This window comes from Lactuca serriola, chromosome 9, assembly GCF_051521515.1.
Source record: "Lactuca serriola cultivar US96UC23 chromosome 9, Lser_US96UC23_V15, whole genome shotgun sequence".
NCBI classification, from domain to species: Eukaryota; Viridiplantae; Streptophyta; class Magnoliopsida; order Asterales; family Asteraceae; genus Lactuca; species Lactuca serriola.
Genome location: NC_136416.1, coordinates 224,558,811 through 224,620,567, shown reverse-complemented (window position 1 = coordinate 224,620,567; position 61,757 = coordinate 224,558,811). Strand labels below are relative to the sequence as shown.

The 61,757-nt window shown below is 36.6% G+C and overlaps 4 protein-coding genes across 9 annotated transcripts; 2 read left to right on the top strand and 2 right to left on the bottom strand.

Moving 5' to 3' along the window:
* Positions 1-10,438: 10,438 nt before the first annotated feature.
* Positions 10,439-12,904, top strand: LOC145076971 (uncharacterized). The gene has a single exon (XM_079022754.1). It carries the CDS (start codon positions 11,006-11,008, stop codon positions 12,887-12,889), a length of 1,884 nt encoding a protein of 627 aa, XP_078878880.1. The 5' UTR covers positions 10,439-11,005; the 3' UTR covers positions 12,890-12,904.
* A 9,225-nt stretch (positions 12,905-22,129) lies between these two features.
* On the top strand, positions 22,130-28,904 carry LOC145073337 (Polynucleotidyl transferase, ribonuclease H-like superfamily protein). 4 transcript variants are annotated; one of them, XM_079019889.1, is made up of 15 exons: positions 22,130-22,402; positions 23,839-24,012; positions 24,322-24,378; positions 24,521-24,586; positions 24,701-24,834; positions 24,934-25,043; positions 25,257-25,382; positions 25,498-25,568; positions 25,660-25,719; positions 25,980-26,035; positions 26,125-26,185; positions 26,662-26,929; positions 27,838-28,019; positions 28,130-28,428; positions 28,583-28,904. In XM_079019889.1, the coding sequence occupies exons 2-15, from the start codon at positions 23,923-23,925 to the stop codon at positions 28,704-28,706; spliced, it is 1,704 nt and encodes a 567-aa protein (XP_078876015.1). In that variant the 5' UTR covers positions 22,130-22,402; positions 23,839-23,922; the 3' UTR covers positions 28,707-28,904. The 4 variants fall into 4 exon arrangements, with proteins under 4 accessions (XP_078876015.1, XP_078876016.1, XP_078876014.1 ...); XM_079019890.1 differs by having other exon boundaries at positions 22,131-22,402; positions 23,825-24,012; positions 26,782-26,929; XM_079019888.1 differs by having other exon boundaries at positions 22,131-22,402; positions 23,825-24,012.
* Positions 28,905-30,054: 1,150 nt separating this feature from the next.
* On the bottom strand, positions 30,055-33,493 carry LOC145073335 (Phospholipid/glycerol acyltransferase family protein). 2 transcript variants are annotated; one of them, XM_079019886.1, is made up of 7 exons: positions 33,015-33,493; positions 32,374-32,492; positions 32,222-32,287; positions 31,941-32,138; positions 31,686-31,804; positions 30,883-30,988; positions 30,055-30,767 (listed from the first exon to the last, which is right to left on the bottom strand). In XM_079019886.1, exons 1-7 carry the CDS (start codon positions 33,232-33,234, stop codon positions 30,312-30,314), a joined length of 1,284 nt encoding a protein of 427 aa, XP_078876012.1. In that variant the 5' UTR covers positions 33,235-33,493; the 3' UTR covers positions 30,055-30,311. The 2 variants fall into 2 exon arrangements, with proteins under 2 accessions (XP_078876012.1, XP_078876013.1); XM_079019887.1 differs by lacking the exon at positions 33,015-33,493 and adding an exon at positions 32,936-32,958.
* A 1,442-nt stretch (positions 33,494-34,935) lies between these two features.
* Positions 34,936-38,440, bottom strand: LOC145073389 (ATP-dependent caseinolytic (Clp) protease/crotonase family protein). 2 transcript variants are annotated; one of them, XM_079019939.1, is made up of 10 exons: positions 38,078-38,439; positions 36,956-37,057; positions 36,643-36,765; positions 36,466-36,525; positions 36,294-36,390; positions 36,131-36,204; positions 35,997-36,050; positions 35,572-35,655; positions 35,334-35,459; positions 34,936-35,241 (listed from the first exon to the last, which is right to left on the bottom strand). In XM_079019939.1, the coding sequence occupies exons 1-9, from the start codon at positions 38,375-38,377 to the stop codon at positions 35,364-35,366; spliced, it is 990 nt and encodes a 329-aa protein (XP_078876065.1). In that variant the 5' UTR covers positions 38,378-38,439; the 3' UTR covers positions 34,936-35,241; positions 35,334-35,363. The 2 variants fall into 2 exon arrangements, with proteins under 2 accessions (XP_078876065.1, XP_078876066.1); XM_079019940.1 differs by having other exon boundaries at positions 35,041-35,254; positions 38,078-38,440.
* Between the last annotated feature and the right edge of the window lie 23,317 nt (positions 38,441-61,757).

The window sequence follows — 61,757 nt, the reverse complement described above, 5'->3', positions numbered from 1 at the left end:
AATTGAATCTGATGATATGATGAAAAAGGAACAGGGAGCTAATTTCTTGAACATGGAATTTTCGAAACATGTTGTTTCCCCTGCAGCTAAGTTGGTTAGTGATTACAATAAAAAATCTTATGCTCGTATGGTTGAATCAACAAATACTGTGGTGGATCTTAATATCAAAGTTATTCCAAAAATTGATGGGAAACCTAATGGGAAAGTAGAGTTGCCTGATGCAGATTTAATGTTGGGTGGTGCCCCTTATCATGCAACTTTGTATGGATTTTTTGTGGGGAAAAAACTTGCTTTCCCAACGGTTAATCATTTCTCTTTTAAGATGTGGAAGACATATGGGTTGAAGGATATAATGGTAAATGATGAAGGATTTTTTTTCTTTAAGTTTGATTCTAAGGAAGGAATGATAAGTGTGCTGGAGGGAGGCCCATGGCCGATTAACAATGTTCCAATGTTCGTTCAAAGATGGAGGCCAGGTCTAGTTCTGAGTAAGCCACAAATTAATTCAGTTCATGTATGGGTTAAAGTGTTTAATGTGCCTTTGGAGTATTGGAACAGCAAAGGAATTACTCTGATTGCAAATGAGATTGGAAAACCAATTGATATGGATAAAATCACTCAAAAAATGTGTAATGAACATTGGGGAAGGCCAGCATTCATGCGATTTCTTGTGGAAATGTCAGCAGAATCAGATTGGATGAAAGAATTAAGTGTGGTCTCAATAGATTTTGGGACAGGAGAAAAAGTTGAATCAAAATGCAGGGTAGAGTATGCATGGAGACCTGAGGTTTGTAATCACTGCAAAATTTATGGGCATAAAAATAGCAATTGTGGGATTCTAAATGGGCAAAAAACTGATAATGTTGTTGATGGTGCTGTTAACAGAGAAGAAAATGGGAAAAAAGAGAAAGTGGATGATGATGGGTTCACGCTATTAACAAAGAAAAACAATAAAGGGCAGAAATTCAATGTTGGTGTGGTTATTAATGAAGAAGGAAAGGTGGATTTAATTAAATCCTTGGAGAAAAGCACGAAACCTGTTAATGAAGGAATGGTTGTTAGCAATAATGATGCAAGTTCAAAAGATGTGGATAATCAAGAAATGGAAAAAAGTAAAAAAGTTAAAGAACAAGAAAATCAAAAAGAAGTCCAAAAAGAAGATCGAAGCAATAAAGGGGCAGAAAATCGGAATAAGGGGGTAATTTTTCGAAATTTGCTGTGGGTATTCTAAAAAAAGATGGGAAAGAGAAAGGGGTATTTCAGTCAAAAGATGATAAAAATGGGAAAAAGAATGGAACAGGGGTGTTTATTCCAAAAGAAAAATTAGGAACAAGAGTGAAGAATGTAATTGATAACTTCAATGCTAAGAAAGATGGAATGCAGGGGAAAAAAGAAGAAAATCAGAAAAAAGTGTATGTCCCTAAGAAGCAAATGGAGTTTAAAGTGAGTTCTAACTTTGATAATATAGGTTCTACTTCAGGAAAAGATGATCAAGATGAAATTATAACACAAAACCCTTTTGATGTTCTTGCTGATTTGGGTTTAAGGGATATGTCTTATCTTGATGAGATGGATCCGGAGGTTTTAACTGGAGGTGGCCAGGAGACAAGCACCGAAAATGAATTTGTTGATCAATGATGATGAATATAGGGTGTTGGAATGTGAGGGGTTCGAATTTAAGGCCAAAACAGGAGGAAATAAAGAATGTGATAAGAAGTAATAATTTGTCTTTGTTTGCTATTCTTGAATCTCAGTTGAGGTTTAATAAGTTGCAAGCGACTTGTAATAATGTTTTTGGGAGCTGGATGTGGATTTCAAATCAAGACATGAGCCCGAAAGGCACTCGTATTATCATTGGATGGGACCCGGATGAAGTTATTGTCATGCCTTTGGATGCTAATAGTCAAGTGATGCACTGTCAAGTCATTTTTATTAAGGATAATAAGAGATTGTTTTGTTCTTTTGTCTATGGCTGCAATTATTATATAGACAGAAGAAAACTTTGGGATTCCTTGGGAAAGCATTATAATTTGGTTGCTGGCCAGCCTTGGTTGATTGCTGGAGATTTTAATGTTACTAGGGAACTTGTGGATTCGATGGCTGGCCATTCTAAAATTTCGAGGGGTATGGTGGAATTTAACGAGTGCATTAATCATATTGAAGTTCAAGATATAAATTGTAATGGGTTACACTACACCTGGAATCAAAGACCACATGGGGCGTCTGGGGCTTTGAAGAAACTTGATCGTGTGCTTGGGAATCATAAATTTATTGAAGAATTTCCGAATGTGTTTGCTAATTTCCAGCCTTATCGGATTTCAGATCATAGCCCTATGATTATCAAATTCCCAATTAAAAGGAAGTTCAGGATCAGGCCGTTCAAGTTTGTTAATTCTCTTGTGCTGTTAGATAACTTTCTTCCCATTGTTGAAAGTGTTTGGAAAACTGATGTTGAAGGGTTTGGAATGTTTCGGCTATGTCAGAAATTGAAGCTTTTAAAGAAACCTCTCAGGAAATTGTTAAATGTTCATGGCAATTTTGCTGAAAAAGTTTCTAAGTGCAGAGAAGAATTATGTAGGGTCCAGGAAAGTCTTGATTTAGACCCATGCAATGAAGAGCTGAGATTTGAAGAAGGAATTTACCTTTAATCTTTTCTGAATGCTAGCAGGGAATAAGAGAGTTACTTAAAGCAAAGAGCTAAAGTGCATTGGCTTAAGGAGGGAGATTCTAATACTGCATATTTTCATAAGGTAGTTAAAGGAAAAATTAACAGGAACAGAATTGAAACTATCCTTGATGGAAATGGAAATTGGAAGGAAGGGGATGAAGCTTTTAAAGTCATTGTGGATTATTTTGGTGAATTCCTTGGAGTGGAACATGATGTTGTTCCCATTCTTAGACAGGATGATCTTGATTTCAGAAAACTTGACAATCAGCAAGCTTTGGATATGATTAAAGATGTTACTGATGAGGAAATTAAGGCTGCCCTTTTTGATATTGATGATGATAAAGCGCCTGGCCCTGATGGTTTTTCTTCTAAATTCTTTAAGAAAGCTTGGATGATAGTGGGGAGTGATTTTTGCTTTGCTGTTAAAGAATTTTTTCTATCAAAAAAGATCTTGAAGGAAGTTAATGCTACTGTTATTGCTTTAGTTCCTAAAGTGCAGACTCCAGGCAAGGTTGGGGATTATCGGCCGATTTCTTGTTGCAATGTGATTTATAAATGCATTAGCAAAGTTATTGTTAACTGTATTAGAGATCATCTTGGGTGCTTGGTTTCGGATAACCAGTCGGCTTTTATTCCAGGGCGTTCAATCTTGGATAATATTCTGTTATCTCAAGAACTTGTCAGAGGGTATCATATTAATAGGGGTTTTGCTAGATGTGCTATGAAAGTTGATATTCAAAAAGCATATGATACAGTCAGTTGGAGTTTTTTGCGGAATATATTGAAAGAGTTTGGATTTCATGAATCTATGATAACTTGGATTATGAACTGTGTTACTACTTCCTCTTTTATGATCAATATAAATGGAAGTTTTCATGGGTTTTTCCAAGGAAAAAGAGGTCTCAGACAAGGTTGTCCTTTTTCTCCTTACCTCTTTACTCTTGTTATGGAGGTGTTTAACCTAATGCTTAAAAGGAGAATAAAGGAAAGTAATGAATTTAAATACCATTGGAGGTGTAAAGAACAGGAGCTCACTCACTTATGTTTTGCTGATGACCTGATGGTTTTTTGTCACGGAAATTCTGGGTCAATAAAAGTGATTAAGAAGGCTATGGATGAATTTGCTAATTCAGCGGGTCTTGTTCCAAATCTGTCCAAAAGTCACATCTTTTTTGGGAATGTTAAGGAGCAATTTAAAAGGAAAATTTTGAGGATTCTGCCTTTTGTCGAAGGTAAACTTCCTATGAAGTACCTTGGGATCCCTTTAATTTCTACTAAGCTTTTTATTAGAGATTGTAAGGGTCTTTTAGAAAAAGTTAAGAAGAGAGTCAATGATTAGAAAAACAAATCCCTGTCTTATGCTGGAAGACTTCAATTAATAAGTGTTGTTCTTGCTTCGCTTCTTGTTTATTGGGCTTCAGTGGTTTTATTACCAAAAGGCATAATTAAAGAAGTTGGAAAAATAATGAGGGATTTCCTTTGGAACAGTGGGCAGAATTGTAAAGGAGTTGCCAAGGTGTCATGGAATAAAATTTGCAAACCAAAGATTTATGGTGGTCTTGGGCTGAAAAATCTCAAAGACTGGAACATTGCTCTTCTGTCGAGTAGAATTTAGAAGCTTATTAGTGGACAAAATTCCTTGTGGGTGAAATGGGTTAATTTTTATTTGCTTGAAGGTAGAAGCTTTTGGGATGTGGGTTCAAAAGATAAAATGAGCTGGAGCTGGAGAAATCTTTTAAAGATTAGACCTTCTTTAAGAGATTTTTTCTATTCACGGATTGGAAATGGAAAAGGAACTAACATGTGGTTTGATAATTGGCATCAATTGGGACCTTTGAGCTATGTCCTTTCTCCTAGGGAAATTACTAATGCTGGATATAACATAAGGGACAAAGTCAGTGATGTTATTGTTGATGAAAATTGGAGTTGGCCTTCTGAATGGAGTGAAATGATTCCTCAGTTGAGTGATTTCCCTGTGCCAAGGATCATCAGAGAGAAAAAAGATGAAGTGTATTGGGTGAATTACAAAGGTAAGATTGTCCCATTTGCGGTTAATCAGGTCTCTTCTTCTCTTATGTGCCATGAGTCAATTGTTGAATGGTATGACTTGGTTTGGTTTCAAAACAGAATTCCAAGTCACTGTTTCATTATTTGGCTTGCTATCCTTGGAAGACTTAGAACACAAGATAGAATGAAGAGATGGAAAAATTCTAATGATCTCAGTTGTGTTTTTTGCAATTCTCAAATGGATTCTCATTCCCATCTGTTTTTTGATTGTAAATACACAAAGGAAGTATGGAAACTGATGAAAGATAAGGTGAAAATTATTCATAGATCTGGTAATTGGTTTGATATCATCAATGAGCTCCAATGTTCTTTAAAAAAGAGAAGCATCAATAATTTCATTAAAAAATAGCTTTGGCGGCTTCCATTTACATATATGGAATGAAAGAAATAAAAGATTGTTTGGGAAACAGAGTAATTCAGTGGAAAATGTTGTCAAGATTATCACAGAAGACATTAGATTGAAGATTTTTAGCCTTAAACTGGGATATCTTGGGCTTAATGAAGAAATATGCAAGGAGTGGAATGTTCCTGTTAAAAGTAATGATTATCTTCATGAAAGTTGAAATTAATTTGAGAATTGGGCTGTGTGAAGATTTATCAGAGTGGCTGGCATGGAATTGGTGGGAAGAGAGCTATTATGGAGTTCGGATGGTGAAAATAAGAAAGAATGTAAATAAAAACGGGAATTCAAGTAATTCAATCAAAGGGTATTTTGGTCAAATCTGGAAATTTAATAAATTGGAAGAATTAATAGCGATTGACTTGCTTGTTAAAGGTCTCGGCTATAATTCTGATGCAGGGGATTGGAAGGAGATGGATTTGGAAAATAAAAATCGCAGGTGCTTATTTCTTGTACAGGGGCTGTTTGGAATTTGGACTGATGAAGGAGCGATTGGAATATTTTTTGTCATGGGCGATAATTCCAATTATTTAGAGAGGGGTAATAGCTTGCGTTTTAGTGAACTTTGTCACAGAGAAGGAAAAAATAAGAAACAGGGGCATACTGGGATTTTTTTAAATGATAGTGAATTTGGTTTTTGGGTGGAGGGGTATTTTGGTAATTCTGAATTATACTGGCTTTTTATTCTTTTTAGAGATAATTGTGGGAGAGAGGATAAAAGGAAGGATTTTAATAAAAGCGAAAATTTAAGAATCTGGATCAAAGGGTATTTTGGTCAATTTTGGGGAAAAATTAAAATGGAAGATCAATTTGTGAATTGCTTGGGGATGATCGAAAATTGGAAGAAGGACATAGCGATTGGGGATCTGATGGGTGGGTCTTTTGAAAAGCAAATGAAAGTTGAAGATGGAAGTGGGTGGTGTGATGCTCAGCGGGTTTTGGATTCAACTGAGATGAATAACAAGCAAGGGCAATTTGGGCATTTTCCTAATTTTGAAGATTTTTGGTGCTGGAATGATCATAATGGAGGTTGGTTGGTTTTGCAAAGTGTTTGGAATAATATTTATGGGAATCAATTTTCTTTTCATAATTGTATAAGGAGACAGGGGCAATTTGGTCAAATTTATGAGAAGGGCGACATTTTTAATCAATTTATGATGATTCTCTGGAGTTTGGCTATTAAGAGACAAAATTGGAACTATTGGATATGGATGAATTCTTTTGTTTTTGAAGGAGTTCATATCCAATATTTTTTCAAAGAATTGACGGACATGGGACTTTTACCATTTTTTCCCTTAAAAATGGATTGCAACTTGGTTTAATCCCGAGTATCATTTGGTTTATGCCTTATGATGTGGTTCATTTCTATCAATGCATGGGTTGTGTTCTCATACGTTGTGAATTTCCACCTTGGAAACAAGGTGAGTATTTTCAAGGAATTGATGGATATGAGATTTTTATTACTTTTTCCCTTAAAAGTAAAGTGCATCTCGGTTTGATCTCGAGTTTCATAAGAAACTCAGTGGATTTTATAAATGTGCATATGGGTTGTATCCCCATAAGTTGTGAGTTCTATCCTTGGAAACAAGGATTGGAAAATAAAGGAATTGACGGAAGGATATTTAATTATATCCTTAATTTTTTCGGCAATTTATTGCTAGAGGGTTCAATTCCCGAAAATAGTCGGTTCAATCCTATTTGTTGAGGGTTAAATCTTGGTTCAATTCCAAGTGATATAGTCAAGTGGTTTGCCCCTTTTTTCCAAAAAAGGATGATCTTTTCCGGTTCAAATCCGTAGCTTTTAGTTGGGTGGTTTTCTTTCTTTTTCCATAAAAAGAATTTAAATCTTGGTTCAATTCCAAGTAGTTTAGTCATGTGGTTGGCCCCCTTTTTTCCAAAAAAGGATGAATTCTTCCGGTTCAATTCCGGGAATTATAGTTTGGTTTTTCAACTTTTTCCGTAAAAAGTTCAAAAATCTTGGTTCAAATCCAAGTAATTTAGTTGGTGGGTTTTATGATTTTATCCATAAAAAATCAAGAGATGGAAAATACATCAAAGAGATGAGGATATTGAATGTTGAAGATGACACATGGAATGGAACGTGGAAGAATCGAAGTGAACAAAGATGGTTGGATGAAGATTGCAAAAAGTGGAAGATTGTGAATAGAGATAAAAGAGAGGATGATAGTTTGGCTTTTTATAGCAATATACTTTTGAGGTGCATAAAAGATAATAAAGACAAAAGAGTTGAGAGAAGAAAAAAGATAGCTATTGTGGTTATTATTGGGAATTGGAAAATGGACATTATATGCATTTTCTTGTGGGACACGTGGGATATTTTTGTTCATAGGCTTTGTGTTATTATACACTCATGGATGTGGAGTATATATAGAGATTGCATTTTTGAAGTTTGGAAGAAAAAAGGGCGAGCTCATTTCAAGCGGGAAAGGAATTTTGAAGACCACTCCGGGTTGTGGAGTTGGGATAAAATAAATTTTATATCATTTGGTTACTTTGTTGTTAGGCCTAGTCTTTACTTTTGGTATCTTTCAAAGAAAAAGTGTCAACATTTAAGTTGGTGAGTTCATAAGTAGTGTTTTGAGAAAATGTACGCCATTCGAAAGTTCGTGTATGTTTTCCAGAAAACGCAGTATTTCAATTGTAAAGAGTTATGATTCGTTGTGTTGAAAATGAATGTATTAGATCCAGAAAATCCCATATTTTCCCTAATAGATGAGATATGATTTGTTGTGTTTTCCAAGAAAAACCCTTATTTTCTTATAAAAGTATGAAATGCATATGAATGATCGTGATATAAGTTGCAACTAATTGTACCGAGAAAATCCCTTATTTTCCTATTAGTTGTTTGGTTTGTATACAGGAAAAACCCTCATTTTCCTGACATAACTGGCAGTCTCTAAGACCGAAAATCGCAAGCAAACGACGTGCTTGTAAGTTGTGTCATAGTTTTACATAGTAAAGCTATACGAAGATTGCACTTGTTAGATGAAGAATAGTTTTAATAGCTACTCGTTCATAAAAGCATAATACCATAATAATTGTATATCCGATGAGTTTTATAACCATACTAAACATAATATGCCTGTAGCGACGTTCTTCAGGCGTTGTAGCGTTATGACAACTGTCACCCCAAAAGACGGATTGTAGCTAACAGTCAGGGTGCGGGATCATGACTTCCCGTATAGATCTATACACATTTGACACGTTCTCCAAACGGGAGACTCTGGTTATAGACAGGACTTGTAGCGATACCTTTTTATCAAAAAGGAAGTGTTTGAAGATGTACACGTCTCATGGATTCTCAACTAAGTCTGTATTAAAGTAGTAGTTTTGTATGCAAAGTTTATCCTTTTTCACAACATTTGACAAAGCATAAATCATAAGTTCTTTGGATGTATAAAACGGTTTAGTAAAGAATGTTACCCTTGATATGATGTATTTGTATGTAAACGTATAAATAAAACATATTTCTATTTATAAACATATTGTATCCCAAGAGGGTAAAGTTGTGTTGTGAGGTGTTTTGCATGATAATGACTTCATAAGACAGCCAAAACAACAGTATGTAAAGTATATAAAAAGATCGATGTTTCACACGATTGTTGTCGTGTGTTTACTTGTATTCCCCCCCTAAAAGAGTATAAAAAAAACATTTAAAAACGTATTTAAAGGGTGCTTGCAGGGTATGAACTCACCTGATAGTTTGAAGATAGCGAGATGGAAAACCGGACAGAGTTTCGTCTCGGGAAACGGATTTTCCTCGGGACTCTCGGGAATCTCGGGAGTAAAATCGACCCTTGGGACTTGAGCAAAAAGACCAGAGCTTCGGGTTTAAACGGGCACAGAAAACAAGGCAAGATTGTGAGAGAGAGGAGAGAAATGAGCATTTTTCTCGGAAGCCCTCGCATCCTATTTATAGGAAGGCTGAACCGCCTCGGTACGCGGGGCGTACGCCCGTACGCAGCGCGTACGCATACGTCATGCATGACCGAAGCCTCGACTGCCTCGGCTTCGGATGGGACGGGTTGCTGGGTACGCGGGTCGGATGGGACGGGTTGCTGGGGAGACGGGTCGGATGGGACGACGGGTCGGACGGGACAGCGGGTCGGACGGGTCGGACGGGTCGGATGGCTCGGATAGGGCGACGTGGACGATCAGAGGCCAAGTCTCTCAGGTACGCGGGGCTTACAGGGGTACGCAGCGCGTACCCGGATGAGGACGCTGACTCCTCTTCGGATAAGGTCCGAAATTTTGATTTAAATAAATATATAATTTATTTAATAAACTTCAAAAATTCATATCTTCTTCATACGAACTCCGTTTTCGATGTTCTTTATATCCACGCGTAGGTGAGACTATGCTCTACAACTTTCGTTTAGACTCCGTCAGCAGATTCCGAAATTATTTATTTATTATTTATATTAAACTCATCGTGTTTAAGGATTTTCTTTGAAAATTCATAACTTCTTTATCTGATGTCGGTTTTTGCCAGACTTTTTACCGCTGAAATACCATTATCGAGACCTTCGATTCTCGTTTAGGTCATTCCGGCCAAAAGTCGCTCGATCTCCGATTCGAGTTTTTAGCTGTCTACTTCTATATTCGGATCTTGGAAAAATCATAACTTCCTCATACGAAGTCAGATTTGGACGTTCTTTTTGTGTACGCTCACGGTTTAATGTTATCTACTACATAGTGTACTCCAATCAGACCTTTTGAATAATTCATTTATCGATGATATTCCTATTACATTCCAAAGAGGATACAAGACTCGATTTATAATGCCCGGAAATAACGAGTTGTTACAAAAAATGACATAACTCTTGTATTTCTTTTTCTGTTTTATAAAATCTTTGCCGAGGCCTCGACCTCTTTCCCAAAAAAAAAAACCCTAAACCCTAAACCCTAAACCCTAGACCCTAGACCCTAGACCCTAAACCCTAAACCCTAAACCCCCAACCCTAAACCCTAGACCCTAGACCCTAGACCCTACACCCTAGACCCTAAACCCTAAACCCTAAACCCTAAACCCTAGACCCTAAACCCCCAACCCTAAACCCCCAACCCTAAACCCTAAACCCTAGACCCTAGACCCTAGACCCTACACCCTAGACCCTAAACCCTAAACCCTAAACCCTAGACCCTAAACCCTAGACCCTAGACCCTAAACCCTAAACCCTAAACCCTAAACCCTAGACCCTAAACCCTAAACCCTAAACCCTAAACCCAAGTCATTTTGCAAAAAAAATTCTCTCTCTAACTTTCTCTCTTTAAGATTTCTCTCTCGTTTTTCCAGGTTTTGCGTGTGACTTGGCGGCAGATTTTGGCTGATCGGAGTCAATATGGTGCCGGAATTTCCATCTCATTGCAAGGATTGTATTCAGTGAGCTTCATTTACGATCTGTGTAGGTGAAGATTCAATGTTTGGAAAATTTGGAAGTATGTTCGGCATGAATTCCACTGACCCTCCTGATCCGGATTACAAAAAGTTGTATAAAGATGAATTGGAAGCTGATGTTGGAGCTCGGAGAAGAGGTAGAAGAGCGATGCACAAAGAAATTTCGCCATAGTCTGGAGTTAAACCTCTCAGATTGAAAAATAAAATTGAAGCAAAAGCCAACCGATTACAGGAAGAGAAGAAGTATTTGAATTCGAAATCATCCTTTGAAGGTTCGAAGGTGGGTTTAAGAGCAGGAATACGTGAAGTAATTAAATCAAGCTATGGGAAAGAGAATGTTGATCCAAATATCATCAAATCGGAACTGGATGCTTTGGATAAGGCGATCGCTGAAGAGAAAAAGAAAACGGAAGAGGAAAAGGGTTTTGTTCTACTTCAAGTCACATCGGATATGGTTAAGGGATTTAATTCATCGAAGAATATGGCGATGGGATCTTCTTCTTCAGCTCCTGGTTCCATGATCGAAACAAAAAGTGACAAGGGTATTTTGGGAAAGTCTCCATTATTGCAGGTTGTTCCTATAAATTCAGGTTCCCCTTCGATCTCTGATGCTAATCTTAACGTCCCAATCAGTTGTCCTATTAATTGTAATGATGAAGATATGAAAGATTTAATGAATGAAAGTGAGAATCTGGAAAATGACGCTGGTAACAATGCGAAAAAGGAACAGGGAGTTAATTTCTTGAAGATGGATTTTTCTAAGCCTGTCATATCCCCTGCAGCTAAACTGGTTAGTGATTTCAACAAAAAATCTTATGCTCGTATGGTAGAAGCTACAAACACTGTGGTTGATCTAAACATCAAAGTAATTCCAAAAGTTGATGGGAAGCCTAATGGGAAAGTTGAATTTCCTTATGCGGATCTTATGCTTGGTGGAGCTCCTTATCATGCTACGCTTTATGGTTTTTTTATGGGAAAGAAACTTGCGTTCCCAACTGTCACTCATTCCTCTTTTAAGATGTGGAAGATTTTTGGATTGAAGGATATAATGGTAAATGATGAAGGGTTCTTTTTCTTCAAGTTTGATTCAAAGGAAGGTATGATGAGTGTCCTGGAGGGAGGTCCATGGCTTATTAATAATGTGCCTATGTTCGTTCAAAGATGGAGGCCAGGTCTAGTTCTGAGTAAACCTCAAATCAATTCAGTTCCTGTGTGGGTCAAAGTCTTTAATGTGCCTTTGGAGTATTGGAACAGCAAAGGAATCACATTGATTGCTAATGAGATTGGGAAGCCAATTGCTATGGATAAAATCACTCAGAAAATGTGTAATGAACATTGGGGAAGGCCAGCATTTATGAGATTTCTTGTGGAAATGTCAGCAGAATCAGAATGGATGAAAGAGTTAAGTGTTGTCTCAATTGACTTTGGGACAGGAGAAAAAGTTGAATCAAAATGCAGGGTAGAGTATGCGTGGAGGCCTGATGTTTGTAATCACTGCAAAGTTTATGGACATAAGAATAGCAATTATGGGATTTTAAATAGCTTGAAAACTGATAATGTTGCTGATGAAGCTGTTAACTTAGAAGAAAATGGGAAAAAAGAGCAAGTTGATGATGATGGTTTTATCTTAGTCACAAAGAAGAACAACAAAGGACAGAAGTTTAGTCCTGGTGTGGTTATTAATGAAAATGGCAAAGTGGATTTGATTAAATCTTTGGAGGAAAGCACGATCCCTATTAGTGAAGGAGTTACTATTAGCAACAATGAAGGAATTTCAAAAGATGTGGATAATCAAGGAAAGGAAAAAAGCAAGCAAGTTAAAGAACAAGAAAGTCAAAAGGGAGCTCAAAAAGAAGATCGAATTAGTAAAGGAGCTGATAATAGAAATAATGGGAGAAATTTCTCGAAATTTGCTGTGGGAAATCTTAAAAAGGATGGGAAAGAGAAAGGGGTATTTCAGTCAAAGGAGGGTAAAAGTGGTAAAATGAGTGGAACAGGGGTTTTTATCCCAAAAGAAAAACTGGGGACAAGAGTGAAGAATGTAATTGAAAATTTTAATGCCAGAAAAGAAGAAATGCAGGGGAAAAAAGAAAAAGGCCAGAAAAAGGTATATGTTCCTAAGAAGCAAGTGGATATTAAAGTTAGTTCTAACTTTGATAATAAAGGTTCTACTTCTGGTAAAGGTGATCAAGTTGAGATAATATCACAAAATCCTTTTGATGTTTTATCTGAATTGGGATTAAGGGATATGTCTTATTTAGATGAGATTGACCCGGAGATTTTAACTGGAGGTGCCCAGGAGACAAGCACCGAAAATACAATTGTTGATCAATGATGATGAATATTGGATGCTGGAATGTGAGGGGTTCTAATTTAAGGCCTAAACAGGAGGAAATAAAGAATGTGATCAAAAGTAATAATTTGTCTTTGTTTGCTATTCTTAAATCTCAGCTGAGATTTAATAAGCTGCAAATGACTTGTAATAAAGTTTTTGGAAACTGGATGTGGATTTCGAATCAAGACATGATCCCTAAAGGCACTCGTATTATCATTGGATGGGACCCGGATGAAGTTTTTGTCATGCCGTTAGATGCTAATAGTCAGGTGATGCATTGTCAAGTCCTTTTCATTAAAGAGAATAAGAGGTTGTTTTGTTCTTTTGTCTATGCTTGCAATTATTATATAGACAGAAGGAAACTTTGGGATTCTCTGGAAAAACATTATTGTTTGGTTGTTGGTCATCCGTGGTTATTGCTGGAGACTTTAATGTTACTAGGGAACTTGTGGACTCGATGGCTGGTAATTCTAAAATATCGAGGGGTATGGTGGAATTTAACGAGTGCATCAATCGTATTGAAGTCCAAGATATTAATCGTAATGGTTTACATTACACTTGGAATCAAAGACCGCGTGGGGTTTCAGGGGCTTTGAAAAAACTTGATCGTGTTCTGGGGAATCTGAAATTTATTGAAGATTATTCCAATGTGTTTGCAAATTTCCAGCCTTACAGGAATTCGGATCATAGTCCTATGATTATCAAATTCCCAATTAAAAAGAAGTTCAGGATATAGGCCTTTCAAGTTTGTTAACTCCCTTGTGCTGTTAGATAATTTTCTTCCCATTGTTGATAATGTCTGGAAATCTGAAATTGAGGGGTATGGAATGTTCCGGCTTTGTCAGAAATTGAAACTCTTAAAGAAGCCTCTCAGGAATTTATTAAAATCTCAAGGCAATTATGCAGAAAAAGTTTTCAAGTGTAGAGAAGAGTTATGTCGGGTTCAAAATATTCTTGATAAAGACCCATGTAATGAAGATTTGAGATTTGAAGAAGGAATTTACCTCCAATCTTTTCTGAAAGCCAGCTGGGAAGAAGAGTGTTACTTAAAGCAAAGAGCTAAAGTTCAGTGGCTTAAGGAGGGAGATGCAAATACAACTTATTTTCATAAAGTTGTAAAAGGAAAAATCAATAGAAACAGAATTGAAACAATTCTTGATGGAAATGGAAATTGGAAGGAAGGGGATGAGGCTTTTAAAGTAATTGTTGACTATTTTGGTGAATTTCTTGGAGTGGAACATGCTGTTGACCCCATTTTCAACCTGGATAATCTGTTTTCTAGGAAACTTGATAATAAGCAAGCTCTTGAAATGATTAAAGAAGTTACAAATGAGGAAATTAAGGCTGCACTTTTTGATATTGATGATGATAAAGCACCTGGCCCTGATGGCTTTTCTTCCAAATTCTTTAAGAAAGCTTGGATGATAGTGGCGGATGATTTTTGCTTTGCTGTTAAGGAATTTTTTCTGTCTAAAAAGATTTTGAAGGAAGTCAATGCTACGGTTATTACGTTAGTTCCTAAAGTTCCTACTCCAGGCAAGGTTGGGGATTATCGGCCGATTTCCTGTTGCAATGTGATTTATAAATGCATAAGCAAAGTTATAGTTAATCGTATCAGAGAGCATCTTGGATGTTTGGTTTCGAATAACCAGTCGGCATTTATCACAGGGCGTTCAATTTTGGATAATATTCTTCTATCTCAAGAACTCGTCAAGGGTTATCATATTGATAGGGGATTTGCTCGTTGTGCTATGAAAGTTGACATTCAAAAAGCATATGATACGGTTAATTGGAATTTTCTGCTAAGCATATTGAAAGAGTTTGGGTTTCATGATACTATGATAACCTGGATTATGAATTGTGTTTCTACTTCATCTTTTATGATCAATATAAATGGGAGTTTTCATGGGTTCTTCCAAGGAAAGAGAGGTCTCAGGCAAGGGTGTCCTTTATCCCCTTATCTTTTTACCCTTGTTATGGAGGTTTTTAACCTCATGCTTAAAAGGTGTATAAGGGAGAGTAATGAATTCAAATACCATTGGAGATGTAAAGAACAGAAGATCACTCACTTGTGTTTCGCTAATGACCTGATGGTTTTTTGTCATGGAAATTCTAGGTCGATAAAAGTTGTCAAGAAGGCTATGGATGAGTTCGCTAATTCAGCAGGTCTTGTGCCCAATTTGTCTAAAAGTCACATCTTTTTTGGGAATGTCAAGGAGCCTTTTAAAAGGAAAATTTTGAGGATTCTTCTTTTTGTTGAAGGTAAGCTTCCTATGAAATATCTTGGGATTCCTTTGGTTTCTACTAAGTTATTTAATAGAGATTGCAAGGGTCTTATAGATAAAGTGAAGAATAGAGTCAATGATTGGAAAAATAAGTCTTTATCTTATGCTGGTAGACTTCAATTGATAAGTGTTGTGCTTTCTTCTCTTCCTGTATATTGGGCTTCAGTGATGTTATTACCGAAAGGTGTAATTAAAGAACTTGAAAAAATCATGAGGAATTTTCTTTGGAGTAGTGGGCAAAGTAGTAAAGGAATTGCCAAGGTCTCATGGAATGAAATCTATAAGCCAAAGATTTATGGTGGTCTTGGGTTGAAAAATCTTAAAGAATGGAACATTGCTCTTCTTTCAAGCAGAATCTGGAAGATTATTAGTGGTCAAGATTCTATGTGGGTGAAATGGGTTAAGTTTTATCTTCTTGAAGGAAGGAGTTTTTGGGATGTGGGATCAAAAGATAAAATGAGTTGGAGTTGGGGGAATTTATTGAAGATAAGACCTTTTCTGCGGGATTATTTTTATTATCTGATTGGTAATGGAAAAGATACCTTCATGTGGTTTGATAATTGGCATCAACTGGGGCCTTTGAGTTATGTCTTGTCTCCTAGGGAAATTACTAATGCTGGATATAATATAAGGGACAAAGTTAGTGATGTTATTATTAATGAAAATTGGAGCTGGCCTTCTGATTGGTTAAATATGATTCCTCAGCTGGGTGAGTTTCTTATGCCTAGTCTTGTTAGTGAGAAAAAGGATGATGTGTGTTGGTTGAATTGTAAAGGTAAGATTGTTCCCTTTATTGTTAGTCAGGTCTCTTCTTCTCTTATTTGCCATGAACCAAATGTTGACTGGTATGATTTGGTTTGGTTTCAAAATAGAATTCCAAGTCATTGTTTCATTCTTTGGCTTGCTATTCTAGGAAGACTCAGAACCCAAGATAGAATGAAGAAATGGAAGGATTCTTGTGATTTCTGTTGTGTTTTTTGTAATAATCAAGTTGACTCCCATTCTCATCTTTTTTTTAATGTAAATATCCTATGGAAGTGTGGAATTTGATGAAAGTTAAGGTGAACCTAAATCACAGACCAGGCAACTGGTTTGAAATCATCAAAGAGCTCCAATGTTCATTAAAGAAGAGGAGTATTGACAATTTCATCAAAAAGGTTGCTTTGGCTGCTTCCATTTATCACATTTGGAATGAAAGGAATAAAAGATTATTTGGGAAACAGAGAAATTATGTGGAAAATATTGTTAAGATTATCATAGAAGACATTAGACTTAAGATTTTCAGCCTTAATTTGGGCTATCTTGGGCTAAATGAAGAAATTTGCAAGGAGTGGAATATTCCTGTTAATAGAAATGATTATCTCCATGAAAATCAAAATTAAGCTGAGGATTGGATTGTGAGGGATTTTGTCAGGGAGGCTGACTTGGAATCGGTGGCAGGTGTGCTGCTGTGGAGTTGGTATGGCGAAAACAAGGAAGGATTTTAATAAAAGCGTGAGTTCAAGTAATTGGACCAAAGGGTATTTTGGTCAATTTTGGAAAACAAATAAATTGGAAGAATATATTGTGAACTGCTTGTTCGCGAATGTATTTGGTTCTATGGCTTATCTGGAGGATTGGCAGAAGATGGATTTGAGAAATAAAAATCGCTGGTTCTTCTTTCTTGAAAAGGGGCTGATCGAGAATTGGGATGATGAATTAGCGACTGGGTGGTTTTTATTCAAGGTCGGTAATTGCAAGCGCATATGGAGGGATGATAGAATGCGATTTGAAGATTCTTATTATCGGGATAGAAGAAAAAATAATCAGGGGCATATTGGGCATCTTTTAATTGATGGCGATTTTGATAGTTGGCTGGAGGGGCATTTCGGTCGTTCTGAGACTAGCAATTTTTTTATCTTTATTGGAGATATTTGTGGGAGAGAAGATTTAATTTTGATCAAACAAAGCATGAGCAAAAGGAATTTTTTGTGTGTTAAAAAGGAAGGGCAAAATGGGAATTATTGGGATTGGATTATCCTCAATGATTTGTGTGGAAGGTGTAATCACTATAATACTAAAGGAATTGACGGGCAAGGGAATTTTCTCACTTTTTCCCTTAAAAGTGATTTGCATCTCGGTTTGATCCCGAGTTTCATTTGGTTTTTACCTTATGAAGTGGATTTATTTCATATACAGTTGGGTGTTATTCTCAATTGTTATGAATTTATGTCTTGGAAACAAGGCATATGTATTCAAGGAATTGATGGAATTGGGATTTTTACCATTTTTTCCCTTAAAAATGGAACGCACATCGGTTTGATCCCGAGTATCATTAGGTCTAGGCCTTATGATGTGGATTTTATTCATCTTCATATGAGATTCTTTCTCACATGTTGTGAATTCCCACCTTGGAAACAAGGTGCGTATATACAAGGAATTGACGGATGTGGGATTTTTATCACTTTTTCCCTTAAAAGTGAATTGCATCTCGGTTTGATCCCGAGTTTCATTTGGTTAAGACCTTATGAAGTGGACTTTTATCATTTTCACTTGGGGTTTCCTAATTGTAATGATCTTCCGCCTTGGAAACGAGGCGTGTATATAAAAGGAATTGACGGATTTGGGATTTTTCTCACTTTTTCCCTTAAAAGTGATCCTCCGCCTTGGAAACAAGGTGTGTATACCCAAGGAATTGACGGAATAAGGATTTTTTTCACTTTTTTCCTTAAAAGTGAATTCCCGCCTTGGAAACAAGGTGTGTATATCAAAGGAATTGACGGAATCGGGATTTTTCTCACTTTTTCCCTTAAAAGTGAACTTCCATCTTGGAAACAAGATGAGCTTATTCAAGGAATTGATGGTATTGGGATTTTTATCACTTTTTCCCTTAAAAGTGAACTCCCGCCTTGGAAACAAGGTGTGTATATCAAAGGAATTGACGGAATCGGGATTTTTTTCACTTTTTCCCTTAAAAGTGAACTTCCGTCTTGGAAACAAGATGAGCTTATTCAAGGAATTGACGGTATCGAGATTTTTCTCACTTTTTCCCTTAAAAGTGAGTATTCGCCTTGGAAACAAGGTGTTTATATTCAAGGAATTGACGGGTCCGGGATTTTTATCACTTTTTCCCTTAAAAGTGAATGCACACCTTGGAAACAAGGTGTTTACATCCATGGAATTGACGGATATATTCATTTTAGCTTTATAGAAGATGGAGATGTTTTAAAGAACTTATTGAGATTTTTTGGAATAGAAGATAATTGGAAGGCTTTATTGAAGACGTTTTTGGAGACTTTTGATGTGCATAAAAGAGGTTTTGATGGCAAGTGCCATAAAAAATTAGTTTTTTTGATGAGAATTGGAAGGACTTTGGATATAGATATATTTTTTGGGGGCTATAGGAAAGAGGATTGTAAGAATTGGAAGATTGTGAATAGAGAGGATGATAGTGTGGCTATTTTTAGCATTATACTTTCGTTATACATATATGAAAATAAAGATAAAAGGGTGGAAAGAAGAAAGAAGATTGCTATTCTGGATATTATTAGGAATTGGATTGTGGATACTATATACATTTTTTTGTGGAACTTTTGGGATAATTTTGTTCATGGGAATTGTGTTATTTTTAGCATTTGGATGTGGAACATACAAAGAGATTGCATTTATGAAGATTTAGAGAAAAGATGGCGAGTTCAATTCGTGTTGGAAAAGAATTTCGAAGACCAATCCGGGTTGTGGAGTTGGGTAAAAATAATTTGTATTTTCTTTGGTTACATTGTTGCTAGGGTTAGCCTTTGGTTTTGGTATTTGCGTGATATTTGGATTTTGGTCATTTTTGGGGTTTGTCCAAAAATGACATAACTCTTGTATTTTTCTTTTTGAATTTATAAAATCATTGCCGAGGCTTCGGCCTCTTTCCCATAAAAAACCCTAAACCCTAAACCCTAAACCCTAAACCCTAACCCTAACCCTAAACCCTAAACCCTAACCCTAACCCTAAACCCTAAACCCTAACCCTAAACCCTAAACCCTAAACCCTAAACCCTAAACGTCAAAAACGGAGGTCGTATGTGAAAGTTACGGATTTTAGAAGTCGGAAGTGTGCTGTGTGAAAATGGGTGATGTGACACAATCTTGGCCATTACTTTCTCCCCAAGTCTTTCCACTAGATGGTGACATGTGACACCAAGTTCAGCCATTTTCACCCTATAAATAAAACCTCTCCCACCCTCATTTTCTTCACACATTTCCTATTCTTTCTTCTCTTTACTCTCTCTCTAGCCCCGAAACCCCCCGAAAAGGCTAGGGAACCTCCCTAGCACGAGGCGGAAGCCCCGGAGTGCTCGACAGCTCCGAGAAGAAGAGCTTTTCGGCTTGGGAACGTTGCTCCAAGCAAAACCCGGTTTTCTATAAAACCCGTTGTAAGTGAGCTACGCCTACGCTATTTTTAATATAGTTTTTATTTAATTATAGTAACGTTATTAGGAACTTATAATAAGTACTTGGAATATTATTATGGGTTATATAAGTATTGTTTAACGCTTATATAATAGTAATAATAGCTAGACTATTAATTAGTCTCGACAAATAATAGACTAAACTCTAGTGCTAATAATACTAGGTTCCGTCGAAAGAAATTATTTTTAAGAAACGAAGCGTGTCTGAGTTCGGAATCACCACCTTTTCAGGTGAGTGCATAGTCCCTTTCATGAACATGATTTTAATACAAGTATCGATTGAAGTATTAAATATATGTTTATATGCGAATTATTTGATGTTACCTAAGATACTTGTTAAAGAACATACCTGATTATATATGTTGATTTAGGATAAAGAGTAAACCTAAATTAATTATGAGGAATATCGGGTAGTGTTTTCTTATGAGAACGAGTGAATTTTACTCAGAGAATAAAACCTTAGTATATGTCATTGATCCGGGAGCATGAATTTGACATAGTCATTATCCCTAGTCCGAGAGTATGGATTAGGCATAATCATTCATCATTAATCCGAGAGTATGGATTAGTCATTCGTCCCTAGTCCGAGAGTATGGATTAGGTAAAGTCGTTCATTTCTAATCCGCGAGTATGGATTAGGTAAAACGGCTAATCTTAGGTCCGAGAGTATGGATAGTCTCGTTGTGAGGATCGACGGGGTGGGATAAGAGTTGTTTATATATATGGTGAAATTGTATATTTTGTGAGTTTTAAACTATATATATGGTATAACATTGTGGGATTGAAATCCCTATGTACTCACCAGGTTTCCCAACCTGACCCACTCAGTTTATTTATATCACAGGTGTTGATATGAAGTCACATTTCACTGAGAGATTAAGGAGATATAAATCACAAGTGATAATGAATGTAAGATCTGTTTATGCTTATGTTTCGGTATTGACGATGACATCCCAAATGTTTTAAAATGAATAAAAATACTTTCCTTCGGAAGTGCTTTGATAACGTATTTATCATGTTTTACTGGGAACAAATTCCGCAACATTTTTATTAAAAGAGGTACTCTGGTTTTTATAAAGCATAAACAAAATCGGTCTTTTCTGGCCGTGAAAATGGGGATGTCACATAAACCCATAAAGCATAGCAAGAAGCCAAGGTATGAACTTGATACCTTTGGCAGATCATTATTCACTGTCGTCGCATCACTATTTGCACTTCTAGATCCATAAACAGTACCATTCGAACTGGATGTAGAAATCATGGAATTTTGATTCAATTATGTATAAATTGAACTGAAAAGGAAAGAATAAATTGAAGATAATTGGGATGTAATACTCCTATTAGAATCAGAAGAACTAGTTGTACCATTGGGTTGCAAATTTATATTAGCACCACTCCTACTACTAGAGATCCCAAACCTTGAACCACTAAAGATATTCAAGAACTATAGAATAGAAGGATTAGAGGAAGATGATGAGAATGTTACACTTTGGTCCCCAGAGATTCATAAATGTGGCAATTTTGGTTGTGTAATTTAAAACCATAGCTGGTAAGGGACCCACCACGAAAGAAATTTAAATAAGTTAACGGATGAATGGTTAAAAACTAACAATAATGGTTTAATTGACATGTACAGTAAAAGTTCGATGGTCTATTACGCAAGAAAAAACTGTAAATTGTCAAATCGGACAAAATACATAAGTTTATTGTGCTATATTGATATTAACCCCAAAATATTTTATTAAAAAACTATTATTTTACGGTTTTTATAAAAATAAATTCAAACCTACCCCTATATAAATTTAACTAAAACCTCAAACATCATAATTTAGGGGGTGTTTGGATAGGAAAAAAAGAGGGTGCTTATTGCTTATTGTTTATTCCCATCACAATAAGTTAAGTTTAAGTGTTTGGATAAAATTCTTAAAAATCAGCTTATTGTGTTAGGAATAAACTAAATAAGCTAATTTTAATAAGCATCTCCCATTTGCTTATTGTTTATTGCTTATGCTTATTTCCACAACAAATAAGCTAATCCAAACACCCCCGCTATAAATAAAAATACCGTGAATTGAATTTACATGCTACCTCCACCCGAACCCTAAGACCCTCGGTCTATGCAAAAGCTTTTAAGGGATCCACATATTTAGCCCAAAATTTTCAAAATTAAACACAAAAACAAGCTTGTAACTTTAAAACTTAGGCCCTGTTTGTTTAGCTGATAATTCAGATATGACTTGTTTGGTATCCTCTTAAAATATGAATTTGTTAAATGACTCTTAGGGGGTGTTTGGCTTAGTTTTCCACAGCCAAAAGTCTTTTTTAGAAAAGAAAAAAACAAAAAATGTTTGGCAAACTAGTTTTAAAAGCTACTTTTGAAGTTTTTATATAAAAAATTTTTTTTTTTAGAAAAATTAAAAAATCTTGACTTTTTGTAACTTTTAAAAAAAAAAAAAAAACTAAGCAAACACCCTTCAAAAGTAGACTTCAGCCTCGTCTGAAAAAAAAAAAAAAAAAAAGAAAAAAAACAAACAAACAAACGCAGCTGCCCTAAAGTTCTCGCTCTTTCTTTTTTTCTCGAAATCACGCCTCACTCCTTTCTTCTCATCAACACACAAACCTCCATCGATCTATCGAAGTTGTGTTCCCTCCCCGTCTTCGCAGTCGTCGGCCTCCTCTCCGTCTCCAGCTTCGACTGCTAGGCCACAGCACCTCCGGCACCACCTCCAATTGCTACGCCACAGCACCTCCGCCTCCACCTCCGACGACTTGTGCAACGACTTCTACAGGTAATATCATGCCTTCGGTCTTTTATTCTCATCAACACACACACACACACAAATAACTTCTGAAATCAGTGATTACTCAGATGTGCTATCGTTTTCTGATACCGATGATTTTTGCAAGTTTATGTTTCCCTGAATTGGGTAATTTCATAGAAAATTTGTTGTTTTTTTCTTTTATTTTTTCTGAAATCAGATGGAGTATAGTTTTGTTGTTTTCCTGAATTGGGTGATTTCATATAAAATTTGTTGTTTTTTTCTTTTATTTTTTTTGAAATCAGATGGCGTATAGTTATATGCAATCGCGGGTTTTTTTTTCCTTTGTTTTTGCTGTGAAATCTTGTTTCTTTTTGTTTTTGCTTGAATTTTTCTGAAAATCTTGCTGATTTCTTGTTTCTCTTCGTTTTTATTGTGAAATGTTGCTGAAATATGTGAAAAACATTGTTGTGAAATCTTGATTTTTGTTGTTTCTCTTGTTTTTCTACTTTCCAACAATAATAAATGAAGTATTTTTTTCTTTTGATTTGTTGTTTTTCTGAAATGATGCTATGAAAGTATGCTTATTAATTCTGAAAAATCTGTGAAATCTTGTGAAACTATGCTGAAGTCTGTGAAATTGATTATTAACATGTTATGGATTCACTAAATGAAAGTATGATGCTATATCTTGAACATGCGGTGTCTATTAGTGGAGAAGATTCATACCAAGCATTCATTAACATCATATTTATTATGGATTGAAGTAAAGAAATTATGGTTTACACGGAAAGGGTATTTTGGGGAAGAAGTGAAAATTAATTGATTATTAACATGTTATGGATTCACTAAATGAAAGTATGATGCTATATCTTGAACATGCGGTGTCTATTAGTGGAGAAGATTCATACCAAGCATTCATTAACATCATATTTATTATGGATTGAAGTAAAGAAATTATGGTTTACACGGAAAGGGTATTTTGGGGAATAAGTGAAAATTAACAAGAGAATAGAAGATTTTTACTTTTTTAGATATGTTTTAGGTTATCATTGTTTTGGAGCTTTTAATTGTTTTGGGTACAACAATTAAGAAATAGGTTTGTTATTTGTGGTATAATCTTTGATTTTCTTTTATTATTGTAATTAGTTGCTTTGAGTATAATCAAGTAATGATAGAGGTATGTTTGATTTGGATAAATGTTTAATTTTCATTTATGTTTAATTTAGATTTTATATGGTGTTTTTATATTTTTTTTTATAATTATTCAAATAGTTGATTCGGTTATGTTATAAACAAAAACGTTAAATTCAACAAAAAAATAACACAGAAGGGTAAAATTGTCATTTTTATAATTCAGCACTGTAATTCAGAGGTTTCAACCAAACAGTATTTGAAAATTCAGATCTTAGAAATTCAGACCTCTTAAAAATTCAGCTCTTAAAACTTCAGATTCTGCCAAACAGCCCCTTAGTTGCAGCAGAAACCCCCAATACCCCTTTCCTCATCGGCAGTTCAACACCGACGTTTTCTAATAGTCGTCGGAGACCATGGGCTCTCCGATAAACAATTCCAAAGGAGATGAAGTCTGCACTACTAGCGATACAAACAACGCGTTTTTTGATGTCTATGGCCCCCAGGTTCTTTCAGTAATCTTCATTTTTTTTTCTTTAAACTGGCAGATGTATTAACCTAATATACTACTATATGCCCAAAAAGACCGACTTTAATGGCTTATTACTAAAACTGTTGTTATTGTTTCATAAAAAAACATTAAGATTGATAGCTAAAAAGTACCATATTTGGGAGATTTCACAAGGAAAAGAGGTCTAGAGAAGAGCTGAATGACTGAAATAATCGATGGGCATATACTGAGTTAAATTTTGATGTTTCACATTTGCTTCTTTTGGTTGTGGTGTATTATAACTTTTATCGTGGATGTAATACAGGCAAAAGCAGGTGTTGAGTTTAAGACCCCAGAAGCGAATTCAACTCTTAACTTGGAAGTGAGTTTCAATAATCACATAAGACCTGTTTGTTAAAATCTTGTCCCAGAACAAATGCGGCCATAAAGTTTTACAATAAGTTACATAGTTTAGTCATTAAAGTTTAAATGTTTTAAGATTTGGGTTTATGTAAACTTAACAGGATGTTCAGGGGCTTATAACATGGGTACTTGCTGAAGGATTCATGCCATCATGGGTTTTCATTAAGGTTGTGACCCTTCATTCTTTTCCTTTTCTAATAGAGTTTATTCAATGTAGGATCTTTTGCATATAAACAAATGAACAATGTTTTTGTTTAAAAAGATTAGTTTTTCATTTGCAGAATAAGCCTCTGATTCCAAAAGTGGTTATGCTTTATGTCCCTGGTCTTGATGCAGCAATCTACCTCTCACAGTCTAAAATACTACACAGCTTAAAAGAATGTTGTGGCATCCCAAGGGCAGTGTTAGCGCCCAGGTTGGTGTTTTGACATAATTGCCCCTTCACTTGTTTATTGAATATAACTAATAACTATTCTCATAGACTCATAGCAATCATGTTTTAATCTTTTCACAGCTGTGTATCAGATGGAATGCAGACTATAGACGCTCTTCTTACATGTAAGGTTAAGAGAAAAAGAGAAGCAGATACATTTACAAAGAAATCTAGACCTATATCTGAACAAGGTAACAAATTTTTTAAGTTCACTCCAAGGACATTTCGGTCATTTTGCCCCTGTAAAAATGCTATGCTAATGCAACTATTTGCTATACTTAATTTATTTATGGATGATATAAGACATGTTTATACGTATTTGCATAATAATCAAAAGATTTTGGTAGATATTAATTAGCATGTGAAATTGAAATAAGAATAATTGTTATTTGATATTTATTCAGGAACATGGCCTATTCGTGATGATTTGGCATTTTCTGAGCTCATGAAAAACATCCCATTTCCAATTTCCTATTATACCCTTACCACAAAGGAATTAGAAGATAATGGATACATCCATGATCAATCAGGTTACCAGATTCTTCCTCTTGTATTTCTTTGTTTACATTGCTTTTAATTTATCAATCGTTAGTTTTTGCTTAAAACAAATGTTTCAGGTCTTAACTTTTGACTGTTTTATTTCAGATTTTCTCTCAACTCTTCCTGCAACATCTGGAAAACCCACCCATGAAATAGTGGGAGTTGATTGTGAAATGGTAAGGATTTTGTTAATTGTTACAAAGATTTAATATAATAATAATTTTGGTGAATACCTTTTCATTTATATTGTTTCATGAAATATTTCAGTGTATCACAAATGAGGGATTTGAGCTTACAAGAGTAACACTGATAGATTTTAAAGGACAGGTAGCTTAAAATTTGAGCTTCCTCATTCCATAATGTTTACATTTAATCATGCTTTAATCTCTTATCTCTTATTATAATAAACAAGTAGCTGAAATAAAATACAAAGTTTATCCATTAAGTCAAAAGAAAACACCTATATATATATATATATATATATATATATATATATATATATAATATAATATAATATAGTCTACTGAATTAAGTTTTATAAAACTTAACCTAATCATCTTACAATAAAGTTATGGTGTATTTTTCAGGTTTTGTTGGATAAATTGGTTAAACCAACAAATGCAATAACTGATTACAACACTAGGTACTTTCTTCTGTTTGAATTTCCACATAAGCAAACCAATTAAATCTTTTTATATGTATATAATATTGATAAGAGGTTTCTGTATTCAGGTATAGTGGAATAACTAGTGAGATGTTGAATGGAGTCACAACAACTCTAAAAGACATTCAGGTTTTCCGTTTTTTAAATTCTATTGTCTAGTTTTTTAAATTAATCAACAATTACCAATTACTAAATACTAATTACCATGGTTGCAGAAATCGCTAATCGGCCGCTAATCGGTGGACTAGCGATTAGGGATTAATCGGCTAGACGGGGATTAATCGGGGACCATTAATTATTAAGAAAATTATTCAAAATTTTATAAATCTAATTTTAATCCTACAAAAGAAATCTGATTAATCGGCGATTAGGTCCGATTAGGGCCGAATTTGACCTGCGTTGACCAAACCCGATTAGGTCCGATTAAGTCCGATTAGGTCCGATTAATTCCGACTTTGACCTGTGTTGACCAAACCCGATTATAGTGACCGATTAGCAATAAATCTCATCGGTGGAGGTCTGATTAGCGATTAATCGCCGATTAATCGGCCGATTAGGCCGATTTCTGCAACACTGCTAATTACTAAACCATGGTTTAATTTCAGGAAGAGTTTCTACAGATAGTTAATAGAGAAACGATTTTAGTTGGACATTCATTGGAGAATGATTTATTGGCTTTAAAAATCTGTCATAATTTGGTGATTGACACTGCTGTTTTATACAAGCATTCGCGAGGTGGGACCTACAAAATTGCACTTCGTGTCCTCACAAGGAAATTCCTTGAGAGAGAAATACAAGGTTCAGGAAATGGACATGATAGTATTGAGGATGCAAAAGCTGCAATGGATCTAGCCTTTTTAAAGATTAAAAATGGTAAAAAAATTTAAAACTCTTGTACTCATTTTTTATTCTTTCTTTTAACTATGTATCAAATATATTGTCCCGATTACTTAGACCAATTTAATCAGACATATTAGGGTTTTATGGGCTTAGAATTTGGCCACAAAAGTTTCTTATTTTAGACTTTGGCCGCAAAAGTTTGTTACTTTAGACTTTGGCCACAAAACTTTCTTATGTTGGCAGATTTGGTTCCTAGACTTTGATACATTTGCACTTTCCACCCCCTACTTTGTAAAATGTCAGTTTTACCCCTCTCAAATCTGAACACCTACATTTTCCACCCCTTTACCTTTTGTATACTGGCAAATTTGCTTGTTTGACATGTTTGGTCCATACATAGAAAGTAAATTACAAGAACGGTCCCTGTAATTTACAGAATAGGTCCCTGTGCAGAATTATATTTACAGGAATGGTGTGTATGTTAAAAAAAATACATAATTCCCCTTCCTAATATCAAATTTACAAAAGTGAGGTTTGAATTTGTTCCCTACATAGAAAATAAATAACGAAAAGAGTCCCTGTAATTTACAGAAAAGGTCCATGTGCAGATTTGTTTTACAGAAAAGGTCCATGTGTTTTAAGACTTACGTATGTTGGCAGGTTTGGTCCCTGTGTAGAAAATAAGTTACTAAAACTGTCCCTTTAATTTCCAGAAACGGTCCACATTTTAAAAAAATTACAAAAATGGTCCTACCTAATACAAAATTTACAAATTACACCCTCGCAAGGTGGGGGTAATATCACCCTAATTTTATATAAAACAAAAGTGTTAACCTATCATTCTTTTGGCAACTGGCAATGATGAGATCTCATAGTTTGAAAAATTTTCACTATAGTTTTTATGTTCAGTATAATTTATCCACTTGTTTTTTTTGAAACAGGGCCTGATTTTGGTCGACCTCCATCATTTACAAGGAAAAAATTTCTTACAGTTTTGGGTGACTCTGGGAAGGCCTCATCTTTTATTGATAATATATCAATAGTGAAAAGATATGCTTCAGAATCATCACATTCCATTCCTGTGACTTGTGATGATGAAGCTCTTTCGAAAGCCATTAAAGAAGTACTTTACTTACTTATCCTATAATTATGGGCTAAATGCAATAAATAACAATGTACTTACATTTACATATGTATTGGAGGCTATTACTTTAACCATTTAATTAACCACAGGTAAAAAACGAGAAAGTACATTTTGTGTGGGCCCAGTTTACAGAACTGAGTAGTTATTACAAGAAACAAGCGGATGATGACGTGGCATTGAATACCAAAGTGGCTGAGATGATAGCTTTGCTTACTTGTAGTAATAACAAGTCCAAGGCTAGAAAAAGCATCAAGTACACAGTCACACCTGATTTGAAGCAAGTTCTTAATCAATTGAATTCCAAAATAAAAAATATTTACTCCAATTTACCTAACAATGCCATGCTAATAGTTTGCTCAGGTCATGGAGACTCTGCAATTGTTCGAAGGTACAATTTTTTTACCCATACATATATTGTTTTTACCTATATTGGTAAGAACAAGTCGAAACATATATTTTTGAAGTAGCATTTATAGTAAGGATTTTTATTTTTTTAATTGTTATTTTGTTATGTGCATGTGAATGTGGATGGATGGATGAAGATTGAGGAAAATGCTTGCAGAGAAGGTGGACATAAACATGCCTCGGGAACATCTTGTAAAGGTCTTGGAAGAGTTGCAGGCTCAGGCTGAAGTAGGTTTGTGTTTTGTTGGGGTCAAACATTGATTGTCAACCGGTCAACATCCGGCCCTTTTGGTGTTTTAATTTTGAGGGTGGGTGAGGTTGTGTTCTATAGAAAAGCTTAAATTAAATTTGGATATTTAAAAAAAAAAGTGTATAATATCCCTTGAATTGTGAAGAATGATAACTGTATCCATGGTGACTTGTCATTTCCATGAAACAAAACTTGCTCTTCGGCTGTCAGTATTTTTGCAGAAAAAGAAACATGTGGGGGTTTTGGTTTTTTGTGGGCACTTAACTCTTAGGCTGGAGGGAGTGGCCCTCGCTAGGGACTCGCCTCCAGCTCGCTAAGATCGCCAAAGCCATTCTGTTCAAACTCGCTAAGGTCATCGCCAAAAGTGGCTCGCCAGTCATGTAGCGAGAGGAAAGAGAGAAAGAGAAGGGAAATGGATTTTGATTGGCTTGCTGTTTTTTCTTTTCCTTTTATTATTATTATTTTTAAATAAAAATAACACAATATTTGATGCTACCACTCCTTACTAAATGTTAAGATTAGGTGCTAAATGAAGCAAAATGAATTGACAATTAAAAAGCTGACGTGCCAAGGTGCTAGGAGTGTAATAAGACATGATGACATATTTTCCCTTTTTCTCTATTAATCATTATACCATAATTTCCAGCTGTCAGCATGCGTTAGTAAAATATATAAATGAGAAAGGCAAAGGCAAAGTAAGTTATTATCTTCGCCTCTATAGCCTTAACTAATGTCTGTTTACACTTTACACAAAGGATTTTTCACAGTTTCTCCCCATTTTTGCATGTTTCTTAGGGAGGAGTCCCATTGAACCCACTGTCACATCAGCTTTTCTCTTTGATTTTTCCGAACTCACAACACACAGAAATCCTATCTTTTTTAATCCACTCAACCCACTCAATTAAAAAAAAAATACTAAACAACTAAGGTACAAGAGAAAATGAGAGAGAGAAAGTAGAGAGAGATGATGAAGTTGGTTCGTGAAACCAATTAAACCACCCGTCAAAGAGGGAGTGGTACCGGCGGTAACTCTATTGCTAATTAAGATTTTACCTTGATTATTTTGTATATATATTTTTAATTGAGTGGGTTAAGAAAGATAGGATTTCTGTTTGTTGTGGGTTTGGAAAGATGGAGAAAAATCAAAAAGAAAAACTGATGTGGCACAGTGGCAGTGGGTTCAGTGGGTTCGGTGGGAACGACTCCCTCCTCCCTCAGTCAAATATGCAATGAGATATCGTTCTAGAACCACAATATATCATGTAGCATATTTAACAAGATAACATGGTTGCATAATATGTGTAAGTTGCATAAAACGGCAAATAATGACAATTTATCATATAAATAAGCATTCAACAATGAGTCAAAAAGTTGTTATACATTTTAATCTAAAATGAACAATTTGCATGTTTGTTTGTTACCCAAAAAGGGCTTTACAAGCTTTCTAAGACTGTTTTGAAGGATGAGAATAAGGACACTCACACACAAGAGACAAGAGATGAGGAGGGGAGTCTTTGTCCCACATTTTTATTTTATCTCATTCACTCGCTACCAGTCTAATGCATGCCAAACACACGGTACAAACAAGGCTTTCTATTTCTATGGACCTAAAAGTCTCAAGTGGCCCCCGACAACATAGAGAGTGAAGCAACTCCATTATTATTATTATTATGCAACAGTTGTCTCCAAAAACTGTTCCATGCCCTCAAAGGCAAAGGCCTTATACTTATCCCCCCTTCAACCACATGTTCCATCATTTTCTGATTCACAAACAAACCTCTTGCAGCAAAACCCATAAGGTCAATCCCAAAGCCTTTGTAAGAAGATTCAACCTTAAAATACTCCTCGTGATCCTGTTTATTGCTATTATTATCATTATTATCATCAAAATGTTGAACAACATCGTCGGTTTGCACTTGAAGTAACTTGTCAAGTTGTGCTTTTAGTTTAATGAGACGATCACCAATCCTTGTAGAGACAACATCGTATAGATTTCCCCTTGGAACAGTGTTGTCCTGTTCCAAGTCTCGTACATCTTTGAAGTCGATTGGATCACCCACAAGTACTGTCACCTAAAAATTTCACACCGATTAGAAACATGAATGGTGTTTTTTGCAACAGGACAACACATGACAAGACAAACAGAACATGACATGACATGACAGAACAGGTTGCAAATATTTGTACCGTTTTGCCAACCCTAGGAAACGAGGCTCCAACAGGCATCATCTCTTGCATCCCTGCATGCACAAATGGAATAACCATCGGGGCATTGTCTGCATCCAAGATTAACCTATGGAAGAATTTTCAAATTTAGTAAACAATTATGGCTAATTCAACTTTAATTCAAAAATAACCCTTTGAATGAAAAATTATAGCAACCAAGATTAACAATGTGGAAGAATTTTCAAATTTTTTGTGTACTTATAGCATAGTACATTCATTTCTTCATATTATAGTACTTTGAATTCTCTTTCTTATAGGATACCATGCTTTGAAAAAACTATCCAATTATAGCAGTGAAAATTGCTTTGTATTGGATGACATTGTTATAATTTGGTAGATTTATTCAAAGTAGAATGTTCTATGGTAAGAAATGAAAGTAGGATGCTATAATATTATAAACAACTCAATAAAAGTACCTTTTCTATTTCTTGCATTTAACCCTTAGGCCTTAACCATATTGAGTATTGGATAAAGACAACAAAAAGGCGACAATTAACCATATTAAAGTCAGACAAACAATAAAAAGCCTTCCACTTGAAAACTAAAAACTAAATGGTTGATCATGAATTCTTGATCACCTCACACAGTCTACCTACACTAGACTTCCCTTCCCTAATTGTTTTGTTGGCTCTACCCTTGTTTGATAGTTGCTGATTGAGTCAGATCTGACTGAGTCATACCAGACCCAATCTCTTACCACACCCAGTAAGAAGATAAGATTAGGCCTTAGGCAATAGGCATATAAGAGAAAATGAGATCCTAACCTTGCAGTGCCTCTCTTTATAGAACCCATAGTTGATCCACCATCTCGGGAACGACTGCCTTCAGGGAATATGTGGACCCACCCACCTCTATTTAGTTTTGCAATGGCAACATCCATACCCTAACCAAAAATTAACCATATGAGAATGAATGCATCTCCAATTAGATGTTTTTTTGATAGGTCAAGTATAACTAATCAACCCCAGAAAAGAAATTAAAGGATCATTGCACAAGGAAAAAAGCACGTGAACCCATACCTTCTGATAAATTCCTTCACCACGAGAGACAGGAAGAACTTTAACACACTTAAAAAATGCAGAAGTGAGTGGATTACGGAAGCAACGATCAGTAGCACAAAGTGTCCATCTCAAGTTACGAGCATCCAAAAGAAGACTTTTAGGAAGAAGTGCAGCAATAACCAATGGATCATCCATGGAAGCAATATGATTGCTTACCTACATTTATTAAACAACCCATTCAAGGATATGTAGAAGAATGATGAAAAAACAACATAGCACAATGTTCATCATTGGCTTACTGTGATAAGTGGTGTCTTATCAGGTCTGTTGAGCAATCCTTGTTGTAATTTTTCACCTCCATATATCTGCAATACAAAACAAGAACTACTTCCAGCATTTGTTTTTGAGGTGATTACAAATTAGGAGACTTAATTGAGATCATTTCATTTACCTGGACATGATTTAGTCCATGCATGAAAACATGGCAAACATTTCCAATAACAGGAACAGCAACAGCCTGAAGTATTTGGGTAAGAACTGAATCCTCTTCTGTATCAAACTCTTTGCTAACTGCAGATTACATATTAAAAAAAACACAGTTGATTTACTTTTGCTAATCATATGTGCTAGATACAGAAAAATGCACTAACATCATGACATGTACTCTATATCTAGAAGTTTAAAGGAGTGTTTGATTTACTTTGCTAATTATATATAGCTTCTTCATCACCTTCACAAAATCAACAAGGATTGTGTACTGTTGTTCATGTGTTAATCATATAGGTTTAGCTGATAGATTTATAAGCAAATGACTTCAACAATAATGCCCATTTTCACTACCATAAAATGAACTGCAATTCTTGTACACAAGAAATTCTAAAACGATTTCATATATCTTGAACATTACCACTTCTGATTACACATGTGTTCCTTATGTCCCACATCAATTCATATACGCAGGTATCACCTTAGGTCAAGAAAAAAATTATTGCCATAAAATAAGATTATCTTACTGATTCTTTCAATTCACGCAGATAAAAGTGAATTATGGATACAGGCAGGCAATTCAATTGTAGTAGGTTTTAGCCGAACCTCTTTTACGGTATAAAGTGGAAGAAGTGGCTAATGTTTGACTTCGGAAATGGCGAAAGCGTTGAAGCCAGGGTTGCGTCGCAGAGGAAACGTACCCACTGGACCTATGTCGGCGACGGTGTTGGTCGACAACGACTCGGAAACGATCTCTGAGGCGGTGTTGTAAACATAGCGCTCTGTCTTTCCACCGATCTTCCTTCTGGAACCAACGACCCTCCATCGTTATCAGATTAATGCTCAGGGAAAGAGTTAGGGGGGATAGTGCACAGGAAAGTTGAGTGAGACTGGCCTTTTAGGTTGTTTGTTTGGTTTTTTTCTTAGGAAAAAAAATCGTTTTGCAGGTAAACTGCTTGTAAATACTGAGGAAAACCAATCGTTGATTCGTTTCACGGAATAACTCAAATTCTGGTGTTCTACTTTATGAACGAACTGTGTCGGGGCGACATGTTACCAGCCAAACAAATAAAATCGATAGCCTTGTTTGGTAACCAATATGTTTGACTAATAATATTATGCTAATTACGTAGTATTGATTCGTTAACAGTATTTTAAAAACCATGGTTGTACAGTACCAACCAATATATATATATATATATATATATATATATATATATATATATATATATATATATATATATATATATATATAAAAGAAATATTAGTTCTCATATTTGCATGTTTTAATTAGAATAAAAAATAAAAAGTCTTGGAATTTATAAACTAACACATTGATTAACAGATTTCTTGATACTTATTTTTTAAAGAGCACGAAATCGATGATACAAAAGCACATGACGCTAAAACTCAAAAGGAATACTAACTTCTCATTCCTTTCCTTGTATTGTTTCCATTTACTTCCTCAGGCAACTTGCTAAAGGTGGGTCTCTTTTAATACTTTTAGTCGTTTTCAAAAGATAAAATACTAACACAAGCAAGTGAAGCAACGACCAATTGCCCACAAATTCAACTCATATTCACGTATAGGTATATATTAGTTAAAATTTTTGGTATATACCAAATACCAATATGTACTAACCAAATTTGTTGGCAGCCAAATTAGTTGGTACCAAGTGTACTTGGTACGATACTAGTAATTAAATTCTTATGTCAACTATAGTTCGTACGGTACACGGTTTAGAGAAAAAAAACTTGGTACCATACCAATTCCATCCCGGGTCAAGTAGGCTACTCTATTAAAGGCTTGGGGCCAAAAGCTCAAATCTGTCATGTAGTATATAAAAAACAAAATTATTTGTAAAATTAAAAAAACAGTTGTTGAAGAGTTCAGTTGACATTGGAGCTTTACTCTAACTTTGGTCAAATCCTTTTTACTTTTCTTTTAACCTTTAGAAAAAAATTATAGAAAGATTTTTATAAAACACTTCGTAAAGTTGTTGTAATGATAACGGTTGTTTCATGTTTGTACATATTTGAAATATATCAAGATTTCTTAGTTAATAAACAAAGTTGTTTAATTAGTAGTAATCCTTTGTTTCCAACTAGTAGAGAAAAGCATTGTTTAACTCAAAACAAGAAAAGATATATATATATAAAGGTGAACAAAAACAATGATGGTACCAAATCAATACTTGTGTGCTATTTTGGTTTCAGAACTTTTGGTTAGTATTTTTCTCACTTCTAAGCTCAAACTAAATCTATTTTCTCGAACTGAATTACTTTTGTGCCATTTTGTTTCGGAACTTTTGGTTCAATACCAGTTCTATCCCACTGTTCCAGTATCAATCTCACCCTTATATATAACCATAAAATGTTTATGTATTTAACAATAAAATATAACTGAAATTAATGTATTTTCACATAAACCGATCTAAATTGCATTTTTAATTTGTATCCATCCTGTTGTGGGTCTGGTCAAGGTCAGAAACCTTGTGAGGTGAGCACACGGGTGTCTAGAGAGATCTTCCATCCAATATGACAGTTCCAATTCCAATATATATGGTCTACGAGTTTTTTTTTCTTTGTTAAAAATAAGCATGATTCAGTATACAAGTTTTCAACAGTGAAATACTGAAATAAGCCTCCTACTCTGAGGATTCGGTGATAATGCCATATATCTAAGTTATGTTGTAGAACACTATCCGGCACAATTTAGTGTAATCTTTGGGTTGGGTTGATTCGAAAACAACAGATTAATCATATTTCTTACAACAGGGAACTTCAATATTCATTCCATCCCTGTCGTCTGTCTGTTCAATCCAATCCAATCCTACACCCAAAATCTGATAACATTAGTTTTTAAGCTGTCAAGAGATTTAATTACAGCATACGTATCAAAGGAAGCAAGGAAGGGCATTTTACCTAGAGTAGAGTAGAGTATAAGAGAATAATCTACATTGCATCAAGAGACTTAATCCCAGCATTCTTATCCCACGCCTCTGGTGGGGCTGCATCTGCCATGATCTTTTCCTGACCACGCCACAGTATCTAAACACCAAATCAAATCAAATCACATGATTATAATATAAATTAAATAAGATATACAATAATACAAAAAATATTAGTGAATTATTAGAACATGGGTTGGGTTTGGGTTTACCTTATCAATTACACCAAACTCTTTAGCTTTGGTGGAATCCATATAAAAAGGCCTTCTCATCACTTGTGTTACAGTCTCCACTGACTGATTTAATCAAACAACAATCAATATAGTATATTATATCTTCATCCAATCCAATTAGTGTTTCTTTTCTTGTGTATTTGTGCAAAAGACATAAATGCCCTCCTCATCCTTTTATCACTCCCTACCTCCACTCTTGTTCCATGTAACACACACACAACCTCCTAAGGTTAACTTGATAATTACATGGGATTGAATTAAATTGGACTAGACAAGCTTTCTAGGGCTATTTAAGATGATGAAGATGAGAAGGGTATCAACATCTTTTCCATATTTTTGGGTGATTTTTGTCCCAATCACGGTACAAAGCCTAAAAGAGAGAAGAAAAAAGAGCAATGACTCACATTTTCGGTGTGCTTTGACAAGAGACCAACAAGTGTATCCTTGTTAATGATGACCTGTAAGTAATTATAATTTATAAATAGTAAAAAGGTGAAGTTGGTAAAAAAAAAAAGCAAATTTAAATGTTAAAACCAACCTCCTTTGCACGTATCAAAACATCACTTCCTGTCATCAATCCAGATGATGGAATACGAGGCTGTTGTATCATAGCTAAAAGTAACATACTCATTACTTCAAATACAAATACAATAAATAAAGAAAAGATATATAACAAAATATATAAATTATTATATGAGTACCTTTTGCATGTGGCATCATAAATCTTTTCCCTTTACTCCCTGCAGCAAGCAATAGACATGCGTGACCAATAGCAGCCCCTACTCCAACTGTATGTATCTGCACATAAAAGGTTGCAAATGATTGGTTGAATGAATATGCATATATTTGTTCAGAGATCTTATAAAAAGTTACCTCATTTTTCAATTGCATCATAGCATCATAAATTGCAAAACCTTCTGTCTCCATTCCAACCTAATCATATAAAATCATTCTTTTATCAAAAGATAGCAAACTACTTTTATTGATTTATGATGACATCAACCCAAAACATGCAAGCTAAAAGAAGGAAGCTCAAGAAAACAAACTCACTGATTCACCATCATCACGAGTAGTTCCTGTAGAATTTATATAAAGATATATAGGCTCTTTGGGATCCATCCATTGAAGATACATTAACTCTGCAATGATCAGCTCAGTGACAGCTGGCACCAACTGATACATAATCATACAACGCCTCCATAAGTCTTTATGTATAGATAGATATAGCAACATACTTTTGTTGATTTATTTATTATAGCATCCTACTTTCATTTCTTCCCATAACTCTAATAGAAAGAAAAGAAAATTGGATGCTATTATAATAACAAATAAATGGAAGTAAGAACAAGAACAAGCTACCCACTGGCATGCCAAGGTACACTATTCTCCCATGGAGAAGCAATGATGGAAGGTCTGGAGGTGGCCTTCTTGGCCTGTGTTCATTGTAAGAGACAGATCTTTCCACCTATTAGAAAAAATTATGATTATTTTGTTATTGATTTAAGTTTTATCAAGTAAAATGTAATGCAAACAATTAAGATATTATTAACCATCACACAATTAAGGGAGAATTTACTAATGATAAAAGGTGATTCATCCCTAAATTTTGTTTCAATCTCTTCGCATGTCATGATTAAACACTTGTTTGAACGACATTCCTATGATTGGGTACTTTTTTTTTCAAACTACAATGATGTAATAGAAAGAAATGAAATTAGGATGATGTAATAAACAAATCAATGAAATTACATTTCCATTTCTTGCATATAACCCTATCATCAAAAAGGGCTAGAAAGAAATGAAATTAGGATGATGATTAAACACTTGTTTGAACGACATTCCTATGATTGGTACTTTTTTTTCAAACTACAATGATGTAATAGAAAGAAATGAAATTAAGATGATGTAATAAACAAATCAATGAAATTACATTTCCATTTCTTGCATATAACCCTATCATCAAAAAGGGCTAGAATTACAATGAGCCCATGGATATGTGTCAAAAAAGCTATAAGAAAAATATGGCACATGTGAAGAACCTTGGTTCCATGTCAAGGCTCTCACTTTCAGAAACAAATCTCAGAACCAACTGCTTGATTTGTGTAAAGACTTGAAATTCATATCGTTTCAACTTTGGTTTTACAATACGTTCTTTATTCATCCTAGAATAATACAACAAGCAACATCCTTAGTTTCTATAAGAGCAGAAATAAGGCACTACAATGTGTTTTCCACTTGTATTTAAGGGAAGGCCCCATGTAATTCGTTAACAGTAGAACCAGTTTCTAAAACACAGTCCAAAATATAAAGTATACTCCATGATTAGTGGTTTTTAAATGCACGAGATGTAAATACCTTGTCTATTTGCTCAAAATTGAGCTAGGGCTAGTACTAGTTTAGCAACAGGGTATAAAACGACTACAAGGATATACGAAACAAACACACAAAATTAGGTAATAACTAATAAGAAATAGATGTTACGTACGGTAGCGGGAGTAGCCATGAGCGTTGGAGAGTCAAAAAGGTCCAAGTACGGCGGCGTGTCGGAGTTAACCGGTCGATTAAGGAGATTTTCCGGTGAATTAGCGGCCAGTGATGCGAGTTTGGAAAGAAATGGATCTTTAGGGTTTAGCGGAGGCAACGGAGCTTTGATACTGTTTCTAGCGAGCAGTGAACAGTGGGTCTTAACCGTGGTTCGTCGGAACCACGGCGATGAATAAGAAGAGGGGGGTGAACAACAAGGGATTGTAGAAGACGCCATCGATACGCTCAAGCTCGTGGACATCTGTGGGTGCGCACAGAAGAGGAGCTTCTTCTTAAGGAAGTAATAAAAAGGCAAGGATTTGGATATTGTATCATGAGAATATATAAAGATAAGAGTTTTTATGTAATTTAACTTTTCAGAAAATCTTCGAAAAAGTAATATAATTTAACCTCGCTAGTTTATAATATAACCATGAAACCATGGTTAGAAAATTAATTAAATTTTTTAAGTAAAAACTCAAAATTATTAATTAATAATTTTAAATAACTTATTAATTGAAAGATATTATTTTAGTTATATATATATATATATATATATATATATATATATATATATATATATATATAATCGTTGATTTAAATAAATACGTAAAATATATCATCTTATAATTTGTATAAATTTTATTTTATTTTTATTCTAATATTATTAATTTAATGTAATTAAAATGTGATTTAAATTTTGAAATTTGAAATGGAGAATTAATAGATTGATAAATGTCATGATATTAATTACAAGTGTCAATAGATTGACAAGTGTCATAATATTTATTACAATGCCTAACATGGTGACACATGACAAAAGAACTACTATTTTATTAGTATAGAGAGATTTACGAAAAAAATCTCAAACTAAAATTTGTTTACAAAAAAACATGAATTACCGGTAAAAATTGCGATTTGACCCTTTTTCTCGGTTTACCTGTTTCATTAAAGTCTCATTATTTTAACATAATTTACGAATAAGTCCTAAACTAAAATTTAGTGATGATTTGACTATTTTCTCAATATAACATATATTTTATGGGTTTCATTGTTGACTTGGACACCTAGTCATTAAATTAGTTGATAAGATGAATGCGATGAGTTATATAATGCTACGTTTACTGTAAAATTTGATATTCATCTCATGAGCTCATTTATAACTATGCATTTAGGTCAGCAATGAAACCAATAAAATATATGTTTCGAGGAAAAAAAAACAACAGGAAATGAGTTGATGTCTGATGTGATGAATATATTGAGTTACATAAGTTTAGATAGACAATTAGAAATTTCTTATAAACGTAAAAATAACGAAGTTGTTGCTAGTTTATGTAATTATTGCAGTCTTCGTTGGATGTATTTTATATTCTAGAAAATATACAATGCATCAGGATATATCAAGTTTTATGGTAAACATAAAATTATATAACTTAACATATTCATCTCATCAACTCATTTAATAACTAGGCGTTCATGTCAACAATGAAATCGGTAAAATGTATATTACATGGAGAAAAGGGCAAAATCATCACTAAATTTTAGTTTGGGAGTTAATCGTAAATTATGGTAAAATAATGAGATTTTAATGAAACCGGTAAACAGGGAAAAATGGGTCAAATCGCCATTTTTACTGGTAATTCATGTTTTTCCGTAAACAAATTTTAGTTTGGGATTTTTTAGTAAATTATGGTAAAATTTTATAATTTTTTCAAAGATTTCCCTTTAAATTTATGTAAACCCTCATATAAAACTTTACATTTACATGTAATTGATACTTATATATATATATATATATATATATATATATATATATATATATATATATATATATATATATATATATATATATATATATATATATATATATGGATGAGCTTACCCGGAATCGGACCGGAACCAAAATCAAAACCAGAATTGGTAATAAGGTCCGACTACTAGTTCTTCATTATGAAAACAGTCTCTGTTCTAAAAATCGGAACCGGTTTGACATTTTTTCCATTTTTTAAAATACGCATGACTCATTCATATGAAGTCGGAATTACTTGATTTTTTTTTCTAACATGTAATTTAGTGTTTGTAATTCATTTTAGGCTGTACAAACGTATATTTTAGTTAGATATTGAATTAGATACATGACCCGAAAGAAAGAATATCAATGTTGCATTTTTTCTGTTTCAAAACTTTTTTTAATCTTTCTCCTTTTTTTAAATATGCATAACTCATTCGTATGAAGTAAAAATTACTGAATTTTTTTTCAGCATGTAATTTGGTGTTTGTACTTCATTTTAGATTGTACAAACACATATTTTGGTTAGATATTGAATCGGCTATAGGCCTTGGAAGACAACATATCAATGTTGTGTATTTTCTGTTTCGGCATTTTTTCTTTTGGAATATGTCACACTTTTAAAATGTACATAACTCACTCATATGAAGTCTTACTTGATTTTTTTTTTCAGCATATAATTTAGTGTTTGTACTTTAATTTAGAATGTAAAAAAAAAAAATCATATTTTGGTTAAATATTGAATCAACTACAGACTCCGGAAGGTAGCATATCATCTATGTTAGGACATAAATTTGTGGTTTATAATTTGCTTTTCAATGCTTTTATAGTCTTCGGTTTAGGACCGAAATCTCCTTGATCTCGGATGTAAGTGATTTCGATTTTGGGTATTGGGCTTGGCCTTTGTATTTAGGTCTTGGTATATATAGTGTTATATAAGTCATTCAATTGATCATTCCAAGAAGCACATATCATGTTTTAGAGAGACAGAGAGAACCAAGAGTGTCATTATGAATTTCATGTACCCGGCTATTAATCAATAATAGTGTGCACTAAAGATTAATCGTTGTGTTCTTATTCTATATTACATTTTGCATCATTCACTAGATTGGGATTTCGCACCATCATAGTGAAATCGATTGATACATCACAAGATTGGGTTTTACAATTTGTATCAGAGCTAAGGATTAGTATCAATCGAATTGGCAAGATTTTAACCGTTTCTTGGAGTTTTTCTTGGAGTTTCTGGCGTTTTGATTTATTTTTGACGAAATTTTGGTTGTTTGTTCTTCGTGTTCTTCATTATTTTAGAGTTTTGATCGAGTTTGGCTTTTAAAACTTGAAAATTTCGTGTTTTTGGTGTTTTTTTTTTAGGTCTTCGGTCACAATCCTTGGAGTTCTCAGCGGCAGACCTCGTCTTCGGATAGGGCTTCAAGAGTCTTCGGCGGCTAGCTTCGTTCTCGGTTAGGTCATATGCATTCTCGGTCTCTGCCTCGCTGTTCTCGGTGACGGCTACTGGTTCTCGGTTTGGTCATGGTTCTCGACCTCGCGTTCTCGGTTAAGGTTCTCAGCCTTGCATTCTCGGTCAGAGTTCTCAGCCTCGCATTCTCTGTCAGAGTTCTCGGCTTCAGTGTTCTCGGTCTTGGCTTCACATTCTCGGTTAGGGTTCTCGGTACTCAAGTTCTCAGTACATCTTCATTTTCAGTTCGTTTCTCGGTCCACGTCTTCGGTCCGCACTTCAGCCCCTCGCATTCTCGGTTAGGTCAACTTCGGTTTTCGGTTTTGAGATCTCGGTTAGAGTCTTTGGTCTACATGATGTCTGTTTATTGCACTAGTTTTAGTCCTACTTTTGTAAATATAATTTAGACACACAAAAGGCAGTGTACCCGTCAATTGGTGGCATAGTTAAGCAAGCAGGGTACCGAACACAGGAAACGGTAAATAAACTAACTACTAGAATTATCTTAATAAAAAAAATAACAAAAGAAAGGAGGTTTTCTCTAGTTTTTCAAGACTAGAAACTTAAGCACTTATCTAACACTCAAACAAAGCAATTAACCGCTAAAACAAATAAAAATCAACTAAACTCAATATTAAAGGAGACTTCTGTTCAGGTTTGACTTACTTATTCTTATGGTTGGTTTTATGGCACGTGCAATGGATTAATTTGTCATTGGCTACCGATTAATGTGATTAGGTTCATGTTCACTATTACTAATCCTTAGAAAACAAACCAATTCAAAAGTGGTCAGTTGGTTAAACTAATGAGTTTCCTAGTTTATTGATTCGGGTTTAGTAAGACTTGTAGTTAGCTAATTAAATTGCTAATTCAATTAACTTCTTGTATGATGGTTCATCACACAAGCTCACACATTGACCTACCTATTTTATAATTAACCCCTAGTTTCATGTTCACTATTCCTAGGCATATAACATTGTTTTCACATAAATTATACGAGACAGGCAATTAAGAGATGTTCATGCAACTTAATATACTTGATAATTAACAGAAAATAGTTATTGTCAACACATGAGGATCTCTAACAAGCTTAACAAAACAAAATTCACCAAATCAAATTAATCCAAGCCATAAAATCACACCATATTCATAAATTCATCTAGTCTAAACAGAAGTAATGAGTTTCTAGCTCATATCTACAGCAAATAACAAACTAAAAATGAAATCTAATGATTGAAACATGGTTCATGCAAAAGATTAAGATAAAAGTAATGTGTTATTGCCTTTGATCTTCTTCCAAATTGATATCTAAGTTGAAATCTCGAAAACCACAACTCCAAGAACCCTTCTGACCTCCAAAAATCGTCCAAAGCTTCCCTAATTAATTAGGGTTTGAATGAGAAGTGTTTCTATATATAAGTTCTGAAAACAGAGCCAACTCGACGAGTTTGTGACCCAACTCGTCGAGTTGGTCATTAAAATCTCGTGTACGGCAAGTCAGCGTCAAGAATCGCAAATTGTCTAATCAACTCGTTGATTTTTCTTGGAATCAACATTTTCTCAAAACACTAAAGTCGTCCGAAATTGTGTCTAGTTTTCATAACATTTTGAATCTCGTCAATCGGAGTTACGGTTCATGAGATATGGCCAAAACACTGACGAGTGGTCAAGTTGTCCAGCAACAACCTTCTTTCTTCAAAATCCAATCTCCAAGCTTCCAATCGCTAGTTTCGCTTCCTTTTCCATCCGATCATGTCATTGTTGCTGAAAAATGAAATTCTAAACTAACTAAGCACCTTTTTTTCATTAAATAAAATAAAATCAACATAAAGTATTAAGATAATGCATGAATTTTATAACTAAATATGCACATATCACTACATAATTGGGTTCGCATTTTCGGTCTAGCTTCTCGGTTACTGAGATTTTGGTCCCAAAGCCTCGTATTCGGTTTTTAAGCCTTGTTCTTGGTCCAAAAGCCTCGTTCTTGGTTTTGAGAAGTCTCATATTCAGTTAGGTTCTTGGTTAGCATTAATTCAACCATCCTTTGGTGTTTTTGGTCAGAGAAGCATTTATTTTCGGTAAATAATGAATTCTTACAACAGTACCAATGAGGTCAATGAAGTTTCATGCTCTCAGTCTTGTGAAGCTAAATTTAAACATTATTGTGATCAACATGATTTATTAATTAGGGACATTAAGGACCTTAAAATCTGAAGGATATACTCTCAGAAAGGCCCAAAAACCTTTAAAAGAAAAACTAGATGCCCAAACCAAAGATCTTAAAAGAATTAAGAAAGAATACAACATTAAATGTGAACACTATGATTATGTTCAAGAAAAGATTGTCAATCTAACTGCTGAACTTGACACATTGAAAATAAAGTTTGAAATGCAAATTTTAATTTTAAGAAATTTGATGTGTCAAGTAAGAAAGTTGAGACTATGATTGAGAAACAATTAAAGTGGAAAGACAAACAGGGTGAGGGTCTAGGATATCATAGTGTTCCACCTCCATTCAATGATAACTATACTCTGCCTCTTGAAACCAAGGAGATAGATATACTTGCACAATATGGCCAGCCCCCGGTATCAAATTCAGTTAAGAATGAACAATCTGCCCCCACTAATAGTGATGAGGTGAAAGATACTAATTCTTCTACTTCATGTGCAACGAAAGTAACAATGCAAGATGGGAGTGATCAGGACAAAATTAATCCTAGTTCTACTGAAAATGTTTCAAAAGCATGTGATGATGATACTCCCACTGTTGAAAACTCCAAGCCACAAAAATCTGTCAAGCAGTCTAATAAATGTTCTTGTGCTTGTGCTTATGGAAGTTCTTTAAAACGAACTTCAGTTGGACAAGGACCAAGTTGCAATATTATTTATATGAAAAGACAGACTTGTTTTAATTATGAGATTCCTGGGCACATTGCTAGAACTTGCCCACATCGTTCGTATGTTCTCTACTACAAACAAGGTAAGGAGAACGCATCAAGGGGGAGACCTTCCAAAAGAAAGCCTTCGAGTTCGCATTCACGCAATGGTGACTGGAATGCTAAAAAGGCCAAGAATCAAACTCCCAAGGACAAGAAGGGGATGTTGGACAAGATGCCAAATTCAAGAGATGGTTCGGTTAAACAAAGATCAGTTAGGTCGAAGTCATCTCAGCGATCAGTTTCAAGTTCTAAAACGAGTGTTGAGGCATTCATCCGATCAAACAAGAAATGGATTAAACCGGACTACAGTGGGTACCAAAAGTTTACATTCCTAAATCATCTAATATTTCTAACATTTCTTCATCTTTTGTGTCTGATAAATAGGATATGTCATCGGAAAGAGTATCTTGTGTAGATAGTAATGGTAGACCCAACTTCAAAATGGAGTTGGTTCCAAAGACCAACTAATTCCGCACTCTTTGCTGGAGCAGCTATGGAGGAATATCATCAGACTTTGGTAGGTTGATAGTGGTTGTTTCAGACACATTATAAGAGACATCTCTCAACTGCACAACATTCAGAACTCTAAGTGAAGGTATGTGTCCTTTGCGGGAAGGAAGGAAGAAAGAAAGGATCACAAATGGGGATCGTATTTAAAGGCGTGTTGAATCTTGAATTTATTAACTTCGTTCCGGAATTGAAACACAACTGAGGCTGAATATGCTTTTGCATCTGCTTGTTGTTCTCAGGTCATCTAGATGCAACTTCAATTGTTGATTTACAATTTGAATTTTCTGACTATTCTCTTCTATGTGATAATAATGTTGATCTTTAATTGTCCAAAAGCCAAATTTTTCTTAAAACCATGATCGTGCTTATGGGATTTCTTAAGATGATGCGTTTCAAAGACTGATTTTTTTTTTCAATTTTATTTAGTATTTCTTATTTTCTTCCATTTTCTTTTGATAATCTTTTGGGAAGTGATATGAAGTTTATTGTTAGAGGGAAATCTGAAATACGTGTAATGCACTGAAGCTGAATTTTTTAGACTCTGTGTTCAATATGCTGGTAGGCTCGAAGGATTCAAAATAAAAGGACTAGACACTATTGACAATGAAAGGACTTGACAGTATTAACTCATCTGGACTTAGATAGTTACATTTGGACTGACCATACGATGCTTGGATAGATTGAGCAGTGAGATAAACAAGGGAGCCTACAAGATACATTAAAGCTACTTATCATCTAGAATTGTGGCTCAACACTTCTTCGACATACGAACTTATGTCCTTAATTCTGGTGCTGATAGGGTGACTGGGGGTTTTTGATAAAGTAGGTCGGTGTGAAATTGTTTTTCTTTCTTATCCTCTATGTCAGTCATATGTTGCCCCCTTTGTGTGATTGGAAGAGATCCGACCTGGGACGCAACATATGCATCTCTCTTTATGCATCTTTTTATCTATCTATGTCAGTCATATGTTATTCCCTCTGCGTGATCGGAAGATCCGACCTGGGACACAACATATGCATTTTTCTATCTCTCTATCCCTCTATCTATGTTAGTCATATGTTGTCCCTCTGCATTTTTGGAAGAGATCCGACCAGGGATACAACATATGCATCTCTATGTCTATCTTCTCTCTTATATAATTGAACACTCACCTAAAGTAAAGAGTTCTTTGGAAATTCCTTGATTACTAGGTTATGTCGTGAAATGGGGAACACATTCTAGTGCACTTAAAATTGAATTGATCCATGACTAAAGACTGACTCTATATCTCGCTGCTGAATTTAAGTGGACAACAATATCCTTGGTCGTCGTCAGCTACACGGTCTATTTAAGAATATAATTGCAATGTCTTATCACTTATAATATCTCCAACTTGCAAATATCCTTTGTGTTTAAGTGAACCACAATATTGGTGATTGACCAGAGCTACTCATGCAGGTGTGTGCTGATAAAAGATATTAAATTGTTTGACAACTTTTGATCCCAAAAGTTTCTGTTTTGTACATTTTGTATTTTATTTTTGTTTTTATTAAATTTGTTCATATTTTTCCTCTATGTCACACCCCCAAACCAGAATGGCGGAAACATTCGGGGGTGGGTGACCTCACGTAGTATCATAACAGTTGAATATTGTAAAGAAAGTAAACACAACCATCATAAATATAATAAAAACTTACATTGTTGCGTGTAATAAATGTTTCAAAAGAATATTACAGATATGATGATTTAAAATGTTTTGATAATAGACGCCTTAGCGTTCCTTCTCCAAAAGCTGATGGTTACATGTATTACTGATTCCCTGAGAAATACAAGTAGTTTTGAAAAAGTGTCAACAATTAAGTTGGTGAGTTCATAAGCATTTTTGTACCGAAATTTGTATGTCCTTTAGTAAAAACAACTGAACGTGTTTTCCAAAAAATCCAATATTTTCTACATAAAGTTTGAAAAGTTCCAAAGGCTGGAGTGCAATAGCATCTTTCGTGCTCAAAAAGTGTATTTATACTCAAATATTGTATTTACTGAATGCATTCAAGAGTCTCGTAAATCAAACTCATTTTAATACTTCCGTGTGAGTTTTATAACCATGCTATTGACCCAGACTGCCTGTAACAACGTTCTTCAGGCGTTGTAGTGTTATGACGTTTGTCACCCCAGACCTGCCGGTCTAACTATAGCTAACAGATTAGGTGCGGGGTTGTCAATCCCGTATAGATCTATACACAAGTATCACACTCTCCCTCCAAGAGATTATGGTTTATAATACAAAACTTGAAATACGTACTTGTGAGTACGTTGAAGCTGAATGTCTCACAACACTTAGTATTAATAGATTTACGAAAAGAAAAGTCTTTATTTCATGTAGATGAAAATATTTCAATTTTACAAAGTTTACGTAAATATGTAATGAATAATCCGTAAACCATACCTATTATAGTTTTTCCGAAAGTGTGTTCCATTTGGTGATAAAAACTCGGTATAATACTTAACTTTGCATGTAAATTGTATCGTTGATATCGATGTTATTTAACACTTTTAATAATGTAAATGATGTATTTAAATACGTATAAAACGATAAGTTTTTCTCGTATTGTACTTGTATTCCCCTCCCCCCCCTCCCTAAAACATGAAAAGACTTGAAAATGTAGGGGTATGAACTCACCTGGAAAGTGTGATGATTCGAAGAAAACGAGATTTTTCTCGGGCATCACTTTGACCGGAAAGTGGTGAGATTCTCGGGAATCTCGGGGCTTCGGACCTTCGTCGGGACTGAGGTATGAAACCGGGAAGTCGGGATCGTCTCGGGATGCTAAACATGGAGTAAAAGTGAGAGAGAAATAGGAAATGGGCAAGGAAAGTCGGAGGTCTCACATGGTATTTATAGGTGAGGAAAACTGCCCTCATACGTTGGGCGTACTCCGAAGTACGCGGGGCGTACCCTCGTACGTAGGGCGTATGTCAGCGATGATGTCACGGTCTCCGGTCTTCGGATGGGACTGTAGTAGAGTGTAGGGGTGACGTGGACGATCCGAGGCCCTCCATTCATTATGTTGGGCGTACTCCTTCGGATAAGCTTCGTAATGCGTGCCAAAAACTTCAAAAATGCGTAACTTTCGCATACGAGCTCCGTTTTTGACGTTCTTTATATCCACGCGAAGGTGGGAATATACTCTACAACTTTCATTTAGACTTCGTCGGCTAATTTTGACTTTATTTTTAATTATATTTTATTTAATAGGCCGGGACAGGATAATTTCGTTAAAAATCCATAACTTCTTTATCCGATGTCTGTTTTCGTCTGTTTTTTTACCATTGTACTACTATTGTGGAGACCTTCAACTCTCGTTTAGGTTGCGTCGGCTAAAAACCGCTCGATCTTTATTTCGAGTTGTTAGCTGTCTATCGTTGTTCCAAAACTTAGAAAAATCGCAACTTCCTCATACGAAGTCAGATTTGGGCGCTCTTTTTATGCATGCTCATGGTTTAACATAATCTACGACCTTCGTTTAGATACCTAAGGCTAAAAAGTATTTTATTGAAGTTTCACTTTTTACGTTTAGTAGTGTTTTACCGGGTGTGTTGTGGATTTTCGATTGGTCATAACTTCTTCGTTATAACTCGGATTCGAGTGTTCTTTATATTTTTGGAAACCTTGGCACGATATCTAAGACTTTATGCATCCCAATTTAGATTTTAGAACACTTCATTTTTTATGCTAATTTCATTGATTCCAAATTGTTCATTGTATTTGACTTTTTGAATGTTACATTGACTTGAAAAATATCGGGTTGTCACATCATCCCCCTGTTAGAGGGAATTTCGTCGCGAAATTTAATCTAAGATAGAGTTCTTGGAAAAATATGCGGGTACTTTTGTTTCATCTGATCCTCGCGTTCCCAGGTGTATTCAGGTCCTCACTTGGCGTTCCAACGGACCTTCACAATGGGTATGCGGCTTTGTTTAGTTCTTTTAATTTCCCGATCCATGATCTCTATTGGCTCTTCTACGAATTTGAGATTCTCGTTGATTTCAATTTCGTCCAGAGGGATAACGAGGGTCTCATCGGACAAGCACTTCTTTAGGTTCGATACGTGAAAGGTAGGGTGTATGTTATTGAGTTCTTGCGGTAATCGAAGTTTGTATGCCACCGGGCCGATCCTGGCAAGGATCTCGAATGGTCTGATATACCTTGGGTTTAGTTTCCCCCGCTTTCCGAAGCATATTAATCCCTTCCAGGGTGAGACTTTTAGTAGTACCCGGTCCCCAACCTGGAATTCCAAGGGTTTCCGTCTTTTATCTGCATAACTCTTTTGTCTGTCTCTTGAACCCTTCAGTCGCTCCCGGATTTGAACAATCTTCTCCATAGTTTCCCTTATGATTTCTGGTCCAGTGAGAGTGTTTTCGGTTGCTTGTACACTTGCTAGTTGTGTGTGACCCACTTTAGCCCTGCACAGAGGTGATATGCACTTATGGTCGTAGGGGGCTTCGAATGGGGAAAATTTGATGCTAGTGTGATAGCTATTGTTGTACGAAAACTCGACCAATGGTAAATGGGTGTCCCACGCCTTACCAAAATCGATCACACAAACTCTTAGCATATCTTCTAAGGTTTGTATGGTTCTCTCACTCTGGCCGTCGATCTGTGGGTGGTAGGCAGTACTCATGTTTAACCTTGTTCCTAGAGATTTTTGTAGCGACTGCCAGAACCTCGAGGTGAATCTACTATCTCGGTCTGAGATAATGGATATTGGTACACCATGCAGTCGTACAATCTCGCTGATGTATGTTCTAGTTAGCTTTTCCAGTTTATCCGTTTCTTTGATTGGTAGGAAGTGCGTGAATTTGGTTAACCTGTCGACGATCACCCAGATGGTGTCGAGTCCGCTAGTCATCTTGGGTAACTTGGTTATGAAGTCCATGGTTATCCGCTCCCATTTCCATTCGGGTACTTCTGGTTGTTGCAACAATCCCGAGGGCTTTTGGTATTCCACCTTGACTTTGGCGCAAGTCAAACATTTGCCTACATAGGTAGCGATTTCGGCTTTCATGTTCGGCCACCAATACAGTTTCTTGAGGTCAAAATACATCTTATCTGAACCGGGATGTATGGAGTATCGTGTCTTATGGGCTTCGTCCATGACAACATCTCTGAATCCGCCAAACTTCGGCGTCCAGATCCGATTCATGAAGTAACGAACTCCGTCATCCCTGACTTCAAGATTCTTATCCATTCCTCTTAAGGCTTCCCCTGCCACATTTTCAGATTTCAAGGCTTCTATTTGAGCTTCCTTGATTTGCGTGGACATGTGTGAATGGATCGTCATAGTTAAAGATTTCACTCAGCGGCCTGAGTATTCCTTTCGCCTGAGGGCATCAACTACCACATTAGCTTTCCCTGGATGATAACGAATTTCACATTCGTAATCGTTTAGTAGTTTTACCCACCGTCTTTGTATCATGTTGAGTTCTTTCTGGCTGAGGATATGCTGGAGGCTTTTATGATCGGTGAAGATTGTACATTTCGTGCCGTAGAGATAGTGCCTCTAGATCTTTAGAGCGAAAACGACTTCTCCTAGTTCGAGATCGTGCGTGGTATAGTTGACCTCATGCGTCTTGAGTTGTCTCGAGGCGTATGTGATGACCTTCTTTCGTTGCATTAGGACACATCCAAGTCGCTGGTTTGACGCATCACAGTAGAGCACGAAGTCTTCTGTTCCTTCCGGTAAGGTTAAAATAGGTGCACTGCATAGGGCTCGCTTTAGTGTTTGGAATGCAACGTCTTGTTTTTCTCCCCATCTGAAGGTTACACCCTTCTGAGTCAGGGTGGTAAGCGGCTTAGCAATCTTTGAGAAGTTTTGTACGTACCTTCGGTAATACCCATCAAGGCCCAAGAATTGCCGGATTTCCGTTGGAGTCCTTGGAGTTGTCCAGTTCTTGACTGCCTTGATTTTGGAAGGGTCCACGTGTATCCCCTCCTTTCTGACCACATGACCTAGGAAATCTACTTTCTGAATCCAAAATTCGCACTTTGAGAATTTTGCGTATAACTTCTCTGTCCTTAATGTTTCCAACACTTGTCGGAGGTGTTGGCTATGTTCCGCCTTGCTCCTTGAATAGATGAGTATATCATCTATGAACACGATCACAAATTTATCCAGGAAAGGACGACATACTCGGTTCATCGAATCCATGAACACCGCCGGTGTATTTGTCAATCCAAAGGGCATCACTACAAACTTGTAGTGACCATAGTGAGTTCAGAATGCCGTTTTGGGAATGTCTCCTTCTAGGACTCGCAGCTGGTGATACCTAGATCTTAAATTGATCTTTGAGAAGTAGCTTGCTCCTTGTAGTTGGTCGAATAGATCGTCTATGTGTGGTAAGGGATATCGGTTCTTGATCGTGAGTTTGTTCAACTCTCGGTAATCAATGCACATGTGAAAAGATCCGTCCTTCTTCTTTACGAACATAACTGGTGCTCCCCAAGGTGAGAAGCTCGGTCTGATGAATCCCTTGCTTAGAAGCTCGTTCAGCTAGATGGATAACTCTTGCATTTCAGCCGGTGCTGACGGTATGGCGATTTTGCTACTGGGGTAGCTCTGGGAATCAAGTCGATCCTGAACTCGACTTGACGTTCCAATGGGACTCCTGGAAGATCTTTTTGGAAAATGTCGGGGAAATTGCAGACTTCCGGAATGTCTTTAATGTCTTTCACTTCTCGTTTCTTGTCTACCACGTGAGCTAGAAAGGCATGAAATTCCTTGCAAAGGTATTTTTGGGCTTTGACGCAGGAGATGATTTGTACATTTGTACTGGGTTTGTCACCATAAATGACAAGAGTTTTGCTACTTGGCAGATTGAGGCGAACGGCCCTTTCGTGACAAAGTATATCGGCATGGTGAAGGCTTAACCAGTCCATACCGATGATGACATCAAAAATTCTTATAGTAATTGGCATAAGATCGATTTGGAACGAGTGTTCATTTAAATTTAACGTACATCCTATGTACATATCGTTTGTGCTTTCCGTTTTACCGTTTGCCATTTCTACTGTGAATATTTTATGGAGTGTTTGCGGTTTTTGATTAAGTAAGTGTTTGAATTTATGACTCACGAAACTTCTCTCTACACCACAGTCAAAGAGTATGCATGCATAAATGTTGTTGAGGAGAAACGTACCCGTAACCACTGTGGGATCGGCTATTGCCTCGTTCTGCCCTATTGCCAGCACTCTTCCTACACCGCCAACATTCTTTGCCTTAGGGCAATCCCTCTTGTGGTGCCCAGTTTCCCCAGACCCATAACATGTATGGCTCACTCCAGCACCAAGAACTTGAGTGATTGGTCGCGCTGGTGCCCTACAGAAACGGGCAGTGTGCCCTTTCCTGTCGCAGTTTTTACAGTGCATCTCCCGACAATTCCCGTTGTGACGGTAATTGCATTAGTTGCACTTTGGTAGGTTCCCAGCATATTGTTTTACCGGCGTAGGGGTAATAGGGACAGCAGTGGGGGCAGTAGCAGCATGGACCGCCACTATTTGTTTCTTTGAAGGTTCTTGCGAAGTTTGACCTTTCCTTTTGTTCCAAAACTTGTTGTTGTTGTTGTTGGCATTGATGTTATTGTTGTTGCTTCCTTTCGTTGGTTCCGGGACGACGGTCATGACACTTTGGCAGACCCCATGATTAACAAGAGATTGTGCCAGGTCCTTGGTGATGTCGAACGTCGTGGGTTTGGAAGCTAGCACACTTCCTCGAAGCTGGGGCGACAGCCCCCAGATATACCTTTCCACCTTTTGGCTTTCCAGAACCATCATTCCCGGGCAAAGTATTTCCAAGTCACTGAATCTATTTGTATAGCTTGTGATGTTCGAGCCTACCGCCCCAAAGCTCCTGCTCGAGCTTCTGAATCTCGCCGCTTGGGCAGTACTCTCGTAGTAGCATCCGTTTCAGGTTCTCCCAACCCATGGAGTTTGCCACCACCAGAGTTAGTGACTTAACGTGGCCATTCCACCACGTTAGGGCTCGCTCGGAGAAAGTACAGGCGGCAAATTTTACATTGCTTTCTTCAGGGCATGAGCATATCTCGAACACAGCTTTCGGTTTCTCTATCCATTGGGATAGAGCCATCACTCCCCCAGTTCCATTAAAGGGGATGGGTTTGCTGTTGGAGAAGTCCTTATAGGTACATTCCCCGGAACGACCTTGGTTTTGGCCATTAGTAGAGCTATTTATCCCTCCTCCTGATCCATTGTTACTCATTTGTGCCATTGTTGCAGTTACGACAGCTGTTACAGCAGCCTGAAAGGTAGCAACATCCATCGATGGAGGGAGTGGCGCAGGTGGTGCTGGTGCTCCATTTGTATTGAAACATCGGGGATTTCGTCTTGGAGGCATGATTCTGCCACAAGTTAAGAGACGAGTTCTTGATAAGTCATTAGAAATGATTATGGGAGGTTTTAGTATTATAAGTTTTAGTTCTGAACATTTCTGGTTTTTGCATGTTAATGGAAATAAATGTATGATTCTTTTAAGAAATTAATGGAATACTTGAGGAAATAATAAATGCGTGTTAATTTCATTGATATTAGTATATGATACAACGATCAGGAAAATTTGACCTTATATAGGTCTATGGTACATCAATGAAAATAGGAAAATTTGACCGCATTCCGACCCCTGAACTGCGTTCTCACAATCCGTCGGGTTTACATTCTTAAAGGAAAGAGTAGCACCAACACTTATTTGATAGGTATATACATAGCGCCAGAAGTACGCACTCTACTCTGAGCGGGTGGCACACTGCGGACCATGGTAGGTGGTTGTGGAAGCCTTAGCTCAGGCTACCTCACGTTCAGCCTTGATGATACGCCTCTCCATTGCGGCTTGGTTCTTACGGAACTCCCTTACTCCGGCTCTAGCAGCAATAATGTCTTTCTGAAGGGAAAAGGTGTGCTCTATTTTCCGCTCATGTTCTTCGTCCAGACGAAGAAGACGTACCGCAGTGATAGCAACGGTGGCCCCAATGTCCAAAAGTTGGTTGGAATTTGCTCTTGCTTGCTCGCCTTGGTTGGTAATGTGACGAACCATGACAAGGAGTGCCCTGTCAGTCGAACCCCCATTGCTGAGGTTATAAAAGCCTCGCGCCATGCCGTAGGGTGGGCGTTGCCCTTGTTCCCTGCTCCATCACTTCAGATCCACAGCCCAACGGGGCGCCGGGCCCTGAAAGTTCCGTCGGGGAATTGCTGCTTCTCGGGGAGGGTTGTAGACCTTAGGCTCTGAGTCTGTGCTCCCACCATCTCCTTCCTCTTTTGATCCTTCATCTGGGTCTTCCTCAAGATCCTCTTCGGATTCTTCTTCTGGTTCTTCCTCGCGAATTTCCTCTTTGGAATCCTCTTCTGGGTCATCCTCAATCCAACCTCCATTTCCTTGGTTGGGGTAGTAGGGGTCCCCGGGAATGTGAAATCCTGCCATTTTGTCTAGTCGAGAAATAGAGGTAAGAGAATTTTATAAAAACTTGGGAGTAAAAAGGTAATAAATTTTTTTTATTTATTTGACGATTTCCTAAATTTAACTAAGTATTGAGGTTCGCATAATTATTATAGTTCTTATGGATTTTAAAATACTCATATAGTATTTCAAATTTGTAAGTTTTATTCTAGTGTTTTCTTTGGTATGTTTTCGACTTGTTGCTCACTACGACCATTCCTCGACATACGTTGGTCACATCCAGGATAAATATAGTTGATAAGGCTATATTTATTCTCGATTTGATTACATACCCCGAGGCCTAGTCGTAGTATTGCAACTTGCCTTAATACTTTTTATAAAATTTTGCTATGATATGAGACCGATGCATGCGTGTACTTATACTTTTATTATATATATATATATATATATATATATATATATATATCATTTTAATTTATTAAAAGTATCGTTTATGAAAACGTTTTGTGTGACAACCCTATATTTTTCCAAAAGCAATGTAACACTCAAAAGTCAAATACAACGAAAACTATTTGGAATCAACGAAATTAACCTCAAAAATAAAGTGTTCAAAATATCTAAATTGGGATGCATTAAATGTTAGATATCGTGCCAAGGTTTCCAAAAACATAAAGAACATTCGAAACCGGGTTATATTGAAGAAACTATAACCACTCAAATATTTACGACACCCCCGCTAACACTATTTAACGTAAAAAGTGAAATTCCAATAAAATGTATTTTAGCCTTAAGTATCTAAACAAAAATTGTAGAGTTCGTTAAACTATAAACGTACATAAAAAGATCGCCCAAATTGGACCTCGTATGAAGAAGTTACGAATTTTCTAAGTTTCGTAACATTAGTAGAGAGCTAAAAACTCGAATTGAAGATCGATCGATATTTAGCTAACGCAACCTAAACCAGAGTAGAAGGTCTCCACAATAGGAGTAAGATGATAAAAAGACAAATGAAAACAGACGTCGGATAAAGAAGTTATGATTTTTTAACGGACTTTAGCAGTCCCGGCCTATTAAAAACATAGCATTAAAAATAAAGTCAAAACTAGCCGACGGAGTCTAAATGAAAGTTGTAGAGCATAATCTCACCTACGCGTGGATATAAAGAACGCGAAAAACGGAGCCCGTACGTGAAAGTTACGGAATTTAGAAGACGGAAGCCAGAATTACGCCCAGCGTAATTCAGGAGTACGCCCAATGTACTCAGGTGCAGGGTCGAGTCCCATCGGCTGCAAGCTCTACGCCTAGCTAGACCCGAGTCGTAATCCATGACGCAAAGTTACGCCCAGCACAACCTAAGTACGCCCAGTGTAACGCGTACGCCCAACGTACTCTGGTGGTACGCCCAACGTACTCACATTTTCAACCCTATAAATAGAAGGCATAAGCTCCGGATTTTAGCACACCTCACTCAAAGTTTCACTCACCCTCACACACTCTTACGTACCAGAGACCATCCCGACACCCTCGGTTCCACACCCGAGCCCCCGACGAAGGTTCTACGCTACCGAGATCCCCGCAAAGCTCGAAGACGCAGCTTTCCGCAATTGAAGTTCTGCCCGACTCTAGTCTCGCTCTCTTCAAACCAAACAAGTGAGTTCATACCCCTACTTTTCAAGTCTTTTCATGTTTTAGGAGGGGGGGGGGAATACAAGTACAATACAAGAAAACGTATCGTTTTATATAAATGCAACATCTATCTTATTATTATTCGATACCAACATCTTACTTTACGTATAAAGTTTAGTATATCACCAAGTTATTTTCACCAAATGGAACATACTTTCTGAAAAACTATAATGGGTATAGTTTGCGAGTTATTCATACATTCTTACGTATACATCTTGAAAAACGAAATACTTTCTTCTAAAGTGAAATAAATACTTTCTTATCGTAAATCTATTTATACTAAGTGATGTGAGATATTCAAACTTCAACGTACTTTTATGTATGTATTTCAAGTCCTGTATTATAAGCCATAATCTCTTGTAGGGAGAGCGTGATACTTGTGTATAGATCTATACGGGATTGACAACCCCGCACCTAAACTGTTAGCTACAGTTAGACCGGCAGGTCTGGGGTGACAAATGTCATAACAGTACAACACCTGAAGAATGTTGTTACAGGCAGTCCGTGTCAATAGTATGGTTATAAGACTCACACGAAAGTATAAAAACAAGCTTGATTTACGAGATTCTTACATGCATTCAGTATTTACATTATTTTGAGTACAAAAACTTATCTTTATCATTTAAATACGAAAGATACTAACGCCCTCCAACCTTGGGAACTTTTCAAACTATATGTGGAAAATATTGGATTTTCTGAAAGCCACGTTCATCGATTTTCTTCCAAAAATACATACTTTTTTAGTACAAAACATTTATGAACTCACCAACTTTATTGTTGACACTTTTTCGAAACCACTTGTATTTCTCAGGGAATCAGTAATACAGGTAACTACCAGCTTTTGAAGAAGGAACGCTAAAGGTGTTTATTATCAAACATTTTAAATCATCATATTGTAATATTCTTTTGGAAACATGTAAAACGCAACAATGTACGTTTTTATTATATATATGATGGTTGTATTACTTTCTTTACAATATTTAATTGTTATGGTACTACGTGAAGTCATCCACCCCCGAATGTTTCCGCCGTTATGGTTTGGGGGTGTGACAGATTGGTATCAGAGCATTGTTTATAGTGAACTAAGTATATCGAATCACATAAGATATACAAACTATAAATGCAAAGGGGACCAAAAACCCGCTGACAAAACGTTTTCATAAACAAAATATTTTCTTTTAATATATATATATATATATATATATATATATACATTTTTACTCGCATGCATCGGTCTCGTATCATAACAAAGTTTTCTAAAAAGCATTAAGGCAGGTTGTGACACTACGATTGGGCCTCGAGGTATGTAATCAAATCGAGAATAAATATAGCCTGATCAACTATATTTATCCTGGATTTGACCAACGTACGTCGAAGAATGGTCGTAGTGGACAACAAGTCAAAAACTTACCAAATAAAATTTTTAGACTCGCAAATTTGAAATACTATAGGAGTATTGTTATAGGATAATAGGACAATGAAAAACCTGCACACATTAAGATATAGTTAAACTTAGGATGCCGTTAAATAGAAATTTCTTTTCTTATAAAATTCTCATACCTCTATCCTAGTACAGACAAATGGCCGGATTCCATATACCGGGAGATCCCTACTACCCAAACCAAGGTAACAACGGATGGATAGAAGAAGATCCGGAAGAAGACCCAGAGGAAATCGAAGAGGAAGTCGAAGAAGAATTCGAAGTCGAAGAGGAAGTCGGAGAGGAATTCGAAGTCAACGAGGAGGTCGAGGAGGAAGAAGAAGCTACTGATGGAACAGACTCCGAGCCCGAAGTAATCAACCCTCCTGTTCCTCGTCCTCCCGAAGTTAGAGCATATTACCCAGGTCCCATTCCCATTTGGGGAAGCCACCTCTACCATTGGAGCCATCAACTTGGTGTACGCCCTCCCTTCGGCATGTGTCGGGATTTTTACAATGTCAGTGGAGGAGGCTCAGCCGATCGAGCGCTTCCCGTCCTTGTGGGCACAATAGCCACCCAAAACTACCAGTCAGACATACAAGCGACCAGAATCCGTGAGGTCAATGCTGCTACACAGGGCAACGCCGCAGACATCCGTCGTCTGGACGGACTACACGAAAGTACCCAACTCCACACAGGGACGCTTCAAAGCCAAATGGTGACAACACTGGCAGAAATAAGAGAGATGAAGGAACAACAAGCAGTTCTTGAAAGGCACCTAATGGGAGTCAAGCAGTCGGATGCCGAGTCTAGCTCCAAACGCACAACACGCCGCAAGTAGAACTTGCCCAACTCCAACAATTTTGATATAGAATAGGACCTCGGATAAAGTTTTTCTTTTTTCCTTTGAACTTGTAATCGGAGACCTCTAGATAGGTCAAATTTTCCTAAACACGAAGCATAATGTAACGCACCGTATGTGTGACTTATATATAAATATGAAGTACTTCTTTACATACCTCTCGAAACTTATAGGATTATCTAAATTGCTATATCTACTTTGAAACCATAAACTAAAGTCAAAACAAATTACAAGTTACAACTAACCCTCTAGTGCATGATTGTTAAATCATTAGAAACTTATAGTCTTCTTTATTATTTCTCTATCAAAACATGCCTCCTCGTAGATCATCATGCAAAAACTCAGCTCCAACACCACCTCCACCACCTCCTCCAATTATGGATGCCGCTATGTTCCAAACTGCTGTAATAGCCGCTGTAACCGCAGCGATGGCTCAAATGAGCAACAACGGGTCAGGAGGAGGAACAAACAGCTTTACAAATGGCCAAAGCCAAGGCCGTTCTGGAGTATGTACTTACAAAGACTTCACCAACGGAAAACCTATTCCCTTTTATGGGACTGGGGGAGTGATGGCTATCCCAATGGATAGAGAAAACGGAAGCTGTATTCGAAATTTGCGCATGCCCTAAAGAAAGCAAAGTAAAATTTGCCGCCTTTACTTTCTCCGAACGAGCCCTGACGTGGTGGAACGGCCACGTCAAGACACTAACCCTAGTGGTGGCGAACTCCATGGGTTGGGAAAACTTGAAACGAATGCTCCTACGAGAGTACTGCCCAAGAGGCGAGATTCAGAAGGTTGAACAGGAACTGTGGGGCCTTATGATGGTCGGCTCGGACATCGCGGGCTATACCAACAGATTCAGTGACTTGATAATACTTTGCCCAGGAATGTTGATCCTGGAAAGCCAAAAGGTGGAAAGGTATATCTGGGGACTATCACCCCAACTTCGAGGGAGTGTGTTAGCCTCCAAACCCATGACATTCGACAGCGCCAAGGAACTGGCGCAATCTCTCGTTGATCATGGTGTCTGTCAAGGCGTCACGACTATCATCGCTGAACCAACCAAAGGGAACAACAACAACGATAACAATGCCAAAAACAACAGCAAGAAGAAGTTCTGGAACAAGAGAAAGGGGCAAACTTCGCAAGAATCTTCAAAGAAACAAATGGTGGCGGTTCATGCCGCTACTGCTCCCACTACAACTCCTGCTACCCCTACGCTAACGAAACAATATGCTGGGAACCTGCCAAAGTGCAACAAATGCAACTACCATCACCACGGTAATTGTCGCGAGATGCGCTGTAAAAACTGCGACAGGAAAGGGCACACTGCCCGTTTCTGTAAGGCACCGACGCGACCAATCACTCAAGTTCCTGGTACTGGAATAAGCCAGGCATGTTATGGGTGTGGAGAAACTGGGCACTTCAAGAGGGATTGCCCCAAGGCAAAGAATGATGGCGGTGTTGGGAGAGTGCTGGCGATAGGACAAAATGAAGCAATAGTTGACCCCACGGTGGTTACAGGTACGTTTCTCCTCGACAACATTTATGCATGCATACTCTTTGACTGCGGTGCGGAGAGAAGTTTTGTGAGTCATAAATTCAAACACCTACTTAATCAAAAACCCCAACCACTCAATAAAATATTCATTGTAGAAATGGCAAACGGTAAAACGGAAAGCGCAAGCGATATGTATGTAGGGTGCACATTAAATTTAAACGAGCACTTATTTCAAATTGATCTTATGCCCATTTCGATAAGAAGTTTTGATGTCATCATCGGTATGGACTGGTTAAGTCTTCACCATGCCGATATACTTTGTCACGAAAGGGCCGTTCGCCTCAATCTGCCAAACGGCGAAACTCTTGTCATTTATGGTGACAAACCTAGTACAAATTTACAAATCATCTCCTGTGTTAAAGCACGAAAATATCTTCGCAAAGAATATCATGCCTTTCTAGCCCACGTAGTAGACCAGAAACAAGAACCGAAGAACATTAAAGACATTCCAAAAGTTTGCAATTTCCCAGACATCTTCCCAGAAGATCTTCCAGGGATTCCACCAGAACGCCAAGTCGAGTTCAGAATCGACTTAATTCCCAGAGCTACTCCAGTAGCAAAGTCGCCTTACCGTCTAGCCCCAGCCGAGATGCAGGAACTGTCCAGCCAATTAAACGAGCTGATGAGCAAGGGCTTCATCAGACCGAGCTTCTCACCATGGGGAGCACCGGTCCTATTCGTGAAGAAGAAGGACAAATCTTTTCGCATGTGCATCGATTACCGGGAACTAAACAAACTCACGATTAAGAACTGATATCCCCTACCACACATAGACGATTTGTTCGACCAACTACAGGGAGCAAGATACTTCTCAAAAATCGATCTAAGATTTGGTTATCACCAACTGCGAGTGCTGGAAGGAGACATCCCCAAGACGACATTCCGAACACACTATGGTCACTACAAGTTTGTAGTGATGCCCTTTGGATTGACAAATGCACCAGCAGTGTTCATGGACTTGATGAACCGGGTATGTCGTCCCTTCCTGGATAAATTCGTGATCGTGTTCATAGATGATATACTCATCTATTCAAGAAGCAAGGAAGAATACAGCCAACACCTCTGCCAAGTCTTGGAAACATTAAGGGCAGAAAAACTATACGCAAAATTTTCAAAGTGTGAGTTTTGGATTCGGGAAGTATATTTCCTAGGCCACGTAGTAAGCAAGGAGGGAATACACGTGGATCCTTCCAAGATCAAAGCAATAGAGAATTGGAAAACTCCAAGGACCCCAACTGAAATTCGACAATTCTTGGGACTCGCCGGGTATTACCGAAGGTTCATACAAAACTTCTCGAAGATTGCTAAGCCGCTTACCACCTAACTCAAAAGAGTGTAACCTTCGACTGGGGAGAGAAACAAGACGTCGCATTTCAAACACTAAAGCGAGCCTTATGTAGTGCACCCATCTTAACCTTACCAGAAGGAACAGAGGACTTCGTGGTCTATTGTGATGCGTCAAACCAAGGACTTGGGTGTGTTTTGATGCAACGAGGAAAGGTCATCGCCTACGCCTCAAGACAACTAAAGACGCACGATGTAAACTACACGGCGTACGATGTCGAGCTAGGAGCAGTCATTTTCGCTCTAAAGATATGGAGGCACTATCTCTACGACACGAATTGTACAGTCTTTACCGATCATAAAAAGCCTCCAGCATATCCTCAACCAGAAAGAACTCAACATGAGACAAAGATGGTGGGTAGAACTACTAAATGATTACGAATGCGAAATTCGATATCATCCCAGGAAGGCTAACATGGTGGCTGATTCACTTAGCCGGAAGGAATACTCGGGCCACAGAGTGAAGTCTCTAACTATGACAATCCATTCACACCTGTCTACGTAAATCAGGGAAGCCCAAGTAGAAGCCTTAAAATCTGAAAATGTGACAGGGGAAGCCTTAAGGGGAATGGATAAGAAGCTTGAAGTCAAGAATGATGGAGTTTGTTACTTCATGGATCGGAT

Bases quoted from the DNA above. Each gene is read 5' to 3' on its own strand.
- LOC145076971 (XM_079022754.1), top strand. From the start codon at position 11,006: ATGGTTAAGGGATTTAATTCATCGAAGAATATGGCGATGGGATCTTCT.
- LOC145073337 (XM_079019889.1), top strand. From the start codon at position 23,923: ATGGGCTCTCCGATAAACAATTCCAAAGGAGATGAAGTCTGCACTACT. The intron at 24,835-24,933 runs GTTGGTGTTTTG...ATCTTTTCACAG, and splicing joins AGGGCAGTGTTAGCGCCCAG to CTGTGTATCAGATGGAATGC. The intron at 25,569-25,659 runs GTAAGGATTTTG...GAAATATTTCAG, and splicing joins TGGGAGTTGATTGTGAAATG to TGTATCACAAATGAGGGATT.
- LOC145073335 (XM_079019886.1), bottom strand. From the start codon at position 33,234: ATGGAGGGTCGTTGGTTCCAGAAGGAAGATCGGTGGAAAGACAGAGCG. The intron at 32,493-33,014 runs GTTCGGCTAAAA...TGTAATCTGCAG, and splicing joins CACTTTATACCGTAAAAGAG to TTAGCAAAGAGTTTGATACA. The intron at 32,139-32,221 runs GTAAGCCAATGA...TAATAAATGTAG, and splicing joins ATAAGACACCACTTATCACA to GTAAGCAATCATATTGCTTC.
- LOC145073389 (XM_079019940.1), bottom strand. From the start codon at position 38,377: ATGTCCACGAGCTTGAGCGTATCGATGGCGTCTTCTACAATCCCTTGT. The intron at 36,391-36,465 runs GTAACTTTTTAT...TTTTATGTGCAG, and splicing joins TGATGCAATTGAAAAATGAG to ATACATACAGTTGGAGTAGG. The intron at 36,205-36,293 runs GTACTCATATAA...TGTTACTTTTAG, and splicing joins TATGATGCCACATGCAAAAG to CTATGATACAACAGCCTCGT.